General features: G+C 43.1%; 1 protein-coding gene and 1 long non-coding RNA gene across 2 annotated transcripts; both read left to right on the plus strand.

Moving 5' to 3' along the window:
• Positions 1 to 2203: 2203 nt before the first annotated feature.
• On the plus strand, positions 2204 to 29236 carry NBL1 (NBL1, DAN family BMP antagonist). The gene is made up of 4 exons (XM_081203285.1): positions 2204 to 2603; positions 21879 to 22073; positions 25950 to 26061; positions 27392 to 29236. Exons 2-4 carry the CDS (start codon positions 21907 to 21909, stop codon positions 27635 to 27637), a joined length of 525 nt encoding a protein of 174 aa, XP_081059411.1. The 5' UTR covers positions 2204 to 2603; positions 21879 to 21906; the 3' UTR covers positions 27638 to 29236.
• LOC308592063 lies at positions 22080 to 24735 on the plus strand. The gene is made up of 2 exons (XR_014010333.1): positions 22080 to 22754; positions 23502 to 24735. It is a non-coding gene; the product is annotated as an uncharacterized lncRNA (long non-coding RNA).
• Positions 29237 to 71700: the final 42464 nt, after the last annotated feature.

The following is a 71700-nucleotide window of genomic DNA, read 5'->3' on the forward strand; positions in this document are numbered from 1 at the left end:
CCTGTGACCCTCAAGATGCTACTGGACTCCCAGCTCCAGTCATCACTGACCACTGCCCATGCAAGCTGGGTCTGATGGGACTTGGGAGTCCAGGAACACCTGGAGACTTAAGAACGTACTTTTTCTAGCACACTGTTTCTGACAGCGCTCGGCTAAGTGCCTCTGGAAAGCTCACCAGCAGGGAATAAGGGCAATATCCCATCCCCGTTATTTGTCCCCAGCGCACCTGTCATTTGGAATAGACTGCCTCTGCCCATGGAGGTTTTCCTTTACTCATTATTGGGGATAAGAAATGTAAGAAGAGCCCTACTGGGTTATTAGTATTAGTATTAATGTCACTATTCTGGTTTCCCCCCAAACTGGGGAATCAAGATGGCTTGTAAGACAGATAAAATATAAAAGACTAAAAACCTACAAAAGGCAAACTTTTTTTAAAAATTGAATTGCATCAGAATTAAAAATAAAATGTAAACAACTACTGTAATGTCTTTAAAATACCACAGCATCCTAGATCCAAGCATCTAGTTATCTCCCGCTTGGACTACTGCAATGCGCTCTATGTGGGGCTACCATTGAAGGTGACCCAGAAACTACAACTAATCCAGAATGCGGCAGCTAGACTGGTGACTGGGGGCGACCACCAAGACCACATAATACCGGTCTTGAAAGACCTACATTTGCTCCCAGTATGTTTCCGAGCACAATTCAAAGTGTTGGTGTTGACCTTTAAAGCCCTAAACAGCCTCGGTCCGGTATACCTGAAGGAGCGTCTCCACCCCCATCGTTCAGCCCGGACACTGAGGCCCAGCTCCGAGGGCCTTCTGGTGGTTCCCTCGCTGCGAGAAGCCAAGTTACAGGGAACCAGGCAGACAGCCTTCTTGGTAGTGGCACCCGCCCTGTGGAACGCCCTCCCACCAGATGTCAAAGAGAAAAATAACTACCAAACTTTTAGAAGACACCTGAAGGCAGCCCTGTTTAGGGAAGCTTTTAATGTTTAATAGGTTATTGTATTTTAGTGTTTTGTTGGAAGCCGCCCAGAGTGGCTGGGGAAACCCAGCCAGATGGGTGGGTTATAAAAATAAATTATTATTATTATTATTATTATTATTATTATTATTATTATTACCAGAGCACCCTTCCTGCAGTTTCCGGCATCTGCTACTCATAAGCATGTGCTGCCCCCAACCAGAGCACAGCCGTCCATCACCCTCTCCTTGCCCATGAATCTGCCCGATCCTCTTTTAAAGTTGATCCCAAGTTACCGGCCGTCGCCACCTCCTCTGGGAGCCAAGTTCCGTAGTTCAGCAAGGCAGGTAGAGTGCCCCTGCCCAGGGAGGCTCTACCATCCTTGCCTCCCCCTGACCAAAGAACCCATCCTCAAAAGAAAAGAAAAAAAGACTAGGAAATTTGACACACACATTTCTCCCTCCCTCTCATTTCTTGTTTTCCTTGGAGTCCAGACCCCTTTGCCTTCCCAGCCACTTTTGCAATAGTTTCTTGGCCCGTCTCCTGTCCGAGCTGCAACAGCAGGAAAGCCACCTCGCCCTTGAGAGAGAGAGAGAAAAGAAAACAGGGTGAGGGCACTCTATCTCCCATCAGCACCAGCCATCGCCACCCATTCCCCCCCTTGTCCTGGCTAGCTGGTTCTTGTCTGCTCACAATATAATCTTGCTCCACTGAAGAGGCAAAAGAGGCAGCAGAGAGGATTTGCTTCCCACAACTACCTTTTCTTTTCTTTTTTTTTAAACAGGGAGCAGTCAAAGGCTGGGGTTGGTTGATTTACCCGGAGAAAAAGGGAGGAGAGACCGGGGGGGGGGGTTGATTTACTAGGAGGAGAGCTCTGCTGTCTTTCCTTTTTTGAGCCTAGCCAGAAAGCACCGAGAAAGTTCAAATCTCCCCCTCTTCCCCCCCTCCTCTTCTTCTTCAGAGTTAGAAATTCTTGCATTTCTAGGAAGCTTGAATCTTTCACAGGAGCTGCGCCGCACTCTGCAAAACTCTACTTATTATAATTGGGGTTTTTCCGCCTCCCCCAAATAATTATTACGCCTGCATATTGTTTTGAAAGCAGCAGCAGCAGCTTTTAAGAGTTCCTCCTCGCTCTTTTTTTCCTAGCCTTCTTTCTGCTCCGATCTCTGATTTACTTGGGGGTTTTTTTCGGGGGGGGGTGAAGCTTTTCAGTAGTTCCACCCCCTACACTTTTAATTATTGACCAAGGGGGGAGAAAAAGGGCACTCTGAATGGACTAGAGGGTTCCCCCCCCCGGACCTTTTTGATCCTGGTGCCTGGTTTGGAAATAATTTATTTTTTCTCCATTCCTGAGAAGGAGATAAAAGTTTTGCTGAAGTTCAGGTTGCAAGGAATTGTCTTCTTGTCCACCTCCCCACAAAAATACCCTTCCGCGTTTCCTTTAAACGTTTGGGATGAACTGGAAATAAACCTTTGGAGGAAATTTGCTTACAGAAAGGCTAGGAATCGGAGCCCACACTTTACTGGATAATGAGCAGTTTTAATTTTTGAGTGCCCCCCCCCTTAAAAAAAGAAGAGACAAGAATATTATCCGAGGAAGTTTTGATGGAACACCTCTCTGACCAGTCCATTTAATGGTAAGTAACCATTTATGGGTGCCTTCTCTGCTATGATTTTGTATCCCTTCTGGCTCCCTGTGGGTAGCTGAGATTTAGCTTACTTATGAAGTGTCTTGTGTGACCCGAACGTTTTGCCAATTCTGACATTGGCCAAGTTCAGCGACATGAGATTTTCGACCTTTAATGCAGTGTGTCAAACTTGCCGTACGAATAAAGAAAAAAGATCGATATTAAAGCAACTGTTTTTTAAAAAAATGAATATAAAAATGTGGGGTTGTATCCAGCATGCCGCGCTCAGTAGTAAGACCCTATGGGTATTGACAAATGTAGGTTCATTAGTTTCAAAGGGTATACTCCTGAGTAGAACTTTGTTGGTGCTGCGCTTCTGAGGTTGATATGAAAAGGCATTAAAAAAACCCAGAACGCACATCTGATTTTAATAATGTAGGTTCTCTGTTTTCCAACCTATCGTAACAGCTTTTGAACATCTGTGGCATGATGCTTCTTTAGGAACATGATTCATACATCTCAGATGGTGTTGTGTGAGTGGCTTAGTTGCCCCGTCAGGCTAGAACAGGGAGAGATATGAAAGGAAGTAGGTGGTGGCCATCATTTCAGGACCTTTCTACACATATAGTAAAAGTGGAACGTGGTCGCCACTTTTCCTCCACCCACCAGTGATGACGTGTGCCGCATCTTCTCTTGCTTGGTGGCCGATGCGCCTATATCAAAGCATCCGCAGGTTATATTTTCCAGTGGATTCTGTACTGCTTTTCAGCTGACACCCAACCGTCCCCTAGTTTACTCCTTAATAGGGAACAGGAAGATTCAGTCTGCACTGAAAGGTGAAACTAGCGAATTTGTGCTTTCCGAGAAAATCTGGTGGCTGGTGCAAAGCGAAACGTGTCCATCCTTCGGAGTTTGCGCTTTGAATGCATTTGTTTGATTTTATAAACAACACACAGAGTACAGTCACAGGGCGGCAGGAAAAATAGGTGCAGGATACAAGAATTAAACCCCTTGTGGAACGGCAGATGACAAGTGTCTACAGGCTAGGGTAAAGTGTCTAGTAAAATCCCTCTATTAGTGAAAATCACATACAATTTTGTATTGTATTAGGGAACACTGCTTTGCAAAAATGCACGCTTTAGACAAAACTGGTTGCAGACTAAATTGCTGGTGCAATTGCTTGAGGACTTCTCCCATCCGTCCGTCCCCCGCCCCAGGCAAATTGATATGGAAAAAGGTGGCAGGCTGACCTCTGGGAACAGGATCCTGAACAAGATGAGCCACTGGTCTGATCCAGTGGCCTTTCTGAAAACGACAAACTGAAATGGACCGATCCACCCGTCCCTGCTCCCTTCATTAAGTGAGTTTATAATTCCTCCAGCCGGCTAATTCTGGCGAACTTCGTCACACACCTTCTCCCATGTTGAATTGTGGCAAAAACGCAAACCGTCCCTCTGGTTGCCGCAGAGGGAAGCTATCTTTGGGAATCCACACAACTCTTTCCAGGCCCGTGACTCAGCCTACTCTTCTGGGGCGAGTAACTCTCACTCCTAGGCGACCAGCTAGAGAGAGAAAGAGGCAGAGAAAGAGAGAGAGAGAGAGAGAGAGAGAGAGAGAGAGAGAGAGAGAGGCTTGGTGAAAGGGAAAAGAATAGTGTTAATCTTTCTTTTTCATCCTGTCCATTTCAAGTGTGGAAGGAGGGCGGGCATGCAGGCTAGTGATCTCTGTGGACTTATTTGCAAGGCTACCTTCATGTCCCCCCTCCCAGCAGCAAAGGCAGAGGTGGCAGCCATCAGACACCCTTGCAAAGTTCCCCCCTTCTCCCCCACCCTCCAGGGGGAGCCTGAAATGAAAGCAAACCTGTCTCTCTCTCTTTCTCCATTTATCAAGACCAGATTTTTACGCTTCTCTCCCCCCACCCCATCCCGACTTTTCCTCCCCTTTTCCCTGCTGTGATTGATGGTTTGAAAGAGGAGAAATGGCTCACAAATAGAAATCAGTTACAGATGAAGCCGGGGTAGGGTGGGTGGGTGGGGGCATAGCTTTCGAGTCATTAAAATATTTCCACCTCCCACCTTTTCCTCTCTCCTGCGAAGAAAGGAGCAAATCCGTGAAGAATCGCATTTTGGAAATTTCTTTTGTGTGTGCCCGTTCTCTGATCAAGTCTCTCTCTCTCCCCCCACCGTTTTTCTTCTTCTCTTTTTCCCTCAAAAGGGGGGGGGGATAACTGAGCCAAGAAATCTGAAATTAATTCATTTGGGGTGGGGTGGGGGGGGCAAAGGGGAGGGAGAGGAGCTTGAACAAAGAGAAAACAAAAGATTTCCATTTTCAAAGAAAAGTTAAAAGGTTGCATATGTTCCAATCTGCATGCTTAGAAGTATTTGCTGTCTTGCTGCCATGAGATCTTTCAAAACCAGTTTAAAAAAACCCAGTGACATTTGCTTGCACCCCCCCTAGAAAAACACATATCTGAAGGCATCGCAAATTGCTCAGTAATAGATTTTCTTAGTGGGTTTGACTGACAAAAGCAATCTAGGATGGCTTTGAAGGGCTCTTTCTGCCTCCTGACCTTTCTCGTAAAATATATAGTTTGTATTCACATCTTTTCACATCCTCTGACCTCCGGGGCAAATTTTTCCTAAATACATCCAGATTCCTTCCAGAGGACTTTGCTGGGGAAGTTCCTGTTTCCCCTGAAAAATCCCAGCGGGATGATGATTATTATTTTATCTTTCTAAATCTGTCCTCAGTTGTATCAACACCCACCCTTTGAATCAGAGCGAAAATGTTGCGAATTAAAAGTTTCCCCAAATTCCTGAGGGCTAGGGAAGATTCAAAGTCTTTCTCCAATTTAATACAAATTTTAATACCCCCCCCCCCAAAAAAAAAATTGGGTCCTATGATGGAGTGGGGAAACCCCACTGAAAAGCGATGAGGTTGTAGAACATTGCGGTCGTGGTTTAGACATCACTCCCGAATTTTCAAAAACATTCCCTCAGTTCAGCCATCCCCCAGAGATAATCGTTGCGCCTAATTTTGGCTTTGTAGCTTTTGTGAAAGGTGGTTTAGCACGCACAACGGCCGGTTCTTGGGGTTTGCATATATTTATTGTCAAACAAAATCCCCCTAGCACAGCCTAACCATTTTTAAACACACTCGGTCAACACAACCGGCTTTTGAGAATCTTAATTTTGTGAGGTCAGATTCTGTAACTGTGCTATCTATCAAAAACTTCGCGAAAACTTAGCATTACTGGGTTCAGTTCATACCCCTGGCAAATTACCAGTATGAACAGGGTACCGGCAACTCTCCATCTTTGTAAGATAATGGGCTTGTACCGTGAGTGAAGATGAGAAAGAAAAGTGTTTCTTTGCTATAAACTCTGTGCAGTGAAGTCATATGAGTTCCTTCCTCTTAAGAACATAGAAAAAAATCCCTGCTGGATCCAGGCCAGAGATCCATCAAGTGACTAGATCACTACCCCCCCCAATCTAGACCCTCAACTTTCCCCCCATAGTGGCTTCTCAGTATTTGACATTCGCAGATAGACTGCCTCCAGGTGTTGAGGCTCAATTAAATGGTCATGTCTAATCCTTGCTGATAGGCTTCTCTCTCCTCCATAAAGGTGCCTAGTCCCACTTTAGAGCCCGCTAAGTCTGTAAGCCACCTGCGCATCATGTGGCAGTGAGTTCCATCAGCTGATTTGGTGTCGCACAAACAAGGATTTTCTCGCATCTGCCCTTAACCTCGCCAATTTCGCTTGGGCGGTGGCTTTGAGTTCTTGTATTATGAGAGAGGGCAAAAGCTCTCTTTATTCACGATAGCAGAAAATCTCCGTAATATCTATCCTTTCCTTTAGTCACCTTCCTGCTAAAAAAATTTTAAAGGCGAAAATGAAATGCTTTCCTCTTTTTCCCTCGCAGGGAAGATTGTGCCCCCGCCCCCCACTGATTTCCCCCTTTCTATATCTTAGAAATTATTTTCAGTTTCTTTTTAGGGCAGAGATGGGGGTCCTGTATACGGTGGTACCTTGGATTAAGAACTTAATTCGTTCTGGAGGTCCGTTCTTAACCTGAAACTGTTCTTAACCTGAAGCACCACTTTAGCTAATGGGGCCTCCTGCTGCCGCCGCGCCGCCGGAGCACAATTTCTGTTCTCATCCTGAAGCAAAGTTCTTAACCCGAGGTACTATTTCTGGGTTAGCGGAGTCTGTAACCTGAAGCGTATGTAACCCGAGGTAGCACTGTATTGTGCTAGACTACAACTCCCTCAACTGATGGCCATTCCCTGAATTAGACCATCACTTGCCCTCATTGCCCCTAGCCATGCCCACTGTAGCTCTGTCCTCTTGCAATGCAAACTTGCAGCTTCCCACATATTCCTGGACTACAACTTCCATCATCTCTCCTCACTGTTGGCCTTGCTGACTTAGGACCTGAAGGACTGCACTGGTTCTCCAGCCAGGCCTGGGGATAAAATCCTCAGAGATTGCTTGGTTAGACTGTGCTACCTGGAGGTGCGGCTGGGTTCATGATCCTCTGCTCTCTCAAAATCAACCCATCAGGCACCGGCGAAAGCTTGTAGGCTAGTCCACACAATTCCCCAATGCCATCCTGTGGTTACTGCAGGGATCTCAGGATGAGAGGCCAACATGGACCTTCGGCCCTCTCAGTCTGGCCTTCCCCCAAGCCGTGCCCCTCCTGGGGCCGCACCCCTTATCAACCCCATTCCCCACTCCCCACACCTCCCCTTTCCCTGGCTGGGGTGTGTCCTTAATCTGTGGCAATGCTTCTTGCCCTACCACTGTCTCGTCAGAAGTGGTCCATGCCCTGGTTATCTCCCGCTTGGACAACTGCCATGTGCTCTACTATCTTTGAAGGTGACAACAACAACAACAACAACAACAACAACAACAACAACAACTTATTATTTATACCCCACCCATCTGGCTGGTTTTCCCCTGCCACCCTGGGCGGCTTCCAACCACCTATTAAAATACAGTAATACATCAAACATTAAAAGCTTCCCTAAACAGGGCTGCCTTCAGATGTCTTCTAAAAGTCTGGTAGTTGTTTATCTCTTTGACACCTGGTGGGAGGGCGTACAACAGGGCGGGGGCCACTACCGAGAAGGCCCTCTGCCTGGTTCCCTGTAATTTGGCTTCTCGCAGTGAGGGAACCGCCAGAAGGCCCTTGGAGCTGGACCTCAGTGTCCGGGCTGGACGATGGGGGTGGAGACACTCCTTCAGGTATACAGGGCCAAGGCCGTTTAGTGCTTTAAAGGTCAACACCAACACTTTGAATTGTGCTCGGAAACGTACTGGGAGCCAATGTACAGAAACCACAACTAATCCATGATGTGGCAGCTAGACTGGCGACTGGAACCATTTAACACCAATCCTACATTGTCTCCCATTACGTTTCCGAGCACAATTCAAAGTGTTGGTGCTTGAAAGCCCAAAATGGCCTCGGTCCGTCTCCACCCCCATCTGAGGTTCAGCTCCGAGGACCTTCTGGTGGTTTCCTCCCTGCGAGAAGTGAGGTTACAGGGAACCAGGCTGAGGGCCTTCTCAGTAGTGGCACCCTCCCTGTGGAACGCCCTCCCGTCGGATGTCAAGGAAATAAACAATCTGATGTTTAAAAGACATCTGAAGACAGCCCTGTTTGGGGAAGTTTCTCATGTCTGAGATGATGATGATGTTTTTGCTGTATTTTTGTCGCCCAGAGTAGTTGGGGCAACACAGACAGATGGATGGGGTATAAGAAATTTATTATTATTATTATTATTATTATTATTATTATTATTATTATTATTATTATTATTATTATTATTATTAAAGACCCATATGTGCGTGTGGATATATATAGGACCCTTGTGCTCTTAAGTGTGGTTGAAATAAAGCCCAGTAAACAAAGGGAACAGTCATACCCATAGCTCCACCCACCTTTCCCTCTAGCCCCACCCACCTTCCAGATGTGGCCCCTGAAACTTAGCCAAGAGGGGATGTGGCTCTCAGGTTGAAAAAGTCCCCCTCTTAGCCCCTGACTGCGTCTCAACCCATCCACGAGTCATGGGGGTGCAGAGATTGTGTGAATGAATTTAGCGCTTAGCTTATACAGTGATGGGACACGGGTGGCGCTGTGGGTTAAACCACAGAGCCTAGGACTTGCCAATCAGAAGGTTGCTGGTTTGAATCCCCACGACGGGGTGAGCTCCCGTTGCTCAGTCCCTGCTCCTGCCAACCTAGCAGTTTGAAAGCATGTCAAAGTGCAATTAGATAAATAGGTACCGCTCCAGCAGGAAGGTAAACGGCGTTTCCGTGCGCTGCTCTGGTTCGCCAGAAGCGGCTTAGTCATGCTGGCCACATGACCCGGAGGCTGGCCAATAAAGCGAGATGAGCGCCGCAACCCCAGAGTCAGCCATGACTGGACCTAATGGTCAGGGGTCCCTTTACCTTTACATTATACAGTGGTACTTCGGGTTACAGACACTTCAGGTTAAAGATGCTTCAGGTTACAGACTCCGCTAACCCAGAAATAGTGCTTCAGGTTAAGAACTTTGCTTCAGGAGGAGAACAGAAATTGTGTGGTGATGGCGCGGCGACAGCGAGAGGCCCCCATCAGCTAAAGTGGTGCTTCAGGTTAAGAACAGTTTCAGGTTAAGAACTGACCTCCGGAACAAATTAAGTACTTAACTCGAGGTAGCACTGTATTTTAATTGCTATTTTGTTAATGCTTCTCATATTGTTTTATGGATTCTAAATGCTGCATTGATTTGTTAACCACATGACTTGCCGTCATTGTGAGGTTTAGCTCATTTTTTAGTTTTGCTCAGATTGCAACTGTTTTATTGATAATTTGTGGATTATCTTATACGATGTATGCTGTATTCGCGAAGAGCTGGTATGTTTTATTATGCTAAGGTTGTTTATTGGTGGTAAGCCGCTTTGAGATTAATTTGAATGTAAAGCGGCGTAAAGATACAGTCAATCAAATCAAATCCACGTGTTCAAATCTAGGGCCAATGCAACCGCTGGCCACTCACCCGTCCCACCCTCGTGGGTTCAGCATCAAAGGAGGAACAAGGAGAGATTTCTTGGAGTCATATAATGCTGAAGTCCAATGCCCCAACAATTTAGCCCCCCTGCCCCAGATGGTCAGAGAAGACTGCGTGTCCTGGCCCCTTCTGGATAAAAGGGTCCCTCAATGAACATACATCCCAGTAGTGATGTATGGAAGTGAAAGTTGATCGCCAAAGAATTGATGCTTTTGAATTATGGTGCTGGAGGAGACTCTTGAGAGTCCCATGGACTGCAAGAAGATCAAACCTATCCATTCTGAAGGAAATCAGCCCTGAGTGCTCACTGGAAGGACAGATCCTGAAGCTGAGGCTCCAATACTTTGGCCACCTCATGAGAAGAGAAGACCCTGATGTTGGGAAAGATGGAGGGCACAAGAAGGGGACGGCAGAGGACGAGATGGTTGGATAGTGTTCTCGAAGCTACCAGCATGAGTTTGACCAAACTGCGGGAGGCAGTGGAAGACAGGAGTGCCTGGCGTGCTCTGGTCCAGGGGGTCACGAAGAGTCGGACACGACTAAAAGACTAAACAACAACAATAACAATGAACATGCCTTGCCCAAGGACACACCAAATTCTGAGGCTGTCTCTTCTCCACCCAGCAAATGTGAATATGTGTGTGTGTTAGTGTGTGTGCTAGAGAAGAGGATACAATTTGGGCTGAACCAGACAGGTTGTTCCCCCAGAAGTCCAGGAATATGATGAACAGGATTTTGGGAAGTGATGCAGAGCAGCAAGAAGTACATCAGAAATTAAAAGAAGGAGCTGTTCCAGCTAGATGTTGCTCTTGAGAACAATTTGATCCGAAATGTAGTTCTTTGGAAGTAAAGCTTAACTTGCTTCAGCAAAACTCTTTCCTAAGTTGGGATGCTTGAATGATTACGAGGTAGGTTGATTCCCCCCCCTAATGTGACAGAATAGCTGAATAACAACAACAACAATTTATTATTTATACCCCACCCATCTGGCTGGGCTTCCCCAGCCACTCTGGGCAGCTTCCAACAAAATATTAAAATACCGTAATACTGTACATCAAACATTAAAAGCTTCCTTAAACTTTTGTAGGATTGCTTCGTGGCAGAGGGTTGGACTAGATGACCCTTGGAGTCCCCTCCAGTTCTACAATTTGATGATTCTATGCTTGTGTATGTTCGTGTTTGCACATACAACCTTTCATTGCCAGAACTGATTACAGGGGTTGCTGTTTACGCAAATGGCACACACAGATCCCTTCCACAGCGGTGATGAAGTCTATCCTAAACCTCTACAGCCCATAAAACTGTTTTTTCCTGAGCCAATTTAAGGTGATGGGAAAGTCTGCAAGGTTTGGAGTTTCACAGGTCTCTTTATTAAGTGGCACTGGAAAAAAACAACAACAGGAAAACCTCAAGCAAGAGAACACGCAAGATTGGTTGTGGGTTTATTTGCAAATTTCACTGACAGCGGTCTGAATGCTTCTACATTTTATAAACCATCCAGAATTTGCAAGCGATTAGCCATCATTATAATGCAGCAGAGACCCCTGATTTTCAAAAAGCCTTTTGTGGTGGTGTGTGCTTTTCTTAATAGTGACTAATTTTTCCTCTCTACCCACATCTTTTAAAAAGTGTTTCATAGCTTTGCTCCATAAGAGTGGAAATGGAATAATTCTGATAAGGAGCACATTTGTTGGGTGTTTGCATCGAATGCTAATCCTACATAGAACAGACCCGTTGATGATGAACGGCTGTGGGTAACCGAGGTCTATGAACTTCAATGTGTCTACTCTGAGTAAAACTTAGTAAACTTCCAGAAAGTATTTTGCATAGTTTTTACCTCTAACTTCAATACATTGTATTTTATTTTATTGCTATGGCTAGTGGCTGATTCTAATAAAAATTCTTCTGATTCTGATTCTTAGTTGGAGGCAACTTTCAATTGTCTCTTGGCAAAATTGCCTCCGTAAATTTAGGTTCTCTCCATCTTCATCAATGCAGTTAAAACAAAAATAAAAGCAGAGGGCATGGATGGCCACCTATTTTTTTGATATTTTTATTTTTTTAAAAGGTTTGTTTTCGTGCTGGGTTCACGCTGTGCAGGGCGACATTAACTGGGACTGATGTCAAGAATTTCTGTCCTGTAAGGACCCAGTTGAGGTATGGCATGAAGATTTATTTGCTGGCTTGTGATGTTCGGCAAAATCAAGTATATGTAGACATATTAAAAGAAGTCTAATGTGACTTTTTTTTAATTGGGGGTGGGATTAATGCTCAGCTTCTGTGGTGCTCATACCCTGTGTTAATTAATCTGGAATAATCTCTTGTTTTGAGATTCCGTTCCTGCAATTTATGAGGTCTGTTAGAAACCTAGCTTTGCCCCTTACGTCACTCTTGTAGTGTGAGTCTTAGCAAGGTATGGGAAAGGCTGTTCTGTCCAAAAGGCAAGTGATCTGCTATAATACACACTCTGCTGGAAAAATGCAACCTGTGTGGATAGAAATAGTGCGACTCATGCAACATGTTGGCGATTAATATACACAGAATAGTAAATTATATATTCTTTATCAACCTTCTGAGAAAAATACAAAACATTAAATAAAGCCACAGAGACTTGCAAACTAACCAGCCTAAGATGAACTTATAATGTCTGGTTTCAATAGATTTTTCAAATGCTTAAAGGTAAAGGTAAAGGGACCATTAAGTCCAGTTGTGACCGACTCTGGGGTTGCGGCGCTCATCTCGCTTTATTGGCCGAGGGAGCTGGCGTACAGCTTCCGTGTCATGTGGCCAGCATGACTAAGCCGCTTCTGGTGAACCAAAGCAGCGCACGGAAACGCCGTTTACCTTCCCGCCAGAGCGGTACCTATTTATCTACTTGGACTTTGACGTGCTTTCAAACTGCTAGGTTAGCAGGAACTGGGACAGAGCAACGGGAGCTCACCCCGTCGTGGGGATTCGAACCGCCGACCTTCTGTTCGGCAAGTCCTAGGCTCTGTGGTTTAACCCACAAATGCTTAACTCAGTCTATTAGATAAGTTCATGAAGATACCAACAAAAGGTAAGTTTGGTGTTATTCACAATACCGAGAGATGCTATTAGAGTTGTAAATAGAGACAGGGCGCTGGCGTTTTGCACCTGTTTCACCCTGGCAGTCCAAGTAATGAAGAGGCCGCTGTTCACCCCCGATGGGGCCCTTTAACTGGGGCTTGCAGGTAGCACACTCCCAAGATAGTATTCCGGGCTTCTTCAGTGGTCTAATCTCAAAGTCTTGATACGTATATTGATATTCAGTCTTATAGAGAATACTCTTTCTTGGCTTAAGCTTAAGAGACTGATTTGCTTAGCTATAATACGCACTCTAGCTGCCTCTTATTTACCACCGTTTAGCTATCCGTTTAGCAGTCACTTTCTAAATGCATTTGCATGTCACCTGCCCAGTATTAAATGCCATTGCATGTTGCCCCTTTGAATACTGCCAGATGCCTCTGCATGTTGCCTGTCAAAGACCGCAGTGCGTTAAACACCATTGTGTTTTACCTGCCAAATCCTTTCAGGTCTTCGTGCAATTCCATGGCACTTATCAGCTGCAGCCCCAGTATTTGATCAATATTTGAGGGTGCCTTCTTTAAAAGGGTGTTCGTGGGAAGTGCTGGAGAGATGCTTAGAGCATGGCTCTCTCCTGAAGCATCCCTAGAAGCAAAACGTCTCGCTGAGGAATAAGCGGGCAGATTTTGCCTTTTGCACAGACACTTTTAAGACCATCTAGTTCTTGGGAGAAAAGCAATGACAAACCTAGACAGCATCTTAAAAAGCAGAGACATCACCTTGTCGACAAAGGTCCGTGTAGTTAAAGGTATGGTTTTCCCAGTAGTGATGTATGGAAGTGAGAGCTGGACCATAAAGAAGGCTGATCGCCAAAGAATTGATGCTTTTGAATTCTGGTGCTGGAGGAGACTCTTGTGAGTCCCATGGACTGCAAGAAGATCCATTCTGAAGGAAATCAGCCCTGAGTGCTCACTGGAAGGACAGATCCTGAAGCTGAGGCTCTAATACTTTGGCCACCTCATGAGAAGAGAAGACTCCCTGGAAAAGACCCTGATGTTGGGAAAGATGGAGGGCACAAGGAGAAGGCGACGACAGAGGACGAGATGGTTGGACAGTGTTCTCGAAGCTACCAGCATAAGTTGGACCAAACTGCGGGAGGCAGTGGAAGACAGGAGTGCCTGGCGTGCTCTGGTCCATGGGGTCACGAAGAGTCGGATACGACTAAACAACTAAACAACAACAGTTCCGTCCAGCACATGTTTAACCTGAAGCACAAAAGAGGGTACTGTTGCGCATAAAATCTGCTCGTGCTGATTTGTAAATATCGATGTAGGTTTAGAAAGAACATCTGTCCTTTAAATGGAAATGTAATACATCTCACCGCGACAGGGAGTATTTATGACTAGTATGCTGGTGGCTAACTGTTGATGAGCAACATCAAGGCATCTGTCAAGTTTTCATTATTTAGGACATAGAATCAGAGAATTGTAGGGTAGGAAGGGACCCAAAGGGCACTCAAATGGAGGACTGCCCCCCCAACAGCCATTCTGGGTGTCAAATTGAGGGGAGGGGGACCTTGTCCTTTGCCCCAGGGAGAAAAACATCCTGAGGCAAAGGACAATGCATTTATAGTCCTGTTGTACCACTTTTAACACTCGTGGAGAGTCCTGGGAACCATAATAATAATAATAATAATAATTTATTTGTACCCCACCCATCTGGCTGGGTTTCCCCAGCCACTCTGGGCAGCTTCCAACAAAGATTAAAAATACATCAAAATGCCACACATTAAAAACTTCCCTGATGTCTTCTAAAAGTCAGGTAGTTGTTTATTTCCTTGACATCTGGTGGGAGGGCATTCCACGGGGGGGGGGGGCACCGGGCAGAACAATGGAGGTGGAGATGTTCCTTCAGGTATACTGGACCGAGGCTGTTTAGGGCTTTAAAGGTCAGCACCAACACTTTGAATTGTGCTTGGAAACTTACTGGGAGCCAATGTAGATCTTTCAAGACCGGTGTTATGTGGTCTCGGTGGCCACTCCCAGTCACCAGTCTAGGTGCCGCATTGTGAATTAGTTGTAGTTTCTGGATACCCTTCAAAGGTAGCCCCACGTAGAGCGCATTGTAGTAGTCCAAGCGGGAGATAACTAGAGCATGCACCACTCTAGTTTGGGTGCTGGGGATTGTACCTCGGTGAGATCAGCGCTGTTAAGAAATTGCCATTCACAGGATTCTCCATGACAGTTAAGTGGCGTAATGGTGTTTTAAATATACGACGCCACACTCCCTGCAGGATTAAATGCCCCCAGAATGAGGATACAGTGGTACCTCAGGTTACATACGCTTCAGGTTACATACGTTTCAGGTTACAGACTCCGCTAACCCAGAAATATTACCTCGGGTTAAGTACTTTGCTTCAGGATGAGAACAGAAATTGTGCTCCGGCAGTGCAGCAGCAGCGGGAGGCTCCATTAGCTAAAGTGGTGCTTCAGGTTAAGAACAGTTTCAGGTTAAGTACAGACCTCCGGAACGAATTAAGTACTTAACCTGAGGTACCACTGTAGCAGCTCTGGGATAGGAGCACAGGAAACCTTCACACCAAATCTTAGCCTAAGTATAGTGGTACCTCGGGTTAAGAACTTAATTCATACTGGAGGTCCGTTCTTAACCTGAAACTGTTCTTAACCTGAAGCACCACTTTAGCTAGGGGGCCTCCCGCTGCTGCCACGCTGCCGCCGCGCAATTTCTGTTCTCATCCTGAAGCAAAGTTCTTAACCTGAGGTACTATTTCTGGGTTAGCGGAGTCTGTAACCTGAAGTGTCTGTAACCCGAGGTACCACTGTATTATTGTCTATAGTTGCCCTGGCTTCCCAGGGTTTCTTTCCCAGCCCTCCCTAGCAATGCTGAGGATTTGAACCCAGGACCTTCTGCATGCAAAGCAAGTGTTCTGTCGCTGAGCCAGGGGCCCTTTGCACCTCGTTGTTCTGGACTGGCCTCCACTGGGGGTTAGGCAACAAGGCCTTCTAGAGAAGCTCAAGGGCATGAGCAGAGTCTTCAACAGGATCAGGCCAGGGGCCCATCTAGCACAGAATCCTGTTCTCATGGTGGCCAACCAGGTGTCTCTGAGAAGCTCTCAAGCAGGAACTGAATACAAAAGCCCTCTATCCTCCCATGGCTTCCAGAAACTGTCACTCAGAAGCATCACTGCCTCTGTCCATCGAGACAGAGCAGAGCCAGCAGCCACTGATATAGTTCTTTCCTCCATGAATTCGCCTCATCCTCTTTTAAAGCCATCCAAGTTGGTGGCCATCACCGTTTCCTGTTGCAGCGAGTTCCACAGTCTGACAGATAGGATAGATAAACTTTATTTGCATTAGCCAACGGCCATAGCAACATAAAACAAGCAATATATACAATTAAAAAGACAACAATGGATAAAAAGGACAATCAAATTATCAAGACTATCGTTCAGATAGTGGCCCTTACTCTCATTGCACCCTCGATAAACCTAGCAACCTTTGCTGTTGTCTGATCATTTTGATCTGATAACAGAAAGAACAATGTGGCCGCAGATGGGTGGCCTGGGATGGTGAGTAAGAGTGGGGTGGTGATCTCATTCCTCAGGTCTTTGTAAAGGGGACAGGACAGGAGATTTCCACAGTCTGACTACGCACGGCCTGAAGAAGTCCTGAATTTTATCTGTCCCGAGACAAACTTCTGGTGCATCCCGGACAGCGTTCGAAACTCCCATTGTTCTAGGCACATTTTGCGACCGGGAATTTCATTAGAGCGAGCAGTTTCTGAGCTCTGGGAGAGGTACTGCGCCTAAGATTTCAGATTGATTGTGATTTTATGTAAACTGTGTTATTTTTACTGTTGTTAGCCGCTCTGAGCCCGGCTTCAGCTGGGGAGGGCGGGATATAAATAAATTATTATTATTATTATTATTATTATTATTATTATTATTATTATTAATGCAGAGTGGAAGGAAAGGAGAACCTTTTCCTGCCCCACCCCCCTTCCAGCTACTCTCTGAAGACTGGAGAAGAGATCCTCTTAAGAATATTAGGGGGGTGGGCAGGGGAAGTATGCCTTTTTTTGCAGTCTTCAGATGAGGACTAGACCATGTGAAAAATGAATATAAGATTTCAGCCACAGTTGGTTCATTTTCAGCTTTGTATTCTTGTTATTAAAAAAAAGCTTGCCTAGACATTCCGTTGTTGCTCCCCTAATCTAGGTTTAAGGAGCCATTTAGCTCCTACCTTTCCTATCTCAGTTTCTAACACTGATCCTGAATCTAGGGACAGTCCCAGATTTGATCAGATCCTGGAATGTCCCGCTTTTCCTTAAAGGTAAAGGTAAAGGGACCCCTGACCATTAGGTCCAGTCGTGGCCGACTCTGGGGTTGCAGCGCTCATCTCGCTTTACCGGCCGAGGGAGCCGGCGTACAGCTTCCGGGTCATGACTAAGCCGCTTCTGACAAACCAGAGCAGCGCACAGAAACGCCGTTTACCTTCCCACCGGAGTGGTACCTATTTATCTACTTGCACTTTGACGTGCTTTTGAACTGCCAGGACTCAGCAACGGGAGCTCACCCCAACACGGGGATTCGAACCGCCGACCTTCTGATTGGCAAGTCCTAGGCTCTGTGGTTTAACCCACAGCGCCACCCACGTCCCATACTCGCTTTTCCTTAGGACATCCCGATTTTCATCGGAGAAATGTTGGAGGAGTTATGCAACCCCCCAAGCCAAGGAGTTAAGTAACTAGACAACCTTTAGAAGACGTCTGAAGGCAGCCCCTGTATAGGGAAGTTTTTAAAAAACATTTAATGTTTTATTATGTTTTATATATATGTTGGAAGCCGCCCAGAGTGGCTGGGGCAACCCAATGAGATGGGCACGATATACTGTAACTACAACAACAATAGAATAGGATGTCGCGTTTTTCATCAGAAAAAGGTTGGAGGGTATGCGCTTAGTGCAACATCCCAACACCATTTCCAATGCCTGTATGGCGACATTTCCATCAAATCATCCTGAGTGTAGGAGTTGTTGCTTTCGATGTTGTCCTCTTTTCCCTGACAGCTCCAGGCCTGCTGACTTCATCTGTCCGTGCGGGTTTGAGCTCGCATGACGGAAGGGAGATCTTTATAAACAAGGCTCAGGGAAAGATTGGGAGGGTGGTGATTGAGGGCTGCTCATGGCTTTGCGTCTTGGCTGCCGTACAAGGGTGGTTGGGCAAGAGTCCGTGTCAATACATGTCTGTTTGGGTACCCAGTTGCATCTTGCCTGTGTACCCGAGACCGGTTTTCTGCCCGTGCCAATGTGGAGTACGAAATCCTCTTGGGGCAAGTCTGTGCAGGGAACACCGGCTTGACATCTCGGAGCAAAGACTTGCAAGTGTCTGGCTTGTTTTTTTTAAAGGGCACGAGCTTGTGAAGCCGAGAAAAAAATAATGAACGAGTCCTTTTAAAAACACGTCTTGTAGCTGAGCAACGTTGAAAATGGTGTGAGATGTTAACATGCAAAATCAATGAGAGCCAGAGAGTTTACCAAGTCTACTATATCTTGTACAGTGGTACCTTGGGTTAAGTACTTAATTCATTCCGGAGGTCCACCTGAAACTGTTCTTAACCTCAAGCACCACTTTAGCTAATGGGCCTCCTGCTGCCGCCGGAGCACAATTTCTGTTCTCATCCTGAAGCAAAGTTCTTAACCTGAAGCACTATTTCTGGGTTAGCAGAGTCTGTAACCTGAAGCGTATGTAACCCGAGGTACCACTGTAATATTGTAAGACCACAAGAAGAACTTGCTGGATCGGTTTGTCTAATCCTCTTTTAAGGCCATCTCGGTTGGTGGACGTTTCCCACTTCCTGTGGAAGTGAGTTCCACAGGTGTTTTTAAAAAAATCTGTCCTAAATCCTCCAACATCCAGGTTCACAGAGTATACACAAGTTCTGATGTTATGAGAGAGGGAGAAAAAACCCTTTCTCTATCCGTTTTCTCCATGCTGCAAATAATTTTATAAATTTCTATCATTTCGCCTCTTACCTTTTCTCTGAACCAAAACACTCCAGCTGTCGCAACTTTTCCTCATAAGGGAGTTGCTCCACACCCACCCACCCTTGTTAAAATTTTGGGTTTCCCTTTCTTCGGAACCTTTTCCAACTCTACAATATCCATTTTGTACATGATATTCATAGAATCTCAGAATTGGAAAGTTGGAAGGGCACTCCAAGACTCATCTAGTCTGACCCTATGCAATGCAGGAATCACAGCAGATGGGGAGGTACCACAGATTTTGTATAACGGCATTGCAATAGTGGCAGTTTCATTTTCAATTTCTTTCCCAATGGTTATGGATTTCATAGTACTCCTGAGAACCAACGGCACGCATCCTTTATATTAGAAAGTGACAGTTCCTTCCCCTACGCGCCAGTCAGATCAAAATGCTTTTGATCACATAGTAGTAATGGAGGCAGTGAAGGCAAGTGAAGGTCTAAGTTTAGGGATGATTTTACAGCTTGCAAATCATGCGTTGAGGATGGCGTCTTCTTAACTGCAGCAACAGAGCTTGTCCAAACATCTTTCCTTCTGTTGACCATAACACACCAGAACCAAAGGAGCTCACTAATAATCAGCTAAAGCTCTGGTTAATTGATCTACTGCTTCAAAGCTTGCCATCGACGTTTTGAGGACACTGTCTTCTTAACTCTGGATTGTTTTATATGATGTTTTAATGCAGGCATAGGCAAACTCGGCCCTCCAGATGTTTTGAGACTACAATTCCCATCATTCCTGACCACTGGTCCTGTTAGATAGGGATGATGGGAGTTGTAGTCCCAAAACATCTGGAGGGCCGAGTTTGCCTGTGCCTGTTTTAATGTGTTCTAAACAGCTTTGGATTCTTTTCTTAAAAATATAAAGCGTTGTGGAAAATAATAATAATAATAATAATAATAATAATAATAATAATAATAATAATAATAATAATAATAACAACAACAACAACAACACCTCGTTCCTGGGAGAAAGGATGGAATAAAAATAAAAATGGACTACAGTGGTACCTTGGTTTACAACCATAATCTGTTCTGGAGGTCCGTTTGTAAACCAAAACAGGTTGTAACCCAAGGCACACTTTCGCCAATGGGGCCTCCCAAAAAAAATTGTAATCCAAAAAGAATGGGTTGTAATCCAAAAAAAGGTTGCAAACCAGGATACGTACTTCCGGGTTTGACATGTTTGTAATCCAAAGCGTATGCAAACCAAGGTACCACTGTATTTGGCAGCATGAAGAGACGTATTACCACTGTCTCAAACCACCTGAAAAATTATCAGCCCCACGTAATTTATTTTAAATTCATTTTATTTTTTGAGATGGTGATATTGCTTCCCTTCATGCTGGTGAAGAGCCAATTTCTTCACATTCTGCTGGTACCAAAGGCAGAAGAGCATCCCAGGAAGATTTTTCTGTGGTCAGTTGGCAACCAGGGATGCTAACGTGAATAAAATATTGAGGGGGGCAGGTAAACCCCACCCTGTATATAGGTCACATGGTGTTCCTAAGGGATCTAAAGGGATGGAAGTGAAGAACAGAGGTAAAGGAGAATTAAATAACAGAAGAAGTGTGGTTTAGGTGGTGGAAGTCTTTTAAGATATTTTAATTAAGATTTGTTATGTTATAATGTGTGTAAGTGTAATTCTGGAATTACTGTTTATGGAAAACAGCATTTCCTTTTTTACTTTTTTCATTTCTTCTTACTCTCTATCTTCTTTCACAGTTTATGTCTGCCAAATATGTAAAGAATTGTGTTTTTGCAGATAATGTCTGGAAATTTGATTGTATTATTCAATAAAGTTATATTTCAATTTTTTTAAAAAGGTCACATGTAGCACATGCACACTATTTGAATGGCAATGCTCATTAATTTTTAGTGGGGGGCGGCCCCCTCAAATATTTTATGGGGGGGTGGAGAGACCTCAACCCCTAGGTGTTGGCTTCTATGTTGGCCACCGTCTTGTCTTGCCCTGGAGCTCCACCTACTGGCCACACTCTGAAACATCAGCATTCTGTTAGAAACATGGGAAACTGCCTCATGCACACACTAACTGGCGTTGTTTCTCCAAGGGTTTGGGACAGGGGGTCTCTGGAGATGCCAGAAACTACACCTGGGACCTTCTGCATGCAAATCAGATGCTCTGCCCCTGAGCTACAGCCCTGTCCCGGCAGAACAGATGCTTGAGAATATCAGTTGCCAGCAGGGGAGAATTGCTTCTGTATTCGAATCCTGCTCTCGGGTTTCCCAGAAGAGGCATCTGGTCAGGCCCTGTGAGAACAGGATACTAGACTAGATCAGCAGGACTCTTCTTCTATTCTTATGCCCCTAATCCACACACCAGCAAGCAATTCCCACTCGCCCATGGCAACTCCCAATCAAGTCCTTCATTGTTGTTGTTTAGTCGTTTAGTCGTGTCCGACTCTTCGTGACCCCATGGACCAGAGCACGCCAGGCACTCCTGTCTTCCACTGCCTCCCGCAGTTTGGTGAAACTCATGCTGGTAGCTTTGAGAACACTGTCCCACCATCTCGTCCTCTGTCGTCCCCTTCTCCTTGTGCCCTCCATCTTTCCCAACATCAGGGTCTTTTCCAGGGAGTCTTCTCTTCTCATGAGGTGGCCAAAGTACTGGAGCCTCAGCTTCACGATCTGTCCTTCCAGTGAGCACTCAGGGCTGATTTCCTTAAGAATGGATAGGTTTGATCTTCTTGCAGTCCATGGGACTCTCAAGAGTCTCTTCCAGCACCATAATTCAAAAGCATCAATTCTTTGGCAATCAGCCTTCTTTATGGTCCAGCTCTCACTTCTATACATCACTACTGGGAAAACCATAGCTTTAACTAGACGGACCTTTGTTGGCAAGGTGATGTCTCTGCTTTTTAAGATGCTGTCTAGGTTTGCCATTGCTTTTCTCCCAAAAAGCAGGCGTCTTTTTATTTCGTGACTGCTGTCACCATCCGCAGTCATCATGGAGCCCAAGAAAGTAGTGGTAATTCTGTATTGATTTGTTTTGGATGTTGTAGGTGATGCCAATAAAGGTTTTACGCTACGCTACGAATATATAATGCAGACTCTTCTGGTGTTCTGACGCTTCTTATCCTTCTCGAACCCCTTTCCCCCAGTTCTAGGATTTTGTCGGAAAAGGCCAAGATGCTGAAGCTCCTGGTGACCACCCTCGTCCCGGTCTTGATCCTGGCGGCGCCTCCTCCCATTAGCAAGCTGGCCCTCTTTCCAGACAAGAGCGCCTGGTGCGAGGCGAAGAACATCACCCAGATCGTTGGGCACAGCGGGTGTGAGTCCAAATCCATCCAGAACAGGTATAGTACTGGGCCAATGGATCCAACATCTCCAGATCTCCCATAGCCATCTTCCCCAAGCTGTGTCGCACTCCGAACTTCCACTGTAGCCTTATTGGACTTTACCAGTTGGTAGGGTGAGCGTTGCTCCTGGATGGGAGGAAGGAAGTCAAATGACACCGAGGGTTGGTTCAGAGAAAGAGTTCTTTATTTCTGCTCTCCGGAGCAGCAGAAAGGCACTTGCATGGTCAGTCCACAGCAAGTCCAAAGAAATGAGAGATTTCATGCAGTATATATATCCTCCAGGCACCCTCTCCCCCCTTCCCCAGGAATCCAACCACGTCAGCCTATACACGCAGGTAGACATCACAGATGTTCCTGCTCTGGTACTCTTAACCATAAAAGGGTTTTCCTTCCTGACCATAAAAGTGTATTCCTGTTCCTATACTCTTATCTTGGAGCAAGAGGTCACCAACTCCAAGAACACACTCTGGCACTGTTCCCGAACTAGGTCTGTACGTCAAAGTGTGTTGAGAATGTAAGATAAGACCTGGATGTGCCATCCCTACTCCATTGGAACAGCCAAGGTCATCCTTTGCCGTGACTGATAAAGGAGAGAGCTTTGTTTATTCAGCAGTGTTCTTGTTATGCATTTGCTCAACAGCTTGTTAATGCATTTTAGAAATCCTCTCTTGCAGCGGCGTAGCGTGGGTTATCAGCACCCGGGGCAAGGCAAGTAATTTGCACCCCCTAACCCGGGGCAAGGCAAGTACAGTAATTTACTCTCCCAAGCAGCAGCAGCGAGGCTTCTCTTTCCCCCGCGCTCTCCTGGAGCTGCCTCTTTTCTTTCCTTTTTTCCCTTTCTCCAAGGCTTTTCGCTTTCTCTCCTTAATTGATTCCTCCTCCACACCGCAGCGTTTCCTGGCTGCTTCCCCCCCCCTTCCCCTCTCTCTCCTCCTCGCTCTGCTTGCCTTGCCCTGCCTGAGGGCGCCCTGAGGAGACTCCGCTCTCCTTTTTGACCAGGCGAGGTGGAAAAGTCTCTTCCCGCCCCCTCGCCAGACTCCCTGCTCAGCTCGGCTCACTACCCAGGCGGCCAGTAGAGAGAGAGCCGCAATTACCATAAAGCTCCTCTCCCTCCGCTTCGCCAAGCTGTCAAAGCCCCGGCAGCAGCGGCAACGGCAGCAGCAGGCGCAGCCAGACCCCCGCCAGCCAGCCAGCCCGCCCGCCCGCCCGGCTCCCTCTCCTTTTTTTGCCCGCGGCAGAAGGCTTCGCTCTCCCCCTTCCGCGACCTCCTCGCCAAGCCGAGCGAGCGTGGGCTCCCTAACCCGTGGATTTTAGTAGGGGCAGAGAGCTGCTAGTGCGAGCGCGCCCCCCGCCCATGTTGCGCCCGGTGCGGCCGGCCCCCCTGGCACCCCCCACGCTACGCCACTGCTCTCTTGGAGAAAGAAGAAAAAGGGGGGGGGGGTTGAGTCAGTTTCAAACAGACTGCACAGAAACCCATTTCTTCACCACCAGCTCTGGCCAGCACGACTCCGGAAATTAACTTCTGCCTCTTCCTGCTAATGTATCACAAGTAAAAGCATCGTGATTTTCCGCCGTGACGAAAAGTGGCACACATGGCACTGTTAATAGTTCCACATTTGTAAGAACTCAATTTTTTAACGTGGCAGCACCCAGCCTTTGGAACTCCCTGCCTATTACAGGCACCTGTAATAATTTTATTTTCTTTCATTTACTATACTGCTTTCAGTGGCTGCTAAAAAATTGTTGTTGTTTAGGCAAGCCTACGCAGATATGTAGAATACCCACATGTAGTCTAATGTTTTTTAGGTTATTTAATTTTTTAAAATGTTTTAAGTTGCTGTTTTTAACTGTTTTCACCGATAATTTTGTTTTATTCTTTTTGCAAATCGCTTTGAGGTGGGTGTTGTTGTTGTTGTTGTTTTTACAATCAAGCACTATATAAATTTTATGACATCAAACAAACGCTCGAAATAAAAGAATAATAAGTAAAAAAGATAGCAAGGATGTAAAACAGGGATGTGGAATCTATGGCCCTTGAGCTGTTGTCAAAACCATCAGTCAAAACCAGCAGGTCTAATGGTGAGGGTAGATGGGAGTTGGAGACCAGAAACAACTGAAGTCAGAGATGTGATGGAGGTAGCTAGGGACAGTGAAGGCAAATGATGGTCTAGTTTGGGGAGGGGGAACCTGTCATTCTCCAGATGTTGTAGGATTCCATTTTGCTCTCTAGCACCTCCTGTTGGCCATGCTTGGGCCCGGCATGACCAATGGTCCCCTTCCCTGTATTAAAGGTAGCTAGGGACAGTGAAGGCAAGTGATGATCTAGTTTGGGGAAGGGGAACCTGGCGTTCTCCAGATGTTGTAGGATTCCATTTTGCTCTCTAGCACCACCTGTTGGCCATGCTTGGGCCCAGCATAGCCAATTGTCCCCTTCCCTGTATTAAAGGTAGCTAGGGGCAGTGAAGGCAAGTGATGGCCTAATTCTAGCTGTTTTCAGACTTCAGTCCGCAATGGACGCAGCCAGCTTATTGCCAGTGGCCAGTGTTGTAGTTGAGAAACCTTTCGAGAGCTGCAGGTTCCCCCATCCTTGCATTAAAAGATGTCAGAGCTGGGATGGAGGTAGCTAGGGGCAGTGAAGGCAAGGGATGGTCTCTCTTTTTTAATATACATTTTTATTAATTTTTTAACATATCAGTTCCAACAGTCATGCAACATAACTTCTCATCTTATACAATATTTTTAGACTTCCGTCAACACCTCTGATGATTTTCCGTTCTTTATCACTTATTATCCATTTCTTAATTTCATATTACCTTTAATTATCCTTGACTAATAATTCTCCTCATTATCTTTCTTGCAATATTTCACCTTACAAAACTTCTTGCAAACCTACTAGCGTAATCTGTTCATCACAATTTCTTTTCAAATAGTTCATATATTTACTCCAGTCTTCTAAGAATCTCTGGTCCCGCAGGTTTCGTATCCTTCCTGTTAATTTATCTAGTTCTGCATAGTCCATCAGTTTCATCCTCCATTCTTCTTTCGTCGGTAGTTCTTCTTGCTTCCATTTTTGTGCCAATAATATTCTTGCTGCCGTCATTGCATATAGAAACAACTTACAGTCCTTTTTATTTATATCATCTCCTACAATTCCAAGTAAAAATGCTTCTGCTTTCTTAATTAAGAGGCAAGGGATGGTCTCAGTTCACTTGGAAAGTTTGGTCTCCTGAACACCGCCCTCCCCAGTTCTGAACCCAACCCTCATCTCGCAGGCTTTTAGCATCTTCCTAATCTTCACCTATGCCGTTTCCATGTGCTGCTCTGGTTCACCAGAAGCGGCTTAGTGCTGCTGGCCACATGACCCGGAAGCTGTCTGCGGACAAACGCTGGTTCCCTCGGCCTATAGAGCAAGATGAGCGGGCAACCCCAGAGTCGGTCACGACTGGACCTAATAGTCAGGGGTCCCTTTACCTTTACCTTAATCTTCACCTGGGACGTGGGTGGCACTGTGGGTTAAACCACAGAGCCTAGGACTTGCCAATCAGAAGGTTGGCGGTTCGAATCCCCGCAACGGGGTGAGCTCCCGTTGCTTGGTCCTTACTCCTGCCAACCTAGCAGTTCGAAAGCACGTCAAAGTGAAGTAGATAAATAGGTACCACTCCAGTGGGAAAGGTAAAACACGTTTCTGTGTGCTGCTCTGGTTCGCCAGAAGCGGCTTAGTCATGTTGGCCACATGAACCAGAAGCTGTACGTCGGCTCTCTTGGCCAATAAAGCAAGATGAGTGCCACAACCCCAGAGTCAGACTCGACTGGACCTAATGGTCAGGGGTCCCTTTGCCTTTACCTTACCTAATCTTCACCTCTTGTCTGCAGAGCCTGCTTGGGGCAGTGTTTCAGCTACAGCGTTCCCAACACCTTTCCACAGTCCACCGAGTCCCTGGTGCACTGTGACTCCTGCATGCCAGCTCTCTCCATGTGGGAAGTGGTAAGTAATGCCGCTCAGGATGGAAAATTGTGCGGTGATCGTCCAAGAAGGGCTGTTCGCTGAATATCCATTATCATCCCCTCTCTAATAAATAAATAGATGGAATATTCGTGTGGAGGGGGGATTCACTGTGGGGCAGCAAGTAGGGGGCTAGAGTGGGAATCACAACTGGGAAGAATGTTGCTGTTGCACCTGGTTGGCCGATGTCAGTGCAGGATGAGGGCTAAGTAGGCCACTAGCCTGATCTGGTAGCCAGACTTAAGTTTCTTATTAGACCTCGCCCTTAGGTGCATACAAGATGTTGCGATGGGTACTACCTGCAATGGCTTTAGAAAGAGGATTAGAGAAATTCACTAACTGTGATCACTATGCTCTGCTTGTATGGTTGGAGGCAGCAATTATTCTGAATTCCAGTTGCTACAAAAAAAGCAGGAAGGCGAGCGTGCTCTTATGGTCAGATCCTGTTTGCAGGTTTCCCATAAGTGGCATCTTGTTGGTCCCTGTGAGAACAGGAAGCTGGACTAGATGAGACTTTGACCTGACCCAGCTCATGATGTTCTTAGATGTTGATGATATATTATTATTTATACCCTGCCCATCTGGCTGAGTTTCCCCAGCCACTCTGGGCGGCTTCCAACAAAATATTAAAAATACAATAAAACATCAAACATTAAAACACATTAAGACATTAAACATTAAAAGCTTCCCTAAACAGGGCTGCCTTCAGATGTCTTCTAAAAGTCAGATAGTTGTTTATTTCCTTGACATCTGATGGGAGGGCATTCCACAGGGGGGGCGCCACCAGCGAGAAGGCCCTCTGCCTGGTTCCCTGTAACCTCACTTCTCGCAGGGAGGGAACCACCAGAAGGCCCTCAGAGCTGGACCTCAGTGTCCAGGCTGAATAATGGGGGTGGAGACACTCCTTCAGGTATTCTGGGCCAAGGCTGTTTAGGGCTTTCAAGGTCAGCACCAACACTTTGAATTGTGCTCAGAAACGTCCTGGGAGCCAATGTAGGTCTTTCAGGACCGGTGTTATATGTTAGATGATTGTGGTGGCTCTCTGAAAAAAGATGGTGAGCCAAATTTTGGGAGGAGCCAGCCACTGATGGCCGCTAGCCCTGAGAGCTACGTACGGCAAGAGGCAGCAGTGCTTCTGAATAGCAGCTGGTGGGAACCGCAGGAGAGGAGAGGGGTCTTGAGTTCAGGTGCTGCTTGAGGGGTTCCTACAGGTTGACTGCTGTGAGAACAGGAGACTGGACTGGATGGGCCATTGGCCTGATCCAGCAGCCAAGCTCTTTCTGTGTGTTCTGATGTCTTCTCCTTCCGCCAGGTGACACTGGACTGCCCCAGCAATGAAGACATCCCCAGGGTGGACAAACTGGTGGAGAAGATCCTCCACTGCAGCTGCCAGGCATGTGGAAAGGAGCAGAGCCAAGAGGGGGCGCTCCTCAACGTCTACGTCAACGGCGACGAGAACCTGCCAGCTGAGGGTCCTCACCCCCACCCCTATGGCCACCACCACCCAGGAGAAGAGGCCTCCAACCACCACCACCATGAAGACGAGGCCAAGGACTGACCTCCGACCTTCCGGGGGGTGAACTGCCCCTTCAGCCCAGGCCTTGACGACTTCCCCCCGCCTCTCAAACACCCATCATGCTTTGCTCTTGGCAACATCGTCGTGGGGAAGCAGAGGCCAAGCTGAAGGCGGACCTTTCACTGGGGGCGGCCAATGGGACAAGCTGGCAACCGGCGAGAGAATTGGGGGAGGGGGTGGTTGGGGGGAGGGCGTCACTGACGAAATTGCACACTGCTCTAATATATTTGGGGGGGGGGAAGAGGGAGGGGCAAAATGAGAGAGAGGTCTCTGGGGGCCTTTCCTCTTGAAGGTCTGGCGGACACCCGAAACAAAGACACCCAAGACGGCTTCTCGGTTTCTGGCTTTCCATCAGGACATTTCTCTGTGAAGACTACATATAGAATTGTAGACTTGGATGGGACCCCCTTGCAATGGGGGAACCACAGACGCCGTGGGTCCGGCTCTGCCACTGGGGAATCAAGGATCAATCTCGGAGGAGCCGGACTGGACCCCCCCAAAAAAACCCGTTTTGACAAAAGAGACTCTCCCCTTTGGTGCTTTTTTAGCAGCAGAAGCGAGACATTTCTTGCACGTTTGAGTTCTGCCCTCACTTGCCTTCACTGCCCCTGGCTACCTCCATCACAACTCTGCCTTCTTTTAATGCGGGGCTGGCGAGCTCGTGTCCCTCCTGGTGTCGCTGGACTCCAACTCCCATCATTCTTGAACAGTGGCCATGCTGGCTGTGACTGCTGGGAGCTGGAGTCTGGACGGCACCACTTTGCTTACCCCTGTTTGAGTTCCTAACAGCACTTTAATGAACGGAAGGTAGAAGGGAGCAAAGGAAATTTTATTGGAGAGCGCTGGGGGGGAAGAGGGGGAAGAAACAGGTGGGTCGGTTCTAGACCATTTTTAGCGAGTCAGATCTAGCTCAATATTGTCAACGCTGACCGGCAGCAGCTCAGTAGGGTTTCAGCCGTACCTGAGATGACAGGGATTGAACCAGGGACTTTCTGAATGCAAAGAAGACACTCTTGTCACTGGGCCCTGGTTTTCCTAAATATTCTAGTTCTCATGGTTATGGATAAAGGGCTGGATCAATGAGGAGGTGCACAGAAGGTAGTCTTATTCCAAGACAGACCACTGGTCCATCCAACCTAGGATTGCCAACACTGACCGGCAGTGGCTCTCCAGGAATTCAGGCATAGGACATTCCCACACTTACTTGGAGGTGTTGGGGCTTGAACCTGGGATCTTCTGCCTACAACAGCAGATACTCTACCACCGAGCTACAGCCCTTTCCACGGGAATTTAACATAATCTGAATCTGACGTGAGTCAGATTATTGGATGAAGAGGCTGCCATCTTGCCCAACCTTTCCTTGAATTTTTAAACATCTTAATCACTGAGTTTTTAGAGTGATATTCGAACTCTTGCCTTTGTATACACCCAGCCTCTCTCCTTGTTCTGCTGACTACAACACTCTTCATGGCTTCTCTCTCTCTCTCTCTCTCTCTCTCACACACACACGTCATATATATTTCCAGCTTTATCGTTGTGTTATTCATCCCTCTTAATTAAATAAATTAGATCCAACATCCACATACCGTGTCACTCCGGGTCTTTTGTCGAGCGAGACAATATAGTCCTTTCAGAATGCAAATCCAAGAGCAAATATTTATGTGGGGTTGCTTCCCTCTAAGTCCTACTCAGAGTAGACCCGCTGCGGGTAACAGACTTAAGTCAGTCATGTGCAACAACTTCCGTGAGTCTAAGATAGTGTCATACAAGGGGCAGAAGAAGAAGAAGAGTTTGGATTTCACTCCCCTTCAGGAGTCTCAAAGCGGCTAACATTCTCCTTTCCCTTCCTCCCCCACAACAAACACTCTGTGAGAATTGGACACATAAGAGAGAGGCGATGGTACAACAGCATTTTAGGTCTTCCTATGCTGAAATTGACCTGCCCCCACTATAGGAGGAATTAATGCATGACATCATATCCTGGTACAAGCTTATTATTATTATTATCTGGGCGGCTTCCAACAAAATATTAAAAATACATTAAAACATCAGTCATTAGGAGGTCTCTCCAGCTGCACGTTTCCTGATCTGCAGCCTCCCTGGCTGCCCACACTTCCTGATCTGAAAATGCCCCAGGGGAGGTGTAGGCTCATAATGGGAGGAGTTACCGTATTTTTTGCTCTATAAGACTCACTTTTTCCCTCCTAAAAAGTAAGGGGAAATGTGTGTGCGTCTTATGGAGCGAATGCAGGCTGCGCAGCTATCACAGAAGCCAGAACAGCAAGAGGGATTGCTGCTTTCAGTGCGCAGCGATCCCTCTTGCTGTTCTGGCTTCTGAGATTCAGAATATTTTTTTTCTTGTTTTCCTCCTTCAAAAACTAGGTGCGTCTTGTAGAGCGAAAAATATGGTAACTTGTGTTTCCCTGCCAAACTTTAATTGGCATACAGGCATCTGGGAGGTCTCCTCAGCTGCCCATGTTTCTGATCTGCAGCCTCCCTGGCTGCCCGCACTTCCTGATCTGAAAATGCCCCAGGGGAGGTGTTATCTCATAAGGGGAGGAGTTAACTCATGATGTCTTCCCCTGAACTTTGATTGACATGCAGGCGCCTGGGAGGTCTCCCTGGCTGCCTATACCTCCTGATTTGCAGCCTCCCTAGCTCCTGAAAATCCATCAGCATTTTTCTAAAGCACCCAGTTCTCCTAATCTAGACATTCTTGCAATCTTCCCCAACACAATACATTTAGGCCTGTTATTTTCAGAGATGTGCATTTCTAGGTGCATGCTTCCCCTTGACACCTGCACTCGGGGGGAAACTGTGTTGCAAAATTCAGGGAAGTGCAAAATTCGAGGACAGCTGCATTTCAGGTCCCAGATGGTTTTGGGGAGTGTAAGCTAGATAGGTGAACAGAACCAAATTTCTCCCCCGTCTCCAGAGGCAACGTTCGCAAACAGCAGGGATGCCTTGCTGCAGGATCAGTTGGCTGAAGTTGGGGGAGAAAGGAGGTGAGTCTTTCTCGGGAAATGAGGTTTTTGGGGGAGCGATTTGAAAGGCGGTTGTAGGAGAAAAGGGGAATGGCCCTTCCTGGATCTTTATGACCTGAAAGAAGGAGCTGTAGCAGGAGCGAATAGGGTGAAAGCGTTATCAAGGGGAATGGGAACCCACCCTATTTCCGCACTCATATGAGAAGCCACCCTATTAATCTAGCCAATTCAATATACTCTAACAGTTTGTCTTGCCATTCCATTTTTGTTGGCACAATTCCCCCCCCCCCTCCCCAGTTTTTAGCAATTAGGATCCTTGTCGCTCCTGTGGCATAGAGGAATATTTTCTGATCTTCTCTTGCTATACATACATCCGGGATCCCTAGTAGAAAAGCTTCTGTAATTTTTATTAAGTTATACTTAAACATTTTGTTAAGCTCGTCGTATACTATGTTCCAGAAGCTTTTGATTTTTTCACAGGTCCACCAAACATGTATAGGTGTCCCCTCTGTTTTACCACACCTCCAACACATATTTGTTTTTGTCTTATACATTTTAGCTACTTTGGTAGGTGTTAAGTACCATCTGTGGGACGCGGGTGGCGCTGTGGGTAAAATCTCAGTGCCTAGGACTTGCCGATCGCATGGTCGGTGGTTCGAATCCCCGCGGCAGGGTGAGCTCCCATCGTTTGGTCCCAGCTCCTGCCCACCTAGCAGTTCGAAAGCACCCCCAAGTGCAAGTAGATAAATAGGGACCGCTTACCAGCGGGAAGGTAGACGGCGTTCTGTGTGCTGCGCTGGCTCGCCAGATGCAGCTTGTCACGCTGGCCACGTGACCTGGAAGTGTCTGCGGACAGCGCTGGCTCCCGGCCTATAGAGTGAGATGAGCGCACAACCCTAGAGTCGGACACGACTGGCCTGTACGGGCAGGGGTACCTTTACCTAAGTACCATCTATAAAACATCTTGATTAGATTTTCCCTCAATACTTCACAGGCTGTAAATTTCCAGTTCTTGTTCCATAATTCTTCCCATGCTGTTAATGGTTTTCCCAATTAGAGATCACACTAGACAAGAATTTCAAAAAGCATGGGGAAAATGCAGAGAATACTTCACAAAACAGTGCCCTAAAATTCATATCTGGACTTGTTTCAATTAATGTCTGCAGGAGACCTTGTGGATATTTAAGTTATAATTAGGAAAATCTTAATAATAATTCATAAAGGAAGCAGCTTATAAGAAGTAAATAAGGATGCCAGGAACAGGATAAAGGAAGTCTTTTATTTGGTTGTTTGTATTGTTGTAAATTATGCTTGTTGTTTGTTATGTTTGTGTCTGAAGGGGGTAGATTTCTGTGTTGGGGGGTTATGTTATGTTGTAAATAAAATTTCCAATAATAATAATAATAATAATAATAATAATAATAATAATAATAAATTTTATTTATATCCCGCCCTCCCCAGCCGAAGCCGGGCTCAGGGCGGCTAACAACAATAAAACAGTACAACAGTACAACACAACACAACACTCTAAAATCATTCATTATAAAATTAATTCAAATCAAACCAATGGCAACCATTGGGCCAGAGCTCCGCGAAGATTGCCAAAGGAGGGAGTCAGGCTGTGCCCTGGCCAAAGGCCTGGTGGAACAGCTCTGTCTTGCAGGCCCTGCGGAAAGATGTCAAGTCCCGCAGGGCCCTAGTCTCTTGTGACAGAGCGTTCCACCAGATCGGGGCCACAGCCGAAAAAGCCCTGGCTCTAGTTGAGGCCAGACTAACCTCTCTGTGGCCTGGGACCTTCAAGATGTTTTTATTTGAAGACCGTAAGTTTCTCTGTGGGGCACACCAGGAGAGGCGGTCCCGTAGGTACGAGGGTCCTAGGCTGTATAGGGCTTTAAAGGTTAAAACCAGCACCTTAAACCTGATCCTGTACCCCACCGGGAGCCAGTGCAGCTGGTATAGCACCGGGTGAATGTGATCTCGCAGTGAAGACCTCGTAAGGAGTCTCGCCTTGGCATTCTGCACCCGCTGGAGTTTCTGGGTCAGTCTCAAGGGCAGCCCCACGTAGAGCGAGTTACAATAATCCAGTCTGGAGGTGACCGTCACGTGGATCACAGTGGCTAGGTCAGGGCGAGAGAGGTAAGGGGCCAACTGCTTAGCTTGGCGTAGATGGAAAAAATTATTTTAAAAAAAGAAGAAGGAAAAGAGAAGCCACCCTAGCTCGGCAGTTCCCTGGGAAGCCGTGCTGCATTCAATTCTGGGATTGCAATTGCCAGAAGCAGAGTCAAAAGAGTTTCCTGCTCAGGGATAGCAAAGCACCTCTGTGAGTTTTGGGGGAAGCAAATGGCATACCTTTCTCATAGCCTCTTTGTGTGCAGGGCACTTATTGAAGGAACAAAGGAGAATGCCTTCAGCTCCGCCAGAACATTGGTCCAGCTAGTTCAGTGCTGCTTGCACTGGCTTGCGGCAGGTTTTCAAAATCTCTGATACCAGGTGTGTTTGTGTGTGTGTGTGGGGGGGGATTTTTTCAAAAAAAGTTGTTCAGACGTCGATGGCTAATTCTGTTTCCGATGATAAAAACCCATCTGTTTCCACCGAAAAACATTTTAGGGGATCACTTGCAACAGTTTGCCAACATTTTTGAGTGAATTGCAGAACGTCAGATTTTTAGCAGAAATTGTGACTGCGCGGCTTAGGGATTTTTTTTAAAAAATTGTTCAGTCTGAAGAGAGTTTTGGTGCAGGAGATTCATAAGGACCAAACAGGCTTTCTCCCAGGGAGACATATGTCAGACAATGTAAGGAACATTATAGACATTTTAGAGTTGTTGGAAGTAAACATTAATAGAAAGGCAGTGATAATTTTTGTGGATGCGGAGAAAGCCTTTGATAACATTGGTTGGACCTTTATGAAGAAGAATCTCCAAGGGATGGGGGTAGGCCAAAGATTTGAAAACGGTATAGGTGCTATATATTCTAAGCAAAAAGCAAAGTTGATCGTTAACAATGTGGTAACGGAAGAGATTCCTATAGAAAAAGGTACACGACAGGGATGCCCAATATCACCCTTACTTTTCATAACAGTCCTGGAGGTCTTGCTGAACATGATTAGAGGGGACCAATTGGTTAAAGGTGTTCAGCTCGGAGCAAAAGACTACAAATTAAGGGCATTTGCAGATGATTTGGTACTGACTTTGCAACAGCCAGAGACTAGTACTAAAAGAGTCTTAGAACTAATTGAGAAATTTGGTCAAGTAGCAGGATTTAAACTGAATATGCAAAAAACTAAAGTGTTAGAGAAAAATCTAACAATGGCAGAAAAAGACAAGTTTCAGAGGGAAACAGGTTTAACAATAACAAAAAAGGTGAAATATCTGGGTGTGAACTTGACTTCTAAAAATGTAAACCTATTTAAAGACAATTATGATAAATGTTGGACAGAGGTGAAGAAAGATCTAGAAATATGGTCAAGATTGAAACTTTCCTTGTTAGGCCGAATTGCTGTCATCAAGATGAATGTATTGCCTAGAATGTTGTTTTTATTCCAGACACTCCAGATCTTGGATAAGATGGACTGTTTCAAGAGGTGGCAAAAAGACATATCAAAATTTGTCTGGCAGGGCAAAAAGCCCAGAATAAACTTTAAGATTTTAACTGATGCAAAAGATAGAGGGGGTTTTGCCCTGCCGGACTTGAGACTTTATTATGAATCGGCAGCTTTTTGCTGGCTGAAACAATGGCTACTTCTTGAGAATACAGACATTTTGGATCTGGAAGGGTATGATAATAGATTTGGCTGGCATGCATACATATGGTATGACAAGGTAAAATCACATAAAGGCTTTAAAAACCATATTGTGAGGAAAGCACTGTATAATGTTTGGATAAGATATAAAGATTTGTTGGAAAGTAAAACCCCTAGGTGGTTATCACCAATGGAGGCTAAAGAGATAAAAAAACTAAATATGGAGTCCAAATGGCCAAAATATTGTGAAATTTTAGAACAAGATGGTGAAAGAGTTAAATTGCAGAGTTTTGACAAATTAAAGTCTAAGGTACGAGACTGGTTGCACTACCGTCAGATAAACGAGGTATTTAAACAGGACAGGAAAATAGGTTTCCAGATGGAGAGGTCGAAATTAGAAACAGAACTGTTAGAACCCAATACTAAGAACTTGTCGAGAATGTACAATTTGCTGCTGAAGTGGAATACACAAGATGAAGTAGTAAAACCAGCCATGATTAAATGGGCACGAGACATAGGTCATGACATAATGTTTGATGACTGGGAACAGTTATGGAATACAGGTATTAAGTTTATAGCTTGTAATGTATTAAGAGAGAATATAATGAAAATGATCTATAGGTGGTACATGACCCCAGTCAAACTTGCAAAAATTTACCATCTGCCCAGTAACAAATGTTGGAAATGTAATGAGACGGAAGGTACCTTCTATCACCTTTGGTGGACCTGCCCGAAGGTAAAGGCCTACTGGGAAATGATCTATAATGAAATTAAAAAGGTCCTTAAATGGACATTTCTGAAAAAGCCAGAGGCCTTTCTTCTGGGTATGGTAGGCCAATTGGTGCCAAGGAAGGACAAAACATTTTTTATGTATGCTACCACAGCGGCAAGAATTCTTCTGGCAAAGTATTGGAAGACGCAGCAGCTACCTACTCTGGAAGAATGGCAAGCGAAGGTGATTGAGTATATGGGAATGGCAGAGATGACCGGCAGAGTCCGTGACCAGGGGAGAGAGACGGTGGAAGAAGACTGGAAGAAATTTAAAAAATATCTCAAAGACTGTTGTAAAATTGATGATGGCTGAGATGTTATGGTTATAAGAAATAGAGAATTGCAGCTGTAAATCATAATCTTAAAGAATGCATAACGAAAATGAGCGAATCAACTGAACGAAGGGTTGCTGAGAAAGGGTTAACATAAGGATGCAGAAAAAGGGAGGTATGGGGAAGTCCGGGAAAGAAGGTTTATGAAAATAAGTTTAAGAAATTATACATGTTTATTTGTTTGTATGTCTTGTAGGGTTTGTTTTGTTATTTGTTTTATTATATGTTTGGAAAATTAATAAAAATTATTATATTAAAAAAAAAAAATTGTTCAGACGTCGAGGGCTAATTCTGTTTCCGGTTATAAAAACCCATCTGTTTCCACCGAAAAACCTTTCAGGGGATCGTTTGCAACAGTTTGGCACCATTTTTGAGTGAATTGCAGAACGTCAGATTTTTAGCAGAAATTGTGACCGTGCGGCTTAGGGATTTTTTCAAAAAAAGTTATTCAGACGTCGAGGGCTAATTCTGTTTCCGATGAAAAAACCCGATCTGTTTCCACCGAAAAACCTTTCAGGGGATCGTTTGCAACAGTTTGGCTTTTTTTTTCAAGAAAAGCTGTTCAGACGTCGAGGGCTAATTCTGTTTCCAATGATAAAAACCCATCTGTTTCCACCGAAAAACCTTTCAGGTGATCACTTGCAACAGTTTGCCAACATTTTTGAGTGAATTGCAGAACGTCAGATTTTTGCAGAAATTGTGACCGCGCGGCTTAGGGATTTTTTCAAAAACAGTTGTTCAGACGGCGAGGGCTAATTCTGTTTCCGATGATAAAAACCCATCTGTTTCCACCGATAAACCTTTCAGGGGATTGTTTTTTTTTGTTTTTTTTTTAAATAATTTTTTTTTATTGCTTTTTTTCCAAGGTCAGAATACATCGTCAGTAACACAACAAAAGCGATTTTACAGAAAAAAGAAGAAATTATAAAAGATTCACTTTTCCAAATCAATTTTCGTAATCAACTGGACTTCCCCACATCTTCCATCCCCTGCTTTCTTTACAATAAAAATAAACAGCAAATTGATACCTTATTTTATGTGTTTTTGTACTTTCATTTAGTTATATAATCTATAATTTATACTTTTCAAAATCATGACTTAATTTCCCTCATTTACAAATCTCGATACTGAAGCATGTTTTTCCCAAAAACTTAGCAAATTCTCAACATTCATATAACTTATAGTGTTTTTGTAGATAGTCCTTAAATTTTTTCCAATCCTCTTCCACTGCCTCTTCTCCCAGATCTCGGATTCTGCCGGTCATTTCGGCTAATTCCATGTAGTCCATCAGCTGCGAATGCCATTCTTCCAGCGTGGGTAACTCCTGTGCCTTCCAATATTTGGCTATAAGGATTCTTGCTGATGTAGTTGCATATAAAAAGAAAGTTCTATCTTTTTTTGACACTCTCTGGCCTACAACGCCCAGGAGGAAGGCCTCTGGTTTCTTATGGAAGGTGTACTTAAACACCTTTTTCAACTCATTGTAAATCATTTCCCAAAAAGCCTTCACCCTCGGGCATGTCCACCAGAGGTGAAAGAATGTTCCTTCAGCCTCTTTGCATTTCCAACATTTATTATCAGATAGATGGTATATCTTTGCAAGTTTGACTGGGGTCATGTACCACCTGTATACCATTTTCATGATGTTTTCTTTTAAGGCATTACATGCCGTGAATTTCATACCGGTGGTCCATAACCTTTCCCAGTCTTCAAACATAATGTTGTACCCAATGTCTTGTGCCCATTTTATCATAGCTGATTTGACTATCTCATCTTGAGTATTCCATTTAAGCAACAAGTTATACATTCTTGAAAGCACTTTCGTCTTAGGTTCAAGTAGTTCTGTCTCTAATTTTGATTTTTCCACCTGGAAACCATTTTTTTTGTCTTTTTTAAAGATCTCTAAAATTTGGGCATAATGAAACCAATCTCGCACCTTTCCTTTCAATTTTTCGAAACTCTGCAACCTCCAAGTATCGCCAACTCTTTCTATTATCTCGCAGTATTTTACCCAGCCACTCTCCATGTTACGTAGTTTTACGGCCTTAGCCTCCGTCGGTGATAACCACCTCGGGGTCTTACTTTCGAGTAAGTCCTTATATTTAGTCCAGACAATGAATAGAGCTTTCCTGACAATATGGTTTTTAAACAATTTATGAAACTTTATCTTGTCGTACCACAGATATGCATGCCACCCAAAAGCATTGTTAAACCCTTCCAGATCTAGGACATCAGTGTTTTCTAACAAAAACCAATCCTTCATCCAGCAGAAGGATGCAGCTTCGTAATACAATCTTAAGTCCGGCAGGGCAAACCCCCCTCTTTCCTTTCCATCTGTTAGTATCTTAAATTTTATTCGGGGCTTTTTGCCCTGCCAGACAAACTTCGTGATGTCCCTCTGCCACTTTCCAAAACATTCCACTCTGTCCACGATCTGAAGGGTTTGAAACAGAAACAACATCCTTGGCAATACATTCATCTTGACTGCTGCAATTCTTCCCAACAAGGAAAGTTTCAATCTTGACCAGGTTTCTAAGTCCTTTTTAATTTCCGACCAACATTTTTCATAATTATCCTTGAACAAATTCAAATTCCTCCCAGTCAGGTTAACCCCCAGGTATTTCACTTTTGTAACCACATTTAATTCTGTTTCCTTCTGAAACCCATCTATTTCTGAAGGTGTCAAGTTTTTTGCCAAAACCTTAGTTTTTTGTTTGTTCAACTTGAATCCCGCCACCCGACCAAACTCAGAGATTAATTCTAAAACTCTTTTTGTGCTAGTCTCTGGCTCCTGTAATGTCAAAACCAAATCATCCGCAAAAGCCTTCAGTTTATATTGTTTTTCACCGACCTGTATTCCTTCTACCCGCTGGTCCTTCCTAATCAAGTTCAGCAACACCTCCAGGACAGAAATAAATAAGAGGGGTGATAGAGGGCACCCCTGTCGTGTCCCTTTTTCAATTTTAAACTCCTCTGTCACCACATTATTTACTATCAATTTAGCTTTTTGTTCTGAATAAATTGCTTCGATACCATTCTGAAACGCCCCTCCCACTCCCATCCCTTCCAAATTTTTCTTCATAAATTTCCAAGATATATTGTCAAAGGCCTTCTCGGCATCTATGAAAATCAAGACTGCTTTCGTGTTCAAATTTGTCTGTAATAATTCCAAAACATCAACAATATTCCTAGTGTTGTCAGACAAATGCCTACCGGGGAGAAAGCCTGCTTGGTCTTTATGAATTACTTCATTTAAAACTTTTTTCAGTCTGTTTGCCAAAATATCAGCAAAAATTTTGTAATCCACGTTTAGGAGTGAGATGGGACGGTAGTTCTTAAGTTGAGTCTTTTCAGATTCCAATTTTGGTATCAAAGTAATGAATGCCTCTTTCCACGATTCTGGTGCCCCCTTCCCTTCCATAATTTGATTACATACCTCCATTAGTGGCTGGACCAAATATTCTTTCAATGTCTTATAATATTTGGAGGTAAGTCCATCTGGGCCTGGGGATTTGCCTAATTGCATGTTCTGAATGGCACTTTCAATTTCCTGTTGTGTTATTTTATAATTCAGGGCTGTTTGTTTATCTTGTGTTAACTTTTGCAGGCCATAACTCTTTAGAAATTTGTTTATCTCAGTCTCTACTTGGGGTCCTTGAGTAAACAGTTTTTTAAAATATTTCTGGAAACACTTTCTAATTTCTTCTGGTTTCTGAATACATTCTCCTTCAACCTCCAGGTTGGTAACAAAGTTCAATTTTTGTCTCTTTTTCAGCTGCCATGCCAGCAGCTTCCCACATTTATTTGCCGATTCGAATGATCTTTGTTTCATCTGCTTGATTTTCCATTCAATTTCTTGATTTATCAATTTCGCATATTGTGCTTGATGGAATTTTATTTCTCTTAAAATTTCTTTTGATTTTGGGTTTAGTCTCAGCTTTTTCTCTCCGCCTCTTATCTTCTCCACAATCTTGTCCTTTTTACCGTTCCAGAGTTTTTTCTTAATAGTGTTCTGTTGTATCAGAAACCCTCTCATAACAGCTTTACTCGCGTCCCAGATTATTTTCTTTTCCACCGAAGTATTCAAATTTATTTCAAAATAGTCTTTCAACGTTTTTTGGGCCTTCTTCACGATCTCCTGATCGCTAAACAAGTAGTCATTCATTCTCCATCTGAAGGATCCAGCTGGTGTAAGTCTCAAGTCTAGTTTCAAGGCATTATGGTCGGAGCAGGTTTTAGGGCAGATCTCTACTTTTTTTGTCTTAGGTGCCAGTCCTCTAGATGTCCAGATTTGGTCGATTCTTGTCCAAGATAGATGGGCCTCAGAGAAGAATGTTCCCTCTTTACCTAGAGGGTTCTTTGTCCTCCAAATATCAATCAAGTCCATATTGTCTGTAAGTTCAAAGAAAGTCTTTGGAAGTCTGCCATCTTTGGTCAAATTCTGATTTTGTGACTTATCCATGTATGTGGAGACAACCCCATTCATATCACCCATCAGGATGATGTTAGTATAGTCAATGTAGTCCAACATTATCTCATGCAGCTTCTTATAAAATTCCGATTTCCCATCGTTTGGTGCATAAATTCCTACTATCAAAAATTTTTCTTCTTGTGATTGTATTTCAATCGCCAAAATTCTTCCTTGTTCATCTTTAAAGACCAACTTTGGTGCTAGGCTCTCCTTTGCATAAATCACTACTCCTCTTTTTTTAACCTTGTCTGATGAAATAAATTCTTGGCCTAGTCTCTTGTTAATTAACACTCTCCTGTGGAGCCTAGTCACATGTGTTTCTTGGAGGCAAATGACATCTAATTGTTCTTTTCTCAATATGTGAAAAATCTTTTTCCTTTTCTCGGGAGAATTTGCGCCATGAATGTTCCAACTAAGGAGCTGCAGAGACATCTCGGACTAGTTTATTGGCCTGTGGGGGTGTCTCCTTTGTCGTTTTTGTCTGGAGGTGGAACCGGATTAAGACCAAACGAAGGAGGTGGCCAGGCTCCTGCTACTCCTTTCCGAAGGTCCTCCCCGTGATCGTTTAGGAACTTTTCTTGCTCCTCTGCTGTTCTGATTCTTACCTTCTTCCCTTTCAAGGTAAATGATAGTCCTTGAGGAAATTCCCACCTGTAAGGGATTGTGTTGTTTCTCAATAGGCTTGCCAAGTCTTTATATGTAACTTAAATCCAGTAGCTGTTTTGGTATGTCTCTGAAGATTTCTGCCGTCTTTCCCTGAATCACCAATGAATTTTTGAAGTGCAGGCCGAGTATGTTATCTTTTTCTTGCTTAGATCTCAAAATGATCAAGCAGTCTCTTGGTTTATCCTTCTTGGCCACTCTTCCCAATCTAAAGGCGGTAACAATTTTAAAGTCTTTCTCTTCTGCCAAACCCCAGAACTTAGATATTTCTGTTGTCAAAAAACCGATCAGGTCTTCTTTTTCTGTTTCTGGGATATTTCTCAGCCTGAGATTGCTTTCCCTGTTTTTCAATTCCGCCATGGACAGAAATGCTTGCTGTTCAGTGACCTGTCTGCTCAGTGGTCTTACTTCTCCTCTTAATTCCTCTATCTTCTCTTTATTTTGGTCTGCTTTTGTGTTTGCTTCCTTGGCTAATTTTCGATTTTCTGTTGTAATCTTTTCAATATTGCCTACTGCCTGTGTATTTTGTGCGACTTGATCTGTCAGTTTGTTAATTGTAGCTGTCACCTGGTCAAATTTGGCCGCTTGTTCCTCAAATTTTGCTGCTTGTTCATCAGCTTTCTTATTTAGTGCTGCCAGCTGATCCAATATTTCTTTAGAAACAGGGTCTAGCCCTCCTGCAGCCATATCCCCAAAAGCTGGCTGCTTGGGTTGTCCTTCTTGCAGACCTGTCACAATAGGAACAGATGATCTTCGTGGCTGCACAGGCAAAGTTAATTGCAAGAGTTCAGTTTGTTTTGCTTTCTTAGCAGCCCTTGTTTTTGGTACGCCACTCATTCCACAGCTGTCCAAGCGTCAAGGTCAAATTGTAAATCCCATGGGAAAGGCAATCCAGAAAAAGTAAACATCCAGTCATAAAAATTCCAAAGCGGCCAGCAGCTCTCAGAGACTAATAATTCCACAATCCAGCAGGGGGAGCTCCCCAGAAATTAGGGAGAAGTATAAAGAAAATTTCTACCATAAAGTTCCCACAAAAAAAAAGTTAGGTAAAATCCAAAACAGTGGGGGAGCCCTCCAAATTCAGTTTTAACTGCAGAAAATAAAAGTTCTTTACAAAGGTGCATGCAACAGTTCCTTTTTTACAGCTTACAAAGTAGCCCAATGTGACTTTATATTTTTATATACAGTTACCGCAGTCTGATGTTACTTTGTATCCAGGCAGCCCGAGAGCAGGGTGTCATAACTTTATAATCCACAAAAGGTAGAGAGAGGAATCATAGTCTCTGTCCACTTATAATACAGTTTTAACTTTTCCTTAACTTTTAATCGATCAAATCCGAATTTGCAGGGTATATTCCAACTTCTTTTGAACTCCTTTCAACGCTTCCGCTTTAAAGAGTCTTTGCTCAATACTTTAAAAAGAGCCGGAAGACTGACTTCCTTTTTAGCGTCTCCCGCTTTCAGCCAAAATTCGCCAAATTAGGTTCAAATAAAGCCTCAAATTTCTTACTCACGAGTATGTTGTTTCAATTCAATTGTTCAAAGAAGAAAGGTCAGCGCTGATCAGCAGCAGCCGTGCGGCTTCGCTTCCGCGGAAAGAGCGATGGATTCACAGCACCGCTACCCCCTCCACGTTTCGAAACCCCTTACGGGGTCTCTTCTGCGTTTCCGAGGTCGCTCCTGGTGCCCGCCGAACCCCACGGCCACGGGCTCACTCTACCTGTGGTTTTTCTGAGTGGGTCGTCGCTTTGCCGCAGCGCACGACCCTTTTCCGCGGAGCCCCTCTTCAGCAGCTGAAGAGGACCGCCATTGCTGAACGCGCCGCCTCCGGAAGTCTTCAGGGGATTGTTTGCAATGGTTTGCCAACATTTTTGAGTGAATTGCAGAACGTCAGATTTTTAGCAGAAATTGTGACCGCGCGGCTTAGGGATTTTTTCAAAAAAAGTTCTTCAGACGTCGAGGGCTAATTCTGTTTCCGATGATAAAAACCCATCTGTTTCCATCGAAAAACATTTCAGGGGATCACTTGCAACAGTTTGCCAACATTTTTGAGTGAATTGCAGAACGTCAGATTTTTAGCAGAAATTGTGACCGCGCGGCTGACGGATTTTTTCAAAAAAAAGGTCTTCAGACGTCGAGGGCTAATTCTGTTTCCGATGATAAAAACCCATCTGTTTCCACCGAAAAACCTTTCAGGGGATCGTTTGCAACAGTTTGGAACCATTTTTGAGTGAATTGCAGAACGTCAGATTTTTGCTGAAATCGTGACCGCGCGGCTTAGGGATTTTTTCAAAAAAAGTTGTTCAAACGTCGAGGGCTAATTCTGTTTCCAATGATAAAAACCCATCTGTTTCCACCAAAAAACATTTCAGGGGATCACTTGCAACAGTTTACCAACATTTTTGAGTGAATTGCAGAACGTCAGATTTTTTCTGAAATTGTGACCGCGCGGTTTAGCGATTTTTTCAAAAAAAGTTGTTCAGACGTCGAGGGCTAATTCTGTTTCCGATGATAAAAACCCATCTTTTTCCACCGAAAAACATTTCAGGGGATTGTTTGCAACAGTTTGGCACCATTTTTGAGTGAATTGCAGAACGTCAGATTTTTAGCAGAAATTGTGACCGCGCGGCTTAGGGATTTTTTCAAAAAAAGTTGTTCAGACGTCGAGGGCTAATTCTGTTTCCGATAATAAAAACCCATCTGTTTCCACCGAAAAACCTATCAGGGGATCGTTTGCAGCTGTTTACCAACATTTTTGAGTGAATTGCAGAACGTCAGATTTTTGCTGAAATTGTGACCGCGCGGCTTAAGGATTTTTTCAAAAAAAGTTGTTCAGACGTCGAGGGCTAATTCTGTTTCCAATGATAAAAACCCATCTGTTTCCACCAAAAAACCTTTCAGGGGATCATTTGCAACAGTTTGGCACCATTTTTGAGTGAATTGCAGAACGTCAGATTTTTAGCAGAAATTGTGACCGTGCGGCTTAGGGATTTTTTCCAAAAATGTTGTTCAGACGTCGAGGGCTAATTCTGTTTCCGATGATAAAAACCCATCTGTTTCCACCGAAAAAATCTTTCGGGGGATCACTTGCAACAGTTTGCCAACATTTTTGAGTGAATTGCAGAAAGTCAGATTTTTAGCAGAAATTGTGACCGCGCGGCTTAGGGATTTTTTCAAAAAAAGTTCTTCAGACGTCGAGGGCTAATTCTGTTGCCGATGATAAAAAAATCCATCTGTTTTCACCGAAAAACATTTCAGGGGATCACTTGCAACAGTTTGCCAACATTTTTGAGTGAATTGAAGAATGTCAGATTTTTAGCAGAAATTGTGACCGTGCGGCTTAGGGATTTTTTCAAAAAAAGTTGTTCAGACGTCGAGGGCTAATTCTGTTTCCGATGATAAAAACCCATCTGTTTCCACCGAAAAACATTTCAGGGGATCGTTTGCAACAGTTTGGCACCATTTTTGAGTGAATTGCAGAACGTCAGATTTTTCCTCAAATTGTGACCGCGCGGCTTAGGGATTTTTTCAAAAAAAGTTGTTCAGACGTCGAGGGCTAATTCTGTTTCCGATGATAAAAAAAACCATCTGTTTCCACCGAAAAACATTTCAGGGGATCACTTGCAACAGTTTGCCAACATTTTTGAGTGAATTGCAGAACGTCAGATTTTTAGTAGGAATTGTGACCGCGCGGCTTAGGGATTTTTTCAAAAAAGGTTGTTCAGATGTCAAGGGCTAATTCTGTTTCCGATGATAAGAACCCATCTGTTTCCACCGAAAAATATTTCAGGGGATCGTTTGCAACTGTTTGCCAACATTTTTGAGTGAATTGAAGAATGTCAGATTTTTTTCTGCAATTGTGACCGCGCGGCTTAGGGATTTTTTCACAAAAATTTGTTCAGACGTCGAGGGCTAATTCTGTTTCCGATGATAAAAACCCATCTGTTTCCACCGAAAAAACCTTTCGGGGGATCTCTTGCAACAGTTTGCCAACATTTTTGAGTGAATTGCAGAACGTCAGATTTTTAGCAGAAATTGTGACCGCGCGGCTTAGGGATTTTTTCAAAAAAAGTTCTTCAGACGTCGAGGGCTAATTCTGTTTCCGATGATAAAAAAATCCATCTGTTTTCACCGAAAAACATTTCAGGGGATCACTTGCAACAGTTTGCCAACATTTTTGAGTGAATTGAAGAATGTCAGACTTTTAGCAGGAATTGTGACTGCGCGGCTTAGGGATTTTTTTCAAAAAAAGTTGTTCAGACGTCGAGGGCTAATTCTGTTTCCCATAATAAAAACCCATCTGTTTCCACCGAAAAACCTTTCAGGGGATCGTTTGCAACAGTTTGGCACCATTTTTAAGTGAATTGCAGAACGTCAGATTTCAGGCAGAAATTGTGACCGCGCGGCTTAGGGATTTTTTCAAAAAAAGTTGTTCAGACGTCGAGGGCTAATTCTGTTTCCGATGATAAAAACCCATCTGTTTCCACCGAAAAACATTTCAGGGGATCACTTGCAACAGTTTGCCAACATTTTTGAGTGAATTGCAGAACGTCAGATTTTTAGCAGAAATTGTGACCGCGCGGCTTAGGGATTTTTTGAAAAAAGGTGGTTCAGACGTCGAGGGCTAATTCTGTTTCCGATGATAAAAACCCATCTGTTTCCACCGAAAAACATTTCAGGCGATCGTTTGCAACAGTTTGGCACCATTTTTGAGTGAATTGCAGAACGTCAGATTTTTAGCAGAAATTGTGACCGCGCGGCTTAGGGATTTTTTCAAAAAAAGTTGTTCAGACGTCGAGGGCTAATTCTGTTTCCGATGATAAAAAAACCCATCTGTTTCCACCGAAAAAGTTTTCCGGGGATCGTTTGCAACAGTTTGCCAACATTTTTGAGTGAATTGCAGAACGTCAGATTTTTAGCAGAAATTGTGACCGTGCGGCTTAGGGATTTTTTCCAAAAATGTTGTTCAGACGTCGAGGGCTAATTCTGTTTCCGATGATAAAAACCCATCTGTTTCCACCGAAAAAATCTTTCGGGGGATCACTTGCAACAGTTTGCCAACATTTTTGAGTGAATTGCAGAAAGTCAGATTTTTAGCAGAAATTGTGACCGCGCGGCTTAGGGATTTTTTCAAAAAAAGTTCTTCAGACGTCGAGGGCTAATTCTGTTGCCGATGATAAAAACCCATCTGTTTCCATCGAAAAACATTTCAGGGGATCACTTGCAACAGTTTGCCAACATTTTTGAGTGAATTGCAGAACGTCAGATTTTTAGCAGAAATTGTGACCGCGCGGCTGACGGATTTTTTCAAAAAAAAGGTCTTCAGACGTCGAGGGCTAATTCTGTTTCCGATGATAAAAACCCATCTGTTTCCACCGAAAAACCTTTCAGGGGATCGTTTGCAACAGTTTGGAACCATTTTTGAGTGAATTGCAGAACGTCAGATTTTTGCTGAAATCGTGACCGCGCGGCTTAGGGATTTTTTCAAAAAAAGTTGTTCAAACGTCGAGGGCTAATTCTGTTTCCAATGATAAAAACCCATCTGTTTCCACCAAAAAACATTTCAGGGGATCACTTGCAACAGTTTACCAACATTTTTGAGTGAATTGCAGAACGTCAGATTTTTTCTGAAATTGTGACCGCGCGGTTTAGCGATTTTTTCAAAAAAAGTTGTTCAGACGTCGAGGGCTAATTCTGTTTCCGATGATAAAAACCCATCTTTTTCCACCGAAAAACATTTCAGGGGATTGTTTGCAACAGTTTGGCACCATTTTTGAGTGAATTGCAGAACGTCAGATTTTTAGCAGAAATTGTGACCGCGCGGCTTAGGGATTTTTTCAAAAAAAGTTGTTCAGACGTCGAGGGCTAATTCTGTTTCCGATAATAAAAACCCATCTGTTTCCACCGAAAAACCTATCAGGGGATCGTTTGCAGCTGTTTACCAACATTTTTGAGTGAATTGCAGAACGTCAGATTTTTGCTGAAATTGTGACCGCGCGGCTTAAGGATTTTTTCAAAAAAAGTTGTTCAGACGTCGAGGGCTAATTCTGTTTCCAATGATAAAAACCCATCTGTTTCCACCAAAAAACCTTTCAGGGGATCATTTGCAACAGTTTGGCACCATTTTTGAGTGAATTGCAGAACGTCAGATTTTTAGCAGAAATTGTGACCGTGCGGCTTAGGGATTTTTTCCAAAAATGTTGTTCAGACGTCGAGGGCTAATTCTGTTTCCGATGATAAAAACCCATCTGTTTCCACCGAAAAAATCTTTCGGGGGATCACTTGCAACAGTTTGCCAACATTTTTGAGTGAATTGCAGAAAGTCAGATTTTTAGCAGAAATTGTGACCGCGCGGCTTAGGGATTTTTTCAAAAAAAGTTCTTCAGACGTCGAGGGCTAATTCTGTTGCCGATGATAAAAAAATCCATCTGTTTTCACCGAAAAACATTTCAGGGGATCACTTGCAACAGTTTGCCAACATTTTTGAGTGAATTGAAGAATGTCAGATTTTTAGCAGAAATTGTGACCGTGCGGCTTAGGGATTTTTTCAAAAAAAGTTGTTCAGACGTCGAGGGCTAATTCTGTTTCCGATGATAAAAACCCATCTGTTTCCACCGAAAAACATTTCAGGGGATCGTTTGCAACAGTTTGGCACCATTTTTGAGTGAATTGCAGAACGTCAGATTTTTCCTCAAATTGTGACCGCGCGGCTTAGGGATTTTTTCAAAAAAAGTTGTTCAGACGTCGAGGGCTAATTCTGTTTCCGATGATAAAAAAAACCATCTGTTTCCACCGAAAAACATTTCAGGGGATCACTTGCAACAGTTTGCCAACATTTTTGAGTGAATTGCAGAACGTCAGATTTTTAGTAGGAATTGTGACCGCGCGGCTTAGGGATTTTTTCAAAAAAGGTTGTTCAGATGTCAAGGGCTAATTCTGTTTCCGATGATAAGAACCCATCTGTTTCCACCGAAAAATATTTCAGGGGATCGTTTGCAACTGTTTGCCAACATTTTTGAGTGAATTGAAGAATGTCAGATTTTTTTCTGCAATTGTGACCGCGCGGCTTAGGGATTTTTTCACAAAAATTTGTTCAGACGTCGAGGGCTAATTCTGTTTCCGATGATAAAAACCCATCTGTTTCCACCGAAAAAACCTTTCGGGGGATCTCTTGCAACAGTTTGCCAACATTTTTGAGTGAATTGCAGAACGTCAGATTTTTAGCAGAAATTGTGACCGCGCGGCTTAGGGATTTTTTCAAAAAAAGTTCTTCAGACGTCGAGGGCTAATTCTGTTTCCGATGATAAAAAAATCCATCTGTTTTCACCGAAAAACATTTCAGGGGATCACTTGCAACAGTTTGCCAACATTTTTGAGTGAATTGAAGAATGTCAGACTTTTAGCAGGAATTGTGACTGCGCGGCTTAGGGATTTTTTTCAAAAAAAGTTGTTCAGACGTCGAGGGCTAATTCTGTTTCCCATAATAAAAACCCATCTGTTTCCACCGAAAAACCTTTCAGGGGATCGTTTGCAACAGTTTGGCACCATTTTTAAGTGAATTGCAGAACGTCAGATTTCAGGCAGAAATTGTGACCGCGCGGCTTAGGGATTTTTTCAAAAAAAGTTGTTCAGACGTCGAGGGCTAATTCTGTTTCCGATGATAAAAACCCATCTGTTTCCACCGAAAAACATTTCAGGGGATCACTTGCAACAGTTTGCCAACATTTTTGAGTGAATTGCAGAACGTCAGATTTTTAGCAGAAATTGTGACCGCGCGGCTTAGGGATTTTTTGAAAAAAGGTGGTTCAGACGTCGAGGGCTAATTCTGTTTCCGATGATAAAAACCCATCTGTTTCCACCGAAAAACATTTCAGGCGATCGTTTGCAACAGTTTGGCACCATTTTTGAGTGAATTGCAGAACGTCAGATTTTTAGCAGAAATTGTGACCGCGCGGCTTAGGGATTTTTTCAAAAAAAGTTGTTCAGACGTCGAGGGCTAATTCTGTTTCCGATGATAAAAAAACCCATCTGTTTCCACCGAAAAAGTTTTCCGGGGATCGTTTGCAACAGTTTGCCAACATTTTTGAGTGAATTGCAGAACGTCAGATTTTTAGCAGAAATTGTGACCGTGCGGCTTAGGGATTTTTTCCAAAAATGTTGTTCAGACGTCGAGGGCTAATTCTGTTTCCGATGATAAAAACCCATCTGTTTCCACCGAAAAAATCTTTCGGGGGATCACTTGCAACAGTTTGCCAACATTTTTGAGTGAATTGCAGAAAGTCAGATTTTTAGCAGAAATTGTGACCGCGCGGCTTAGGGATTTTTTCAAAAAAAGTTCTTCAGACGTCGAGGGCTAATTCTGTTGCCGATGATAAAAAAATCCATCTGTTTTCACCGAAAAACATTTCAGGGGATCACTTGCAACAGTTTGCCAACATTTTTGAGTGAATTGAAGAATGTCAGATTTTTAGCAGAAATTGTGACCGTGCGGCTTAGGGATTTTTTCAAAAAAAGTTGTTCAGACGTCGAGGGCTAATTCTGTTTCCGATGATAAAAACCCATCTGTTTCCACCGAAAAACATTTCAGGGGATCGTTTGCAACAGTTTGGCACCATTTTTGAGTGAATTGCAGAACGTCAGATTTTTCCTCAAATTGTGACCGCGCGGCTTAGGGATTTTTTCAAAAAAAGTTGTTCAGACGTCGAGGGCTAATTCTGTTTCCGATGATAAAAAAAACCATCTGTTTCCACCGAAAAACATTTCAGGGGATCACTTGCAACAGTTTGCCAACATTTTTGAGTGAATTGCAGAACGTCAGATTTTTAGTAGGAATTGTGACCGCGCGGCTTAGGGATTTTTTCAAAAAAAGTTGTTCAGATGTCAAGGGCTAATTCTGTTTCCGATGATAAGAACCCATCTGTTTCCACCGAAAAACATTTCAGGGGATCGTTTGCAACTGTTTGCCAACATTTTTGAGTGAATTGAAGAATGTCAGATTTTTTTCTGCAATTGTGACCGCGCGGCTTAGGGATTTTTTCACAAAAATTTGTTCAGACGTCGAGGGCTAATTCTGTTTCCGATGATAAAAACCCATCTGTTTCCACCGAAAAAACCTTTCGGGGGATCTCTTGCAACAGTTTGCCAACATTTTTGAGTGAATTGCAGAACGTCAGATTTTTAGCAGAAATTGTGACCGCGCGGCTTAGGGATTTTTTCAAAAAAAGTTCTTCAGACGTCGAGGGCTAATTCTGTTTCCGATGATAAAAAAATCCATCTGTTTTCACCGAAAAACATTTCAGGGGATCACTTGCAACAGTTTGCCAACATTTTTGAGTGAATTGAAGAATGTCAGACTTTTAGCAGGAATTGTGACTGCGCGGCTTAGGGATTTTTTTCAAAAAAAGTTGTTCAGACGTCGAGGGCTAATTCTGTTTCCCATAATAAAAACCCATCTGTTTCCACCGAAAAACCTTTCAGGGGATCGTTTGCAACAGTTTGGCACCATTTTTGAGTGAATTGCAGAACGTCAGATTTCAGGCAGAAATTGTGACCGCGCGGCTTAGGGATTTTTTCAAAAAAAGTTGTTCAGACGTCGAGGGCTAATTCTGTTTCCGATGATAAAAACCCATCTGTTTCCACCGAAAAACATTTCAGGGGATCACTTGCAACAGTTTGCCAACATTTTTGAGTGAATTGCAGAACGTCAGATTTTTAGCAGAAATTGTGACCGCGCGGCTTAGGGATTTTTTGAAAAAAGGTGGTTCAGACGTCGAGGGCTAATTCTGTTTCCGATGATAAAAACCCATCTGTTTCCACCGAAAAACATTTCAGGCGATCGTTTGCAACAGTTTGGCACCATTTTTGAGTGAATTGCAGAACGTCAGATTTTTAGCAGAAATTGTGACCGCGCGGCTTAGGGATTTTTTCAAAAAAAGTTGTTCAGACGTCGAGGGCTAATTCTGTTTCCGATGATAAAAAAACCCATCTGTTTCCACCGAAAAAGTTTTCCGGGGATCGTTTGCAACTGTTTGCCAACATTTTTGAGTGAATTGAAGAACGTCAGATTTTTAGCAGGAATTGTGACCGCGCGGCTTAGGGATTTTTTTCAAAAAAAGTTTTTCAGACGTCGAGGGCTAATTCTGTTTCCGATGATAGAAACCCATCTGTTTCCACCGAAAAACCGTTCAGGGGATCGTTTGCAACAGTTTGGCACCATTTTTGAGTGAATTGCAGAACGTCAGATTTTTTCTGCAATTGTGACCGCGCGGCTTAGGGATTTTTTCAAAAAAAGTTGTTCAGACGTCGAGGGTTAATTCTGTTTACGATGATAAAAACCCATCTGTTTCCACCGAAAAACATTTCAGGGGATCACTTGCAACAGTTTGCCAACATTTTTGAGTGAATTGCAGAACGTCAGATTTTTAGCAGAAATTGTGACCGCGCGGCTTAGGGATTTTTTCAAAAAAAGTTGTTCAGACGTCGAGGGCTAATTCTGTTTCCGATGATAAAAAAACCCATCTGTTTCCACCGAAAAACATTTCAGGGGATCACTTGCAATTGTTTGCCCACATTTTTGAGTGAATTGAAGAATGTCAGATTTTTTTCTGCAATTGTGACCGCGCGGCTTAGGGATTTTTTCACAAAAATTTGTTCAGAAGTCGAGGGCTAATTCTGTTTCCGATGATAAAAACCCATCTGTTTCCACCAAAAAAACCTTTCGGGTAACCACTTGCAACAGTTTGCCAACATTTTTGAGTGAATTGAAGAATGTCAGATTTTTAGCAGGAATTGTGACCGCGCGGCTTAGGGATTTTTTTCAAAAAAAGTTGTTCAGACGTCGAGGGCTAATTCTGTTTCCCATAATAAAAACCCATCTGTTTCCACCGAAAAACATTTCAGGGGATCGTTTGCAACAGTTTGGCACCATCTTTGAGTGAATTGCAGAACGTCAGATTTTTGCTGAAATTGTGACCGCGCGGCTTAGGGATTTTTTCACAAAAAGTTGTTCAGACGTCGAGGGCTAATTTTGTTTCCGATGATAAAAACCCATCTGTTTCCACCGAAAAACATTTCAGGGGATCACTTGCAACAGTTTGCCAACATTTTTGAGTGAATTGCAGAACGTCAGATTTTTAGCAGAAATTGTGACCGCGAGGCTTACGGATTTTTTCAAAAAAAGTTCTTCAGACGTCGAGGGCTAATTTTGTTGCCGATGATAACAACCCATCTGTTTCCACCAAAAAAACGTTCACGGGATCGTTTGCAACAGTTTGGCACCATTTTTGAGTGAATTGAAGAATGTCAGATTTTTAGCAGGAATTGTGACCGCGCGGCTTAGGGATTTTTTTCAAAAAAAGTTGTTCAGACGTCGAGGGCTAATTCTGTTTCCGATCATAAAAACCCATCTGTTTCCACCGAAAAACATTTCAGGGGATTGTTTGCAACAGTTTGGCACCATTTTTGAGTGAATTGCAGAACGTCAGATTTTTAGCAGAAATTGTGACCGCGTGGCTTAGGGATTTTTTCAAAAAAAGGTGTTCAGACGTCGAGGGCTAATTCTGTTTCCGATGATAAGAACCCATCTGTTTCCACCGAAGAACATTTCAGGGGATCGTTTGCAACAGTTTACCAACATTTTTGAGTGAATTGCAGAACGTCAGATTTTTTCTGAAATTGTGACCGCGCGGTTTAGCGATTTTTTCAAAAAAAGTTGTTCAGACGTCGAGGGCTAATTCTGTTTCCGATGATAAAAACCCATCTTTTCCCACCGAAAAACATTTCAGGGGATTGTTTGCAACAGTTTGGCACCATTTTTGAGTGAATTGCAGAACGTCAGATTTTTAGCAGAAATTGTGACCGCGCGGCTTAGGGATTTTTTCAAAAAAAGTTGTTCAGACGTCGAGGGCTAATTCTGTTTCCGATGATAAAAACCCATCTGTTTCCACCGAAAAACATTTCAGGGGATCACTTGCAACAGTTTGCCAACATTTTTGAGTGAATTGCAGAACGTCAGATTTTTAGCAGAAATTGTGACCGCGCGGCTTAGGGATTTTTTGAAAAAAGGTGGTTCAGACGTCGAGGGCTAATTCTGTTTCCGATGATAAAAACCCATCTGTTTCCACCGAAAAACATTTCAGGCGATCGTTTGCAACAGTTTGGCACCATTTTTGAGTGAATTGCAGAACGTCAGATTTTTAGCAGAAATTGTGACCGCGCGGCTTAGGGATTTTTTCAAAAAAAGTTGTTCAGACGTCGAGGGCTAATTCTGTTTCCGATGATAAAAAAACCCATCTGTTTCCACCGAAAAAGTTTTCCGGGGATCGTTTGCAACAGTTTGCCAACATTTTTGAGTGAATTGCAGAACGTCAGATTTTTAGCAGAAATTGTGACCGTGCGGCTTAGGGATTTTTTCCAAAAATGTTGTTCAGACGTCGAGGGCTAATTCTGTTTCCGATGATAAAAACCCATCTGTTTCCACCGAAAAAATCTTTCGGGGGATCACTTGCAACAGTTTGCCAACATTTTTGAGTGAATTGCAGAAAGTCAGATTTTTAGCAGAAATTGTGACCGCGCGGCTTAGGGATTTTTTCAAAAAAAGTTCTTCAGACGTCGAGGGCTAATTCTGTTGCCGATGATAAAAAAATCCATCTGTTTTCACCGAAAAACATTTCAGGGGATCACTTGCAACAGTTTGCCAACATTTTTGAGTGAATTGAAGAATGTCAGATTTTTAGCAGAAATTGTGACCGTGCGGCTTAGGGATTTTTTCAAAAAAAGTTGTTCAGACGTCGAGGGCTAATTCTGTTTCCGATGATAAAAACCCATCTGTTTCCACCGAAAAACATTTCAGGGGATCGTTTGCAACAGTTTGGCACCATTTTTGAGTGAATTGCAGAACGTCAGATTTTTCCTCAAATTGTGACCGCGCGGCTTAGGGATTTTTTCAAAAAAAGTTGTTCAGACGTCGAGGGCTAATTCTGTTTCCGATGATAAAAAAAACCATCTGTTTCCACCGAAAAACATTTCAGGGGATCACTTGCAACAGTTTGCCAACATTTTTGAGTGAATTGCAGAACGTCAGATTTTTAGTAGGAATTGTGACCGCGCGGCTTAGGGATTTTTTCAAAAAAAGTTGTTCAGATGTCAAGGGCTAATTCTGTTTCCGATGATAAGAACCCATCTGTTTCCACCGAAAAACATTTCAGGGGATCGTTTGCAACTGTTTGCCAACATTTTTGAGTGAATTGAAGAATGTCAGATTTTTTTCTGCAATTGTGACCGCGCGGCTTAGGGATTTTTTCACAAAAATTTGTTCAGACGTCGAGGGCTAATTCTGTTTCCGATGATAAAAACCCATCTGTTTCCACCGAAAAAACCTTTCGGGGGATCTCTTGCAACAGTTTGCCAACATTTTTGAGTGAATTGCAGAACGTCAGATTTTTAGCAGAAATTGTGACCGCGCGGCTTAGGGATTTTTTCAAAAAAAGTTCTTCAGACGTCGAGGGCTAATTCTGTTTCCGATGATAAAAAAATCCATCTGTTTTCACCGAAAAACATTTCAGGGGATCACTTGCAACAGTTTGCCAACATTTTTGAGTGAATTGAAGAATGTCAGACTTTTAGCAGGAATTGTGACTGCGCGGCTTAGGGATTTTTTTCAAAAAAAGTTGTTCAGACGTCGAGGGCTAATTCTGTTTCCCATAATAAAAACCCATCTGTTTCCACCGAAAAACCTTTCAGGGGATCGTTTGCAACAGTTTGGCACCATTTTTGAGTGAATTGCAGAACGTCAGATTTCAGGCAGAAATTGTGACCGCGCGGCTTAGGGATTTTTTCAAAAAAAGTTGTTCAGACGTCGAGGGCTAATTCTGTTTCCGATGATAAAAACCCATCTGTTTCCACCGAAAAACATTTCAGGGGATCACTTGCAACAGTTTGCCAACATTTTTGAGTGAATTGCAGAACGTCAGATTTTTAGCAGAAATTGTGACCGCGCGGCTTAGGGATTTTTTGAAAAAAGGTGGTTCAGACGTCGAGGGCTAATTCTGTTTCCGATGATAAAAACCCATCTGTTTCCACCGAAAAACATTTCAGGCGATCGTTTGCAACAGTTTGGCACCATTTTTGAGTGAATTGCAGAACGTCAGATTTTTAGCAGAAATTGTGACCGCGCGGCTTAGGGATTTTTTCAAAAAAAGTTGTTCAGACGTCGAGGGCTAATTCTGTTTACGATGATAAAAAAACCCATCTGTTTCCACCGAAAAAGTTTTCCGGGGATCGTTTGCAACTGTTTGCCAACATTTTTGAGTGAATTGAAGAACGTCAGATTTTTAGCAGGAATTGTGACCGCGCGGCTTAGGGATTTTTTTCAAAAAAAGTTGTTCAGACGTCGAGGGCTAATTCTGTTTCCGATAATAAAAACCCATCTGTTTCCACCGAAAAACCTATCAGGGGATCGTTTGCAGCTGTTTACCAACATTTTTGAGTGAATTGCAGAACGTCAGATTTTTGCTGAAATTGTGACCGCGCGGCTTAAGGATTTTTTCAAAAAAAGTTGTTCAGACGTCGAGGGCTAATTCTGTTTCCAATGATAAAAACCCATCTGTTTCCACCAAAAAACCTTTCAGGGGATCATTTGCAACAGTTTGGCACCATTTTTGAGTGAATTGCAGAACGTCAGATTTTTAGCAGAAATTGTGACCGTGCGGCTTAGGGATTTTTTCCAAAAATGTTGTTCAGACGTCGAGGGCTAATTCTGTTTCCGATGATAAGAACCCATCTGTTTCCACCGAAAAACATTTCAGGGGATCGTTTGCAACAGTTTGGCACCATTTTTGAGTGAATTGCAGAACGTCAGATTTTTCCTCAAATTGTGACCGCGCGGCTTAGGGATTTTTTCAAAAAAAGTTGTTCAGACGTCGAGGGCTAATTCTGTTTCCGATGATAAAAAAACCCACCTGTTTCCACCGAAAAACATTTCAGGGGATCACTTGCAACAGTTTGCCAACGTTTTTGAGTGAATTGCAGAACGTCAGATTTTTAGCAGGAATTGTGACCGCGCGGCTTAGGGATTTTTTCAAAAAAAGTTGTTCAGATGTCAAGGGCTAATTCTGTTTCCGATGATAAGAACCCATCTGTTTCCACCGAAAAACATTTCAGGTTATCGTTTGCAACTGTTTGCCAACATTTTTGAGTGAATTGAAGAATGTCAGATTTTTTTCTGCAATTGTGACCGCGCGGCTTAGGGATTTTTTCACAAAAATTTGTTCAGAAGTCGAGGGCTAATTCTGTTTCCGATGATAAAAACCCATCTGTTTCCACCAAAAAAACCTTTCGGGTAACCACTTGCAACAGTTTGCCAACATTTTTGAGTGAATTGAAGAATGTCAGATTTTTAGCAGGAATTGTGACCGCGCGGCTTAGGGATTTTTTTCAAAAAAAGTTGTTCAGACGTCGAGGGCTAATTCTGTTTCCGATGATAAAAACCCATCTGTTTCCACCGAAAAACATTTCAGGGGATCGTTTGCAACAGTTTGGCACCATCTTTGAGTGAATTGCAGAACGTCAGATTTTTGCTGAAATTGTGACCGCGCGGCTGAGGGATTTTTTCACAAAAAGTTGTTCAGACGTCGAGGGCTAATTTTGTTTCCGATGATAAAAACCCATCTGTTTCCACCGAAAAACATTTCAGGGGATCACTTGCAACAGTTTGCCAACATTTTTGAGTGAATTGCAGAACGTCAGATTTTTAGCAGAAATTGTGACCGCGCGGCTTAGGGATTTTTTCAAAAAAAGGTGTTCAGACGTCGAGGGCTAATTCTGTTTCCGATGATAAGAACCCATCTGTTTCCACCGAAGAACATTTCAGGGGATCGTTTGCAACAGTTTACCAACATTTTTGAGTGAATTGCAGAACGTCAGATTTTTTCTGAAATTGTGACCGCGCGGTTTAGCGATTTTTTCAAAAAAAGTTGTTCAGACGTCGAGGGCTAATTCTGTTTCCGATGATAAAAACCCATCTTTTTCCACCGAAAAACATTTCAGGGGATTGTTTGCAACAGTTTGGCACCATTTTTGAGTGAATTGCAGAACGTCAGATTTTTAGCAGAAATTGTGACCGCGCGGCTTAGGGATTTTTTCAAAAAAAGTTGTTCAGACGTCGAGGGCTAATTCTGTTTCCGATGATAAAAACCCATCTGTTTCCACCGAAAAACATTTCAGGGGATCGTTTGCAACAGTTTGGCACCATTTTTGAGTGAATTGCAGAACGAAAGATTTTTTCTGAAATTGTGACCGCGCGGCTTAGGGATTTTTTCAAAAAAAGTTGTTCAGACGTCGAGGGCTAATTCTGTTTCCGATAATAAAAACCCATCTGTTTCCACCGAAAAACCTATCAGGGGATCGTTTGCAGCTGTTTACCAACATTTTTGAGTGAATTGCAGAACGTCAGATTTTTGCTGAAATTGTGACCGCGCGGCTTAAGGATTTTTTTCAAAAAAAGTTGTTCAGACGTCGAGGGCTAATTCTGTTTCCCATAATAAAAACCCATCTGTTTCCACCGAAAAACCTTTCAGGGGATCGTTTGCAACAGTTTGGCACCATTTTTGAGTGAATTGAAGAACGTCAGATTTTTCCTCAAATTGTGACCGCGCGGCTTAGGGATTTTTTCAAAAAAAGTTGTTCAGACGTCGAGGGCTAATTCTGTTTCCGATGATAAAAAAACCCATCTGTTTCCACCGAAAAACATTTCAGGGGATCACTTGCAACAGTTTGCCAACATTTTTGAGTGAATTGCAGAACGTCAGATTTTTAGCAGGAATTGTGACCGCGCGGCTTAGGGATTTTTTCAAAAAAAGTTGTTCAGATGTCAAGGGCTAATTCTGTTTCCGATGATAAGAACCCATCTGTTTCCACCGAAAAACATTTCAGGTTATCGTTTGCAACTGTTTGCCAACATTTTTGAGTGAATTGAAGAATGTCAGATTTTTTTCTGCAATTGTGACCGCGCGGCTTAGGGATTTTTTCAAAAAAAGTTCTTCAGACGTCGAGGGCTAATTCGGTTTCCGATGATAAAAACCCATCTGTTTTCACCGAAAAAACCTTTCGGGGGATCTCTTGCAACAGTTTGCCAACATTTTTGAGTGAATTGAAGAATGTCAGACTTTTAGCAGGAATTGTGACTGCGCGGCTTAGGGATTTTTTTCAAAAAAAGTTGTTCAGACGTCGAGGGCTAATTCTGTTTCCCATAATAAAAACCCATCTGTTTCCACCGAAAAACCTTTCAGGGGATCGTTTGCAACAGTTTGGCACCATTTTTGAGTGAATTGAAGAACGTCAGATTTCAGGCAGAAATTGTGACCGCGCGGCTTAGGGATTTTTTCACAAAAAGTTGTTCAAACGTCGAGGGCTAATTCTGTTTCCGATGATAAAAACCCATTTGTTTTCACCGAAAAACATTTCAGGGGATCACTTGCAACAGTTTGCCAACATTTTTGAGTGAATTGCAGAACGTCAGATTTTTAGCAGAAATTGTGACCGCGCGGCTTAGGGATTTTTTGAAAAAAGGTGGTTCAGACATCGAGGGCTAATTCTGTTTCCGATGATAAAAACCCATCTGTTTCCACCGAAAAACATTTCAGGCGATCGTTTGTAACAGTTTGGCACCATTTTTGAGTGAATTGCAGAACGTCAGATATTTCTGAAATTGTGACCGCGCGGCTTAGGGATTTTTTCAAAAAAAGTTGTTCAGACGTCGAGGGCTAATTCTGTTTCCGATGATAAAAAAACCCATCTGTTTCCACCGAAAAACCTATCAGGGGATCGTTTGCAACTGTTTACCTACATTTTTGAGTGAATTGCAGAACGTCAGATTTTTAGCAGAAATTGTGACCGCGCGGCTTACGGATTTTTTCAAAAAAAGTTCTTCAGACGTCGAGGGCTAATTCTGTTGCCGATGATAACAACCCATCTGTTTCCACCGAAAAACCGTTCACGGGATCATTTGCAACAGTTTGGCACCATTTTTGAGTGAATTGAAGAATGTCAGATTTTTAGCAGGAATTGTGACCGCGCGGCTTAGGGATTTTTTTCAAAAAAAGTTGTTCAGACGTCGAGGGCTAATTCTGTTTCCCATAATAAAAACCCATCTGTTACCACCGAAAAACATTTCAGGGGATCGTTTGCAACAGTTTGGCACCATCTTTGAGTGAATTGCAGAACGTCAGATTTTTGCTGAAATTGTGACCGCGCGGCTTACGGATTTTTTTCAAAAAAAGTTCTTCAGACGTCGAGGGCTAATTCTGTTGCCGATGATAACAACCCATCTGTTTCCACCGAAAAACCGTTCACGGGATCGTTTGCAACAGTTTGGCACCATTTTTGAGTGAATTGAAGAATGTCAGATTTTTAGCAGGAATTGTGACCGCGCGGCTTAGGGATTTTTTTCAAAAAAAGTTGTTCAGACGTCGAGGGCTAATTCTGTTTCCCATAATAAAAACCCATCTGTTTCCACCGAAAAACATTTCAGGGGATCGTTTGCAACAGTTTGGCACCATCTTTGAGTGAATTGCAGAACGTCAGATTTTTGCTGAAATTGTGACCGCGCGGCTTAGGGATATTTTCACAAAAAGTTGTTCAGACGTCGAGGGCTAATTTTGTTTCCGATGATAAAAACCCATCTGTTTCCACCGAAAAACATTTCAGGGGATCACTTGCAACAGTTTGCCAACATTTTTGAGTGAATTGCAGAACGTCAGATTTTTAGCAGAAATTGTGACCGCGCTGCTTACGGATTTTTTCAAAATAGTTCTTCAGACGTCGAGGGCTAATTCTGTTGCCGATGATAACAACCCATCTGTTTCCACCGAAAAACCGTTCACGGGATCGTTTGCAACAGTTTGGCACCATTTTTGAGTGAATTGCAGAACGTCAGATTTTTCCTCAAACTGTGAGCGCGCGGCTTAGGGATTTTTTCAAAAAAAAGTTGTTTAGACGTCGAGGGCTAATTCTGTTTCCAATGATAAAAACCCATCTGTTTGCACCGAAAAACCTTTCAGGGGATCGTTTGCAACAGTTTGGCACCATTTTTGAGTGAATTGCAGAACGTCAGATTTTTCCTCAAATTGTGACCACGCGGCTTAGTGATTTTTTTCAAAAAAAGTTGTTCAGACGTCGAGGGTTAATTCTGTTTACGATGATAAAAACCCATCTGTTTCCACCGAAAAACATTTCAGGGGATCACTTGCAACAGTTTGCCAACATTTTTGAGTGAATTGCAGAACGTCAGATTTTTAGCAGAAATTGTGACCGCGCGGCTTAGGGATTTTTTCAAAAAAAGTTGTTCAGACGTCGAGGGCTAATTCTGTTTCCGATGATAAAAAAACCCATCTGTTTTCACCGAAAAACATTTCAGGGGATCACTTGCAATTGTTTGCCCACATTTTTGAGTGAATTGAAGAATGTCAGATTTTTTTCTGCAATTGTGACCGCGCGGCTTAGGGATTTTTTCACAAAAATTTGTTCAGACGTCGAGGGCTAATTCTGTTTCCGATGATAAAAACCCATCTGTTTCCACCGAAAAACATTTCAGGTTATCGTTTGCAACTGTTTGCCAACATTTTTGAGTGAATTGAAGAATGTCAGATTTTTTTCTGCAATTGTGACCGCGCGGCTTAGGGATTTTTTCAAAAAAAGTTCTTCAGACGTCGAGGGCTAATTCGGTTTCCGATGATAAAAACCCATCTGTTTTCACCGAAAAAACCTTTCGGGGGATCTCTTGCAACAGTTTGCCAACATTTTTGAGTGAATTGAAGAATGTCAGACTTTTAGCAGGAATTGTGACTGCGCGGCTTAGGGATTTTTTTCAAAAAAAGTTGTTCAGACGTCGAGGGCTAATTCTGTTTCCCATAATAAAAACCCATCTGTTTCCACCGAAAAACCTTTCAGGGGATCGTTTGCAACAGTTTGGCACCATTTTTGAGTGAATTGAAGAACGTCAGATTTCAGGCAGAAATTGTGACCGCGCGGCTTAGGGATTTTTTCACAAAAAGTTGTTCAAACGTCGAGGGCTAATTCTGTTTCCGATGATAAAAACCCATTTGTTTTCACCGAAAAACATTTCAGGGGATCACTTGCAACAGTTTGCCAACATTTTTGAGTGAATTGCAGAACGTCAGATTTTTAGCAGAAATTGTGACCGCGCGGCTTAGGGATTTTTTGAAAAAAGGTGGTTCAGACGTCGAGGGCTAATTCTGTTTCCGATGATAAAAACCCATCTGTTTCCACCGAAAAACATTTCAGGCGATCGTTTGTAACAGTTTGGCACCATTTTTGAGTGAATTGCAGAACGTCAGATATTTCTGAAATTGTGACCGCGCGGCTTAGGGATTTTTTCAAAAAAAGTTGTTCAGACGTCGAGGGCTAATTCTGTTTCCGATGATAAAAAAACCCATCTGTTTCCACCGAAAAACCTATCAGGGGATCGTTTGCAACTGTTTACCTACATTTTTGAGTGAATTGCAGAACGTCAGATTTTTAGCAGAAATTGTGACCGCGCGGCTTACGGATTTTTTCAAAAAAAGTTCTTCAGACGTCGAGGGCTAATTCTGTTGCCGATGATAACAACCCATCTGTTTCCACCGAAAAACCGTTCACGGGATCATTTGCAACAGTTTGGCACCATTTTTGAGTGAATTGAAGAATGTCAGATTTTTAGCAGGAATTGTGACCGCGCGGCTTAGGGATTTTTTTCAAAAAAAGTTGTTCAGACGTCGAGGGCTAATTCTGTTTCCCATAATAAAAACCCATCTGTTACCACCGAAAAACATTTCAGGGGATCGTTTGCAACAGTTTGGCACCATTTTTGAGTGAATTGCAGAACGTCAGATTTTTCCTCAAACTGTGAGCGCGCGGCTTAGGGATTTTTTCAAAAAAAAGTTGTTTAGACGTCGAGGGCTAATTCTGTTTCCAATGATAAAAACCCATCTGTTTGCACCGAAAAACCTTTCAGGGGATCGTTTGCAACAGTTTGGCACCATTTTTGAGTGAATTGCAGAACGTCAGATTTTTCCTCAAATTGTGACCACGCGGCTTAGTGATTTTTTTCAAAAAAAGTTGTTCAGACGTCGAGGGTTAATTCTGTTTACGATGATAAAAACCCATCTGTTTCCACCGAAAAACATTTCAGGGGATCACTTGCAACAGTTTGCCAACATTTTTGAGTGAATTGCAGAACGTCAGATTTTTAGCAGAAATTGTGACCGCGCGGCTTAGGGATTTTTTCAAAAAAAGTTGTTCAGACGTCGAGGGCTAATTCTGTTTCCGATGATAAAAAAACCCATCTGTTTTCACCGAAAAACATTTCAGGGGATCACTTGCAATTGTTTGCCCACATTTTTGAGTGAATTGAAGAATGTCAGATTTTTTTCTGCAATTGTGACCGCGCGGCTTAGGGATTTTTTCACAAAAATTTGTTCAGACGTCGAGGGCTAATTCTGTTTCCGATGATAAAAACCCATCTGTTTCCACCGAAAAACATTTCAGGTTATCGTTTGCAACTGTTTGCCAACATTTTTGAGTGAATTGAAGAATGTCAGATTTTTTTCTGCAATTGTGACCGCGCGGCTTAGGGATTTTTTCAAAAAAAGTTCTTCAGACGTCGAGGGCTAATTCGGTTTCCGATGATAAAAACCCATCTGTTTTCACCGAAAAAACCTTTCGGGGGATCTCTTGCAACAGTTTGCCAACATTTTTGAGTGAATTGAAGAATGTCAGACTTTTAGCAGGAATTGTGACTGCGCGGCTTAGGGATTTTTTTCAAAAAAAGTTGTTCAGACGTCGAGGGCTAATTCTGTTTCCCATAATAAAAACCCATCTGTTTCCACCGAAAAACCTTTCAGGGGATCGTTTGCAACAGTTTGGCACCATTTTTGAGTGAATTGAAGAACGTCAGATTTCAGGCAGAAATTGTGACCGCGCGGCTTAGGGATTTTTTCACAAAAAGTTGTTCAAACGTCGAGGGCTAATTCTGTTTCCGATGATAAAAACCCATTTGTTTTCACCGAAAAACATTTCAGGGGATCACTTGCAACAGTTTGCCAACATTTTTGAGTGAATTGCAGAACGTCAGATTTTTAGCAGAAATTGTGACCGCGCGGCTTAGGGATTTTTTGAAAAAAGGTGGTTCAGACGTCGAGGGCTAATTCTGTTTCCGATGATAAAAACCCATCTGTTTCCACCGAAAAACATTTCAGGCGATCGTTTGTAACAGTTTGGCACCATTTTTGAGTGAATTGCAGAACGTCAGATATTTCTGAAATTGTGACCGCGCGGCTTAGGGATTTTTTCAAAAAAAGTTGTTCAGACGTCGAGGGCTAATTCTGTTTCCGATGATAAAAAAACCCATCTGTTTCCACCGAAAAACCTATCAGGGGATCGTTTGCAACTGTTTACCTACATTTTTGAGTGAATTGCAGAACGTCAGATTTTTAGCAGAAATTGTGACCGCGCGGCTTACGGATTTTTTCAAAAAAAGTTCTTCAGACGTCGAGGGCTAATTCTGTTGCCGATGATAACAACCCATCTGTTTCCACCGAAAAACCGTTCACGGGATCATTTGCAACAGTTTGGCACCATTTTTGAGTGAATTGAAGAATGTCAGATTTTTAGCAGGAATTGTGACCGCGCGGCTTAGGGATTTTTTTCAAAAAAAGTTGTTCAGACGTCGAGGGCTAATTCTGTTTCCCATAATAAAAACCCATCTGTTACCACCGAAAAACATTTCAGGGGATCGTTTGCAACAGTTTGGCACCATCTTTGAGTGAATTGCAGAACGTCAGATTTTTGCTGAAATTGTGACCGCGCGGCTTACGGATTTTTTTCAAAAAAAGTTCTTCAGACGTCGAGGGCTAATTCTGTTGCCGATGATAACAACCCATCTGTTTCCACCGAAAAACCGTTCACGGGATCGTTTGCAACAGTTTGGCACCATTTTTGAGTGAATTGAAGAATGTCAGATTTTTAGCAGGAATTGTGACCGCGCGGCTTAGGGATTTTTTTCAAAAAAAGTTGTTCAGACGTCGAGGGCTAATTCTGTTTCCCATAATAAAAACCCATCTGTTTCCACCGAAAAACATTTCAGGGGATCGTTTGCAACAGTTTGGCACCATCTTTGAGTGAATTGCAGAACGTCAGATTTTTGCTGAAATTGTGACCGCGCGGCTTAGGGATATTTTCACAAAAAGTTGTTCAGACGTCGTGGGCTAATTTTGTTTCCGATGATAAAAACCCATCTGTTTCCACCGAAAAACATTTCAGGGGATCACTTGCAACAGTTTGCCAACATTTTTGAGTGAATTGCAGAACGTCAGATTTTTAGCAGAAATTGTGACCGCGCGGCTTAGGGATATTTTCACAAAAAGTTGTTCAGACGTCGTGGGCTAATTTTGTTTCCGATGATAAAAACCCATCTGTTTCCACCGAAAAACATTTCAGGGGATCACTTGCAACAGTTTGCCAACATTTTTGAGTGAATTGCAGAACGTCAGATTTTTAGCAGAAATTGTGACCGCGCGGCTTACGGATTTTTTCAAAATAGTTCTTCAGACGTCGAGGGCTAATTCTGTTGCCGATGATAACAACCCATCTGTTTCCACCGAAAAACCGTTCACGGGATCGTTTGCAACAGTTTGGCACCATTTTTGAGTGAATTGCAGAACGTCAGATTTTTCCTCAAACTGTGAGCGCGCGGCTTAGGGATTTTTTCAAAAAAAAGTTGTTTAGACGTCGAGGGCTAATTCTGTTTCCAATGATAAAAACCCATCTGTTTGCACCGAAAAACCTTTCAGGGGATCGTTTGCAACAGTTTGGCACCATTTTTGAGTGAATTGCAGAACGTCAGATTTTTCCTCAAATTGTGACCACGCGGCTTAGTGATTTTTTTCAAAAAAAGTTGTTCAGACGTCGAGGGTTAATTCTGTTTACGATGATAAAAACCCATCTGTTTCCACCGAAAAACATTTCAGGGGATCACTTGCAACAGTTTGCCAACATTTTTGAGTGAATTGCAGAACGTCAGATTTTTAGCAGAAATTGTGACCGCGCGGCTTAGGGATTTTTTCAAAAAAAGTTGTTCAGACGTCGAGGGCTAATTCTGTTTCCGATGATAAAAAAACCCATCTGTTTTCACCGAAAAACATTTCAGGGGATCACTTGCAATTGTTTGCCCACATTTTTGAGTGAATTGAAGAATGTCAGATTTTTTTCTGCAATTGTGACCGCGCGGCTTAGGGATTTTTTCACAAAAATTTGTTCAGACGTCGAGGGCTAATTCTGTTTCCGATGATAAAAACCCATCTGTTTCCACCAAAAAAACCTTTCGGGTAACCACTTGCAACAGTTTGCCAACATTTTTGAGTGAATTGAAGAATGTCAGATTTTTAGCAGGAATTGTGACCGCGCGGCTTAGGGATTTTTTCAAAAAAAGTTCTTCAGACGTCGAGGGCTAATTCTGTTTCCGATGATAAAAAAATCCATCTGTTTTCACCGAAAAACATTTCAGGGGATCACTTGCAACAGTTTGCCAACATTTTTGAGTGAATTGAAGAATGTCAGACTTTTAGCAGGAATTGTGACCGCGCGGCTTAGGGATTTTTTCAAAAAAAGTTGTTCAGACGTCGAGGGCTAATTCTGTTTCCGATGATAAAAAAACCCATCTGTTTCCACCGAAAAAGTTTTCCGGGGATCGTTTGCAACTGTTTGCCAACATTTTTGAGTGAATTGAAGAACGTCAGATTTTTAGCAGGAATTGTGACCGCGCGGCTTAGGGATTTTTTTCAAAAAAAGTTTTTCAGACGTCGAGGGCTAATTCTGTTTCCGATGATAGAAACCCATCTGTTTCCACCGAAAAACCGTTCAGGGGATCGTTTGCAACAGTTTGGCACCATTTTTGAGTGAATTGCAGAACGTCAGATTTTTGCTGAAATTGTGACCGCGCGGCTTAGGGATTTTTTCAAAAAAAGTTGTTCAGACGTCGAGGGTTAATTCTGTTTACGATGATAAAAACCCATCTGTTTCCACCGAAAAACATTTCAGGGGATCACTTGCAACAGTTTGCCAACATTTTTGAGTGAATTGCAGAACGTCAGATTTTTAGCAGAAATTGTGACCGCGCGGCTTAGGGATTTTTTCAAAAAAAGTTGTTCAGACGTCGAGGGCTAATTCTGTTTCCGATGATAAAAAAACCCATCTGTTTCCACCGAAAAACATTTCAGGGGATCACTTGCAATTGTTTGCCCACATTTTTGAGTGAATTGAAGAATGTCAGATTTTTTTCTGCAATTGTGACCGCGCGGCTTAGGGATTTTTTCACAAAAATTTGTTCAGAAGTCGAGGGCTAATTCTGTTTCCGATGATAAAAACCCATCTGTTTCCACCAAAAAAACCTTTCGGGTAACCACTTGCAACAGTTTGCCAACATTTTTGAGTGAATTGAAGAATGTCAGATTTTTAGCAGGAATTGTGACCGCGCGGCTTAGGGATTTTTTTCAAAAAAAGTTGTTCAGACGTCGAGGGCTAATTCTGTTTCCCATAATAAAAACCCATCTGTTTCCACCGAAAAACATTTTAGGGGATCGTTTGCAACAGTTTGGCACCATCTTTGAGTGAATTGCAGAACGTCAGATTTTTGCTGAAATTGTGACCGCGCGGCTTAGGGATTTTTTCACAAAAAGTTGTTCAGACGTCGAGGGCTAATTTTGTTTCCGATGATAAAAACCCATCTGTTTCCACCGAAAAACATTTCAGGGGATCACTTGCAACAGTTTGCCAACATTTTTGAGTGAATTGCAGAACGTCAGATTTTTAGCAGAAATTGTGACCGCGCGGCTTACGGATTTTTTCAAAAAAAGTTGTTCAGACGTCGAGGGCTAATTTTGTTGCCGATGATAACAACCCATCTGTTTCCACCGAAAAACCGTTCACGGGATCGTTTGCAACAGTTTGGCACCATTTTTGAGTGAATTGAAGAATGTCAGATTTTTAGCAGGAATTGTGACCGCGCGGCTTAGGGATTTTTTTCAAAAAAAGTTGTTCAGACGTCGAGGGCTAATTCTGTTTCCGATCATAAAAACCCATCTGTTTCCACCGAAAAACCTTTCAGGGGATCACTTGCAACAGTTTGCCAACATTTTTGAGTGAATTGCAGAACGTCAGATTTTTAGCAGAAATTGTGACCGCGCGGCTTAGGGATTTTTTCAAAAAAAGGTGTTCAGACGTCGAGGGCTAATTCTGTTTCCGATGATAAGAACCCATCTGTTTCCACCGAAGAACATTTCAGGGGATCGTTTGCAACAGTTTACCAACATTTTTGAGTGAATTGCAGAACGTCAGATTTTTTCTGAAATTGTGACCGCGCGGTTTAGCGATTTTTTCAAAAAAAGTTGTTCAGACGTCGAGGGCTAATTCTGTTTCCGATGATAAAAACCCATCTTTTCCCACCGAAAAACATTTCAGGGGATTGTTTGCAACAGTTTGGCACCATTTTTGAGTGAATTGCAGAACGTCAGATTTTTAGCAGAAATTGTGACCGCGCGGCTTAGGGATTTTTTCAAAAAAAGTTGTTCAGACGTCGAGGGCTAATTCTGTTTCCGATGATAAAAACCCATCTGTTTCCACCGAAAAACATTTCAGGGGATCATTTGCAACAGTTTGGCACCATTTTTGAGTGAATTGCAGAACGAAAGATTTTTTCTGAAATTGTGACCGCGCGGCTTAGGGATTTTTTCAAAAAAAGTTGTTCAGACGTCGAGGGCTAATTCTGTTTCCGATAATAAAAACCCATCTGTTTCCACCGAAAAACCTATCAGGGGATCGTTTGCAGCTGTTTACCAACATTTTTGAGTGAATTGCAGAACGTCAGATTTTTGCTGAAATTGTGACCGCGCGGCTTAAGGATTTTTTCAAAAAAAGTTGTTCAGACGTCGAGGGCTAATTCTGTTTCCAATGATAAAAACCCATCTGTTTCCACCAAAAAACCTTTCAGGGGATCATTTGCAACAGTTTGGCACCATTTTTGAGTGAATTGCAGAACGTCAGATTTTTAGCAGAAATTGTGACCGTGCGGCTTAGGGATTTTTTCCAAAAATGTTGTTCAGACGTCGAGGGCTAATTCTGTTTCCGATGATAAGAACCCATCTGTTTCCACCGAAAAACATTTCAGGGGATCTTTTGCAACAGTTTGGCACCATTTTTGAGTGAATTGCAGAACGTCAGATTTTTCCTCAAATTGTGACCGCGCGGCTTAGGGATTTTTTCAAAAAAAGTTGTTCAGACGTCGAGGGCTAATTCTGTTTCCGATGATAAAAAAACCCATCTGTTTCCACCGAAAAACATTTCAGGGGATCACTTGCAACAGTTTGCCAACGTTTTTGAGTGAATTGCAGAACGTCAGATTTTTAGCAGGAATTGTGACCGCGCGGCTTAGGGATTTTTTCAAAAAAAGTTGTTCAGATGTCAAGGGCTAATTCTGTTTCCGATGATAAGAACCCATCTGTTTCCACCGAAAAACATTTCAGGTTATCGTTTGCAACTGTTTGCCAACATTTTTGAGTGAATTGAAGAATGTCAGATTTTTTTCTGCAATTGTGACCGCGCGGCTTAGGGATTTTTTCACAAAAATTTGTTCAGAAGTCGAGGGCTAATTCTGTTTCCGATGATAAAAACCCATCTGTTTCCACCAAAAAAACCTTTCGGGTAACCACTTGCAACAGTTTGCCAACATTTTTGAGTGAATTGAAGAATGTCAGATTTTTAGCAGGAATTGTGACCGCGCGGCTTAGGGATTTTTTTCAAAAAAAGTTGTTCAGACGTCGAGGGCTAATTCTGTTTCCGATGATAAAAACCCATCTGTTTCCACCGAAAAACATTTCAGGGGATCGTTTGCAACAGTTTGGCACCATCTTTGAGTGAATTGCAGAACGTCAGATTTTTGCTGAAATTGTGACCGCGCGGCTGAGGGATTTTTTCACAAAAAGTTGTTCAGACGTCGAGGGCTAATTTTGTTTCCGATGATAAAAACCCATCTGTTTCCACCGAAAAACATTTCAGGGGATCACTTGCAACAGTTTGCCAACATTTTTGAGTGAATTGCAGAACGTCAGATTTTTAGCAGAAATTGTGAACGCGCGGCTTACGGATTTTTTCAAAAAAAGTTCTTCAGACGTCGAGGGCTAATTTTGTTGCCGATGATAACAACCCATCTGTTTCCACCAAAAAACCGTTCACGGGATCGTTTGCAACAGTTTGGCACCATTTTTGAGTGAATTGAAGAATGTCAGATTTTTAGCAGGAATTGTGACCGCGCGGCTTAGGGATTTTTTTCAAAAAAAGTTGTTCAGACGTCGAGGGCTAATTCTGTTTCCGATCATAAAAACCCATCTGTTTCCACCGAAAAACCTTTCAGGGGATCACTTGCAACAGTTTGCCAACATTTTTGAGTGAATTGCAGAACGTCAGATTTTTAGCAGAAATTGTGACTGCGCGGCTTAGGGATTTTTTCAAAAAAAGGTGTTCAGACGTCGAGGGCTAATTCTGTTTCCGATGATAAGAACCCATCTGTTTCCACCGAAGAACATTTCAGGGGATCGTTTGCAACAGTTTACCAACATTTTTGAGTGAATTGCAGAACGTCAGATTTTTTCTGAAATTGTGACCGCGCGGTTTAGCGATTTTTTCAAAAAAAGTTGTTCAGACGTCGAGGGCTAATTCTGTTTCCGATGATAAAAACCCATCTTTTTCCACCGAAAAACATTTCAGGGGATTGTTTGCAACAGTTTGGCACCATTTTTGAGTGAATTGCAGAACGTCAGATTTTTAGCAGAAATTGTGACCGCGCGGCTTAGGGATTTTTTCAAAAAAAGTTGTTCAGACGTCGAGGGCTAATTCTGTTTCCGATGATAAAAACCCATCTGTTTCCACCGAAAAACATTTCAGGGGATCGTTTGCAACAGTTTGGCACCATTTTTGAGTGAATTGCAGAACGAAAGATTTTTTCTGAAATTGTGACCGCGCGGCTTAGGGATTTTTTCAAAAAAAGTTGTTCAGACGTCGAGGGCTAATTCTGTTTCCGATAATAAAAACCCATCTGTTTCCACCGAAAAACCTATCAGGGGATCGTTTGCAGCTGTTTACCAACATTTTTGAGTGAATTGCAGAACGTCAGATTTTTGCTGAAATTGTGACCGCGCGGCTTAAGGATTTTTTTCAAAAAAAGTTGTTCAGACGTCGAGGGCTAATTCTGTTTCCGATGATAAAAAAACCCATCTGTTTCCACCGAAAAACATTTCAGGGGATCACTTGCAACAGTTTGCCAACATTTTTGAGTGAATTGCAGAACGTCAGATTTTTAGCAGGAATTGTGACCGCGCGGCTTAGGGATTTTTTCAAAAAAAGTTCTTCAGATGTCAAGGGCTAATTCTGTTTCCGATGATAAGAACCCATCTGTTTCCACCGAAAAACATTTCAGGTTATCGTTTGCAACTGTTTGCCAACATTTTTGAGTGAATTGAAGAATGTCAGATTTTTTTCTGCAATTGTGACCGCGCGGCTTAGGGATTTTTTCAAAAAAAGTTCTTCAGACGTCGAGGGCTAATTCGGTTTCCGATGATAAAAACCCATCTGTTTTCACCGAAAAAACCTTTCGGGGGATCTCTTGCAACAGTTTGCCAACATTTTTGAGTGAATTGAAGAATGTCAGACTTTTAGCAGGAATTGTGACTGCGCGGCTTAGGGATTTTTTTTCAAAAAAAGTTGTTCAGACGTCGAGGGCTAATTCTGTTTCCCATAATAAAAACCCATCTGTTTCCACCGAAAAACCTTTCAGGGGATCGTTTGCAACAGTTTGGCACCATTTTTGAGTGAATTGAAGAACGTCAGATTTCAGGCAGAAATTGTGACCGCGCGGCTTAGGGATTTTTTCAAAAAAAGTTGTTCAAACGTCGAGGGCTAATTCTGTTTCCGATGATAAAAACCCATTTGTTTTCACCGAAAAACATTTCAGGGGATCACTTGCAACAGTTTGCCAACATTTTTGAGTGAATTGCAGAACGTCAGATTTTTAGCAGAAATTGTGACCGCGCGGCTTAGGGATTTTTTGAAAAAAGGTGGTTCAGACGTCGAGGGCTAATTCTGTTTCCGATGATAAAAACCCATCTGTTTCCACCGAAAAACATTTCAGGCGATCGTTTGTAACAGTTTGGCACCATTTTTGAGTGAATTGCAGAACGTCAGATATTTCTGAAATTGTGACCGCGCGGCTTAGGGATTTTTTCAAAAAAAGTTGTTCAGACGTCGAGGGCTAATTCTGTTTCCGATGATAAAAAAACCCATCTGTTTCCACCGAAAAACCTATCAGGGGATCGTTTGCAACTGTTTACCTACATTTTTGAGTGAATTGCAGAACGTCAGATTTTTAGCAGAAATTGTGACCGCGCGGCTTACGGATTTTTTCAAAAAAAGTTCTTCAGACGTCGAGGGCTAATTCTGTTGCCGATGATAACAACCCATCTGTTTCCACCGAAAAACCGTTCACGGGATCATTTGCAACAGTTTGGCACCATTTTTGAGTGAATTGAAGAATGTCAGATTTTTAGCAGGAATTGTGACCGCGCGGCTTAGGGATTTTTTTCAAAAAAAGTTGTTCAGACGTCGAGGGCTAATTCTGTTTCCCATAATAAAAACCCATCTGTTACCACCGAAAAACATTTCAGGGGATCGTTTGCAACAGTTTGGCACCATCTTTGAGTGAATTGCAGAACGTCAGATTTTTGCTGAAATTGTGACCGCGCGGCTTACGGATTTTTTTCAAAAAATGTTCTTCAGACGTCGAGGGCTAATTCTGTTGCCGATGATAACAACCCATCTGTTTCCACCGAAAAACCGTTCACGGGATCGTTTGCAACAGTTTGGCACCATTTTTGAGTGAATTGAAGAATGTCAGATTTTTAGCAGGAATTGTGACCGCGCGGCTTAGGGATTTTGTTCAAAAAAAGTTGTTCAGACGTCGAGGGCTAATTCTGTTTCCCATAATAA

This window comes from Podarcis bocagei (genome assembly GCF_964188305.1).
Source record: "Podarcis bocagei genome assembly, chromosome: 7".
NCBI lineage: Eukaryota > Metazoa > Chordata > Lepidosauria > Squamata > Lacertidae > Podarcis > Podarcis bocagei.

Bases quoted from the DNA above. Each gene is read 5' to 3' on its own strand.
- NBL1 (XM_081203285.1), top strand. From the start codon at position 21,907: ATGCTGAAGCTCCTGGTGACCACCCTCGTCCCGGTCTTGATCCTGGCG. The intron at 22,074-25,949 runs GTATAGTACTGG...TCTTGTCTGCAG, and splicing joins TCCAAATCCATCCAGAACAG to AGCCTGCTTGGGGCAGTGTT. The intron at 26,062-27,391 runs GTAAGTAATGCC...TCCTTCCGCCAG, and splicing joins CTCTCTCCATGTGGGAAGTG to GTGACACTGGACTGCCCCAG.